At 51.1% G+C, this 52569-nt stretch overlaps 20 protein-coding genes across 20 annotated transcripts; 9 read left to right on the forward strand and 11 right to left on the reverse strand.

Moving 5' to 3' along the window:
• Positions 1 to 1254: 1254 nt before the first annotated feature.
• On the reverse strand, positions 1255 to 2069 carry J4E82_010792 (uncharacterized protein; the record flags this gene model as incomplete). Its single annotated transcript, XM_051737002.1, has 2 exons — positions 1255 to 1605; positions 1671 to 2069. 2 exons carry the CDS (start codon positions 2067 to 2069, stop codon positions 1255 to 1257), a joined length of 750 nt encoding a protein of 249 aa, XP_051583220.1.
• A 1087-nt stretch (positions 2070 to 3156) lies between these two features.
• On the reverse strand, positions 3157 to 6543 carry J4E82_010793 (uncharacterized protein; the record flags this gene model as incomplete). The annotated part of the gene is made up of 3 exons (XM_051737003.1): positions 3157 to 4137; positions 4193 to 5437; positions 5485 to 6543. 3 exons carry the CDS (start codon positions 6541 to 6543, stop codon positions 3157 to 3159), a joined length of 3285 nt encoding a protein of 1094 aa, XP_051583221.1.
• Positions 6544 to 7178: 635 nt separating this feature from the next.
• J4E82_010794 (uncharacterized protein) lies at positions 7179 to 8861 on the reverse strand (the record flags this gene model as incomplete). Its single annotated transcript, XM_051737004.1, has 6 exons — positions 7179 to 7265; positions 7317 to 7543; positions 7609 to 7801; positions 7852 to 8046; positions 8139 to 8732; positions 8853 to 8861. The coding sequence occupies 6 exons, from the start codon at positions 8859 to 8861 to the stop codon at positions 7179 to 7181; spliced, it is 1305 nt and encodes a 434-aa protein (XP_051583222.1).
• A 387-nt stretch (positions 8862 to 9248) lies between these two features.
• On the forward strand, positions 9249 to 9995 carry J4E82_010795 (uncharacterized protein; the record flags this gene model as incomplete). Its single annotated transcript, XM_051737005.1, has 1 exon — positions 9249 to 9995. One exon carries the CDS (start codon positions 9249 to 9251, stop codon positions 9993 to 9995), a length of 747 nt encoding a protein of 248 aa, XP_051583223.1.
• A 245-nt stretch (positions 9996 to 10240) lies between these two features.
• J4E82_010796 (uncharacterized protein) lies at positions 10241 to 12631 on the reverse strand (the record flags this gene model as incomplete). Its single annotated transcript, XM_051737006.1, has 3 exons — positions 10241 to 11422; positions 11473 to 12531; positions 12581 to 12631. The coding sequence occupies 3 exons, from the start codon at positions 12629 to 12631 to the stop codon at positions 10241 to 10243; spliced, it is 2292 nt and encodes a 763-aa protein (XP_051583224.1).
• Positions 12632 to 13688: 1057 nt separating this feature from the next.
• Positions 13689 to 14790, forward strand: J4E82_010797 (uncharacterized protein; the record flags this gene model as incomplete). The annotated part of the gene is made up of 3 exons (XM_051737007.1): positions 13689 to 14026; positions 14074 to 14342; positions 14390 to 14790. The coding sequence occupies 3 exons, from the start codon at positions 13689 to 13691 to the stop codon at positions 14788 to 14790; spliced, it is 1008 nt and encodes a 335-aa protein (XP_051583225.1).
• A 1063-nt stretch (positions 14791 to 15853) lies between these two features.
• J4E82_010798 (uncharacterized protein) lies at positions 15854 to 16389 on the forward strand (the record flags this gene model as incomplete). Its single annotated transcript, XM_051737008.1, has 3 exons — positions 15854 to 15890; positions 15955 to 16181; positions 16231 to 16389. The coding sequence occupies 3 exons, from the start codon at positions 15854 to 15856 to the stop codon at positions 16387 to 16389; spliced, it is 423 nt and encodes a 140-aa protein (XP_051583226.1).
• A 323-nt stretch (positions 16390 to 16712) lies between these two features.
• MDE1 (Methylthioribulose-1-phosphate dehydratase) lies at positions 16713 to 17541 on the forward strand (the record flags this gene model as incomplete). The annotated part of the gene is made up of 3 exons (XM_051737009.1): positions 16713 to 16820; positions 16898 to 17041; positions 17092 to 17541. 3 exons carry the CDS (start codon positions 16713 to 16715, stop codon positions 17539 to 17541), a joined length of 702 nt encoding a protein of 233 aa, XP_051583227.1.
• A 463-nt stretch (positions 17542 to 18004) lies between these two features.
• Positions 18005 to 19348, forward strand: J4E82_010800 (uncharacterized protein; the record flags this gene model as incomplete). The annotated part of the gene is made up of 1 exon (XM_051737010.1): positions 18005 to 19348. The coding sequence occupies one exon, from the start codon at positions 18005 to 18007 to the stop codon at positions 19346 to 19348; it is 1344 nt and encodes a 447-aa protein (XP_051583228.1).
• A 490-nt stretch (positions 19349 to 19838) lies between these two features.
• J4E82_010801 (uncharacterized protein) lies at positions 19839 to 20660 on the reverse strand (the record flags this gene model as incomplete). Its single annotated transcript, XM_051737011.1, has 1 exon — positions 19839 to 20660. One exon carries the CDS (start codon positions 20658 to 20660, stop codon positions 19839 to 19841), a length of 822 nt encoding a protein of 273 aa, XP_051583229.1.
• Positions 20661 to 21541: 881 nt separating this feature from the next.
• Positions 21542 to 22708, forward strand: J4E82_010802 (uncharacterized protein; the record flags this gene model as incomplete). The annotated part of the gene is made up of 2 exons (XM_051737012.1): positions 21542 to 22346; positions 22398 to 22708. The coding sequence occupies 2 exons, from the start codon at positions 21542 to 21544 to the stop codon at positions 22706 to 22708; spliced, it is 1116 nt and encodes a 371-aa protein (XP_051583230.1).
• A 743-nt stretch (positions 22709 to 23451) lies between these two features.
• Positions 23452 to 26093, reverse strand: J4E82_010803 (uncharacterized protein; the record flags this gene model as incomplete). The annotated part of the gene is made up of 6 exons (XM_051737013.1): positions 23452 to 24573; positions 24668 to 25022; positions 25072 to 25275; positions 25324 to 25454; positions 25506 to 25668; positions 25771 to 26093. 6 exons carry the CDS (start codon positions 26091 to 26093, stop codon positions 23452 to 23454), a joined length of 2298 nt encoding a protein of 765 aa, XP_051583231.1.
• Positions 26094 to 26489: 396 nt separating this feature from the next.
• On the forward strand, positions 26490 to 26859 carry J4E82_010804 (uncharacterized protein; the record flags this gene model as incomplete). Its single annotated transcript, XM_051737014.1, has 3 exons — positions 26490 to 26497; positions 26547 to 26677; positions 26726 to 26859. 3 exons carry the CDS (start codon positions 26490 to 26492, stop codon positions 26857 to 26859), a joined length of 273 nt encoding a protein of 90 aa, XP_051583232.1.
• Positions 26860 to 27409: 550 nt separating this feature from the next.
• Positions 27410 to 28099, forward strand: J4E82_010805 (uncharacterized protein; the record flags this gene model as incomplete). The annotated part of the gene is made up of 1 exon (XM_051737015.1): positions 27410 to 28099. One exon carries the CDS (start codon positions 27410 to 27412, stop codon positions 28097 to 28099), a length of 690 nt encoding a protein of 229 aa, XP_051583233.1.
• Positions 28100 to 33362: 5263 nt separating this feature from the next.
• On the reverse strand, positions 33363 to 35109 carry J4E82_010806 (uncharacterized protein; the record flags this gene model as incomplete). The annotated part of the gene is made up of 4 exons (XM_051737016.1): positions 33363 to 33737; positions 33792 to 34080; positions 34137 to 34696; positions 34750 to 35109. 4 exons carry the CDS (start codon positions 35107 to 35109, stop codon positions 33363 to 33365), a joined length of 1584 nt encoding a protein of 527 aa, XP_051583234.1.
• A 3773-nt stretch (positions 35110 to 38882) lies between these two features.
• On the reverse strand, positions 38883 to 39492 carry J4E82_010807 (uncharacterized protein; the record flags this gene model as incomplete). Its single annotated transcript, XM_051737017.1, has 2 exons — positions 38883 to 39089; positions 39166 to 39492. The coding sequence occupies 2 exons, from the start codon at positions 39490 to 39492 to the stop codon at positions 38883 to 38885; spliced, it is 534 nt and encodes a 177-aa protein (XP_051583235.1).
• A 597-nt stretch (positions 39493 to 40089) lies between these two features.
• On the reverse strand, positions 40090 to 43998 carry J4E82_010808 (uncharacterized protein; the record flags this gene model as incomplete). Its single annotated transcript, XM_051737018.1, has 2 exons — positions 40090 to 40811; positions 41025 to 43998. The coding sequence occupies 2 exons, from the start codon at positions 43996 to 43998 to the stop codon at positions 40090 to 40092; spliced, it is 3696 nt and encodes a 1231-aa protein (XP_051583236.1).
• Positions 43999 to 45296: 1298 nt separating this feature from the next.
• Positions 45297 to 47544, reverse strand: J4E82_010809 (uncharacterized protein; the record flags this gene model as incomplete). The annotated part of the gene is made up of 4 exons (XM_051737019.1): positions 45297 to 46152; positions 46218 to 47045; positions 47107 to 47200; positions 47259 to 47544. The coding sequence occupies 4 exons, from the start codon at positions 47542 to 47544 to the stop codon at positions 45297 to 45299; spliced, it is 2064 nt and encodes a 687-aa protein (XP_051583237.1).
• Positions 47545 to 48647: 1103 nt separating this feature from the next.
• On the reverse strand, positions 48648 to 49771 carry J4E82_010810 (uncharacterized protein; the record flags this gene model as incomplete). Its single annotated transcript, XM_051737020.1, has 3 exons — positions 48648 to 49528; positions 49578 to 49649; positions 49696 to 49771. 3 exons carry the CDS (start codon positions 49769 to 49771, stop codon positions 48648 to 48650), a joined length of 1029 nt encoding a protein of 342 aa, XP_051583238.1.
• Positions 49772 to 50280: 509 nt separating this feature from the next.
• Positions 50281 to 51224, forward strand: J4E82_010811 (uncharacterized protein; the record flags this gene model as incomplete). The annotated part of the gene is made up of 2 exons (XM_051737021.1): positions 50281 to 50542; positions 50599 to 51224. 2 exons carry the CDS (start codon positions 50281 to 50283, stop codon positions 51222 to 51224), a joined length of 888 nt encoding a protein of 295 aa, XP_051583239.1.
• Between the last annotated feature and the right edge of the window lie 1345 nt (positions 51225 to 52569).

The raw sequence follows: 52569 nt of genomic DNA on the forward strand, positions 1-52569 counted from the left end.
GTTTAAGAGCTCTAAACTGAACTGACTGATAAGACGAGAGCTCTAAACTGACACTGAACTGACTGCCAAGCAATCAGTCAGTCAGTCAGTCTCATCAGTTTGGATTGATTGTTAGCAACTCTGTGTCAAACGTCCGAGGATCTGTACCAAACAATCCTTTCCATCAGGATGCTTCCCCCATAGTGGCTCGATAACAAGTGTCGTGATCGCTTCGATTTGAGCCCGCCTGCGAGATTGAAAGAAGTGATCAAAACTTCTAATGGATGGGAAATGGAATATATTCTGAGAATACACAAACGTAGCAGTTTCAGAGAATACTTGACGGCAGACGCGCGGTAAGGTAAACTTGAACCCTTGCGGTCAAGAGACGGAAACGCCGCTGGTGGTGTGGACTACAGCGGCCCACGTGCTGTATCCTCTGAAATCACCATGGACTATGTGCATACCGCAGAGAGCGTACTTGTATTTTTCCGTCCGCAATTCACCGGGAAGATGCAGAAGGGAAACTTGCGAGTTGGACTCGACGCTTCGATGTGTATCAGACGTGTGTCGAGTCAAAGGATCGTCTAAACAGTGGACTTACATGGAGACAGACTCATCGGGTATCTTTCGTAACGAGACTGTACCGCCGCGAGTACGGTAGACTCGCTTCTTTTTCCGTAAATGATTCGAGGTAGGAGAGTATCCAGGACGTTTTCGCAGGGAGTAGCGGGCCGTAGACTTGAGCTGGGTATCGCCGTTTGCAGACGTCGAGTTGACCATCGTATCGGAAATCTCGTGTGGTAACCTTGGTTGGGGGGATTGAGGTCGAGTCTAATGTCCAAAGTTTGATTGTGAAAGGGGGGAATATATAGCGACAACAGGTGATGAGCATAGATCCGCTGTTCATCCTCTAGTAAGGCAGCTACATGAATTGAAGAAAGTGTCCATGCACCCGCGTGAATGGCTGTGAGACTCGAAACAGACCGGGCCTAGAGTTCATCACTGTCACACGTGCAAGTCAGCCCAACCCCAATCACAAGGACGAGCAATATATATCTTGCAAGTCATCCTAGACCTATTATAGCCTATGTGAATTTCGGCCGTTGTAAGCAGCTCGTCTGTAAGGGGTCATTGCCATAATATAGTTGACCGGATAGCAATCAAGGTATGGATTGCTTCACAACCGTTACCGTCCAGCAAGAAACGTCTCGTTTCCCAAAGACTCTTCACTTTCGATTGATCTTGTCAAACTTCAAGATGTATGAACGAAAGCTACTGATCCACCACTTCTCCTGCTGCTCTCAAAAGAAACTTGACAACCGTGTCAGGCTGTGAAAGATACGGGCTGTGAGAAGCAGCGACCCGCTCAATCACCACATCTGCTCCTGCTGCTTTCACGCCCTGTATCATTGCGTCTTGCGCACCAGCTGGCAACGCTCTATCCTCCTCGCAGACCATATAAGCAACGGGAATCTCTCTCCAAGCTGCGGGCGATTTCATCTTTCCTTGTAAAGCCCCCAGTGCATGTGGCTGAAGTGCGGCAATCATCTCCTCTGCCTCTTGTCGTGGGACATCATGGTACAATCTGTCGACCAAATCTGCCTGGAAGCTGACATTTCCGTCCTGTGTGGGATAGTCAGTCATGCTATCAAGATTGTAATGAAAATCGTTTTCCTTACGGCGTCAACAACCCACTCGTTCGGCAGACCGCCTATGATATCAAGGAGACTTGTACCCTCGGAGGTGATGAACGAGGTTATATAGGTCAACTTGACAACTCCTCCAAGCAAGCCAGCACGCTGCCTCGCAATGGTTCCCAAACCATGGAGAGCGCTGGATACGGGGATACCAGCATAGCTATGAGCATTTGTAACGACGTTCCTTCCAGCGTCTAGCTCTTTCAAGACTGCGCTTCTTATCACCGCGATATCCTCATCGAGATCTGTTATCGGCGGCACTCTCCCTACGCTTGGTAACTGAATTGCAACACATTGATAGCCCAGATGCTCAAGTCTGCCAACGACCTTGTCGAAAAAGTTGGTTGAATGCCAGGCTCCGGGGAAGAACAAAAAGACCGGCTTCGTCATGCTGTATCACGTCGAATGAGCAGGGTGGCTTACAACTTCGTTTTTTTTTTGTCACCCTGAAAATAGGATATTGTAAGAATCAAAAGTCGAGCAAAGACCGTCTACCTACGTATTATCTCGGACACAAGCGGCGTTCTGTTTGTCGAGATTCCATACCGAGGAAAGATCACCATGTTGCGTAATCACACGACTTCGGACCGAGAAGCTAGTCAGGTCAAGATTCAGTAATCAGACTCTGACGTATCCAAAAGCAAACTTACAGCACCCACTTATAAACTCTGTATGATTAGATGATGTTTGTGTACGTTACATGTCCAAGAACAACATGGAACACGTCTTCTAGTAGTAGGCTCGGTACATAAGAGAAAGACTGCTGAGTTGGCGAATCGAAAACGTTCGGCATACGTGTTATGCAGGAGCCTACTGCGTATTTGTACTAGGAGGTGTGCTTATAACTACAGACTTGAGACGCGGGGTTCAAGTTTGGTCAGAAATGTCTAGCTTAGCAAGGTTAAGCCTTCGACTTGGCGAATAAGCCTTCCCTTTACGGAAACCATTCTTTCTCTACACGAATTGTAGAAGGAAAAGCCGCCGTCGCGGGGCAAATTAGAACATACCCGAAAGCACCCCGACAAGTCACAAGGAGACCTAAGGTGTAATGTCGTGTTATTGTGTCATGCAGAAACAATAATGAACCGTCGTAACCGCTCGTTGTATCTAGTCTACCCTCTATCCTCCTCTGTGCTAATAACAGAACAGGGACATCATACTTCTCGTCTTCAAGACCCTTCCATCACTAAACATTGTAAGCCCGTTCCAAAACATCGGCAACCAATCACACAAACAATCCCACCTCATTCACCGCACACAAATCCGCAGACTTCCGGAGACGCTGAATACACATGTACAAATGAGCGCATTGAGAAAATTCTTTCTTGTTGCTAATACATGCCGTTCATATCGAAGTTTGGTCCATTCCCAATTTCTACGTGGTTTCTGCTCATCATCATCCACTACCCCTACCTCTCTTACTCATCAATCTCTCTCTGTCCCTCTCTACATCTCTCACTTCACAACCCTCTACTGCTTACTCAATCTTCATCTTCTCAAACTGTCCAATACTAGCCTCCCAATTCCTCGCCTCCAGCTCGGCCGTCCTCAACTTCTCCCTCTCCTGCTCTTTAACAGCATCACTAACTTTCGCTTCCCACTCATCATCCATAATCTTCTTCTGACGCGCAATCGTCTCATTAGCCTTGTTCAGTCGGTCTGCCGCCTTGGAAATCTCTTTATCGAGCTCAATGCGACCTTTAACGTCGAGGTACGCCGTCGCAGACGTGCCAATGGTGTAGACGGCGCAGCCAGACGGTGCCGTATCCGTGGGCGACAGGATCGTAATGTCGGCCACAGTCTTTCCGGCGAGCGAGCGGATGGAAGGGAGGGAGGTCGGGGTTGTGAGGGTGGCGTGGGTGGCTTGGGTGAGGGACTGGATATAGGTGGCTGCGCCTTCTTTGATGGCGTATTCAGCCGTCAGAGAACGCAGACCCTTTGCGCTGTCGACAAGGAGCTCGTACTCTGCGTTTGCAGTCGCGTCTTCAAAGTCTGGTGTGTACTGAGGGAAGGGTGCAATAGTGATGGAGGGCGTCTTGTCGCCTTGTCGGCGAGGGAGACGCTGCCAGAGCTCCTCTGTCAGGAAGGGCATGAAGGGGTGGATCATGTTGAGGCCTCCCTCAATGGCAGTGTAGAGTGTCTGTTTCGCGCTTTCCTTCTGCTCTTCGCTACCTTCGTCGAAGATGGCTTTGCTGTTCTCAATGTACGTGTCGCACAGGTACTCGTAGAAGTACTTGTAGGCGGTCTGGGTGGCAAGACTGAACTCGCGTGCCTCCAGGTGATCGTTGATCTTCTTGGCGGCAACATTGAGCTGATGCAAAATGTATCGCTCAGGTAGTGACTCTGAGCCTCCCTTTGTGACCTTCTCCCGTGGGGTGAAGTCTTCTCCCAGACGTCCAATGACGTACTTCGTGGCCTGGTAGATCTTGTTGCAGAACCTTCGGTATCCGTGGATAACCTAGACCAACGAGTCAGTATACATTCTTGAGGGCAGAATATCAGAAATCACTTACGTTGACATCAAAAGAGATATCTCCTCCTCCGGTGGTGTATCCAACAAGGGCCATGCGCAACGCATCAGCGCCGCACTCAGGAATACCCTGGGGGAAGGCAGTCTTTTGATACTTCTCCGCCTTGGTCAACTCCTTGGGGTCAAGGTTACCCGCACGAAGCTGGTCGTGCAGCTTTTGCAGTGTGATACCATCCATGATGTCGACAGGGTCTACAACGTTACCCAGCGACTTGGACATCTTCCTGCCCTCAGAGTCACGGATGAGCGAATGGCAGTATACCTCCTTGAACGGAACTTTGCCGGTGAGGTAGAGCGACAGGAAGATCATCCTGGCAACCCAGAAGAAGAGAATATCCCACCCAGTCTCTAGGACAGATGTGGGGAAGAGCTTGTCCAAGTCGGCAGTCTGGTTGGGCCAGCCCAGGGTGGAGAACGGCCACAGACCAGAGGAGAACCATGTATCGAGGACATCCTCGTCCCGCGATAGCGTAAACTTCTTGCCAGGGAACTTCTTCTCTGCCTTGGCTCGTGCCTCCTCTTCTGTCCGACCAGTGATCCAGCGTTCGTCTTCCGTTCGGTCACCTGCCTCGCCTTCGATTTCAACAAAATAGGCGGGGATTTGGTGACCCCACCAGAGCTGTCGTGACAAGCACCAGTCTTGGATGTTGTTCATCCAATGCATATAGACCTTTTCCGAGGTTGCGGGCTTGATCTTGATATCGCCCTTCTCGACAGCCTCGATAGCGGGCTTGGCGAGACTGTCCATCTTCATCCACCATTGCGGCTTCATGATGGGCTCGATGACATCTCCAGACCTTGAGCAGATCGGGACCTTCATGGGGTTGGGTTCCGTCTTGACAAAGAGTCCCTCCTTCTTCAGCGCATCGACGACAGTGTAGCGGACATCAAAACGCTTGCTTCCTTCGAACTGACCAGCGTTCTTGTTCATGGTTCCGTTGTCGTTCAGGATGTTGATGAACTCGAGACCATGCTTCTTTCCGAGGTTGAAATCGTTGGGGTCGTGCGCTGGTGTGAGTTTCACAGCACCAGTACCAAACTCGGGGTCAACATATTCGTCGGCGACAATGGGCATGAGGCGGTCGATAAAGGGATGGCGAGCCTTCTTGCCGACGAGGTCCTTGTAACGGTCATCCTTGGGGTGGACAGCGATACCAGAGTCACCCAACATGGTTTCGGGACGGGTGGTAGCAATCTCGATGAACTGGTCGGTGCCTTCGATGGCGTACTAGAGAATATCAGCAGATGCATCTTGGTTTGTACAGTCTGTCATACCTTGAAGTGTGTGAGGACACCAAACTCTACCATTCTCTCATACCCAGGCACGGACAACTTGGTAGGACCCGCTAGATCTTTGTTGTCGACCTCAAGTGTACTAAGCGCCGTGTTGAGAGCCGTGCACCAGTTGACCAACCTGTTACTACGGTAAATCAGACCATCCTCATGCAGACGGACGAAGGTCTCGGTAACAGCCTTGGAGCAGTTCTCGTCCATGGTAAAAGCCTCGCGCGACCAATCGAACGAACCACCCATTCTCCGCAGCGTGTTTGTGAGGTGCTGATGGTATTCTTCTTTCCATTCCATGGTCCGCTCAAGGAACTTTTGACGACCAAGGTCGTATCGCGTCTTGTTTTCCCGTCGCTTGAGCATCTTCTCTACAACGGACTGTGTAGCGATACCTGCGTGGTCGCAACCAGGCAGGTACAGAGTAGTGTAGCCTCTCATCCTATGCCACCTGATGAGAACATCCTGTAAACTCGTAGCGAGAGCATGTCCACAGTGTAGCTTTCCAGTAACGTTGGGCGGCGGGATGGGAATGACAAAGTGGCCCGGACCCTTGTTCTCACCATTCTCGGTGAACTGAGGCTTGAAGAAGCCCTGAGAGTCCCACCATGCGTCCCACGCTGACTCGACGACCTTGGGAATGTATGCCTTTGTGTATGGGTCGTCCAGGGGCTTCAGCCTCTTCTTCTCGCCCTTTGGGGTTTCCTCGACGTACGCGGGTAGTTGTTCCTCCTCCTTGCCCTTCTTCTTCTTTTCCTTGGCTGGAGCGGCGCCGCCGTCTTTAGCGGCACCGGCGGCTGCTGCCTTCTTTGCCTTGAATTTTGCATCCTTCTCAGCCTTCTTGCGCTCCTTCTCCAGCTCCTTGGCCGACTTCTCCTTCTTCTCTACGCCCTTTTCATTCTCACGGCCGGGGGCATGTTGGCCGGTAGCGTCGTGTTCAGCAGCACCCAGGATGTCCTTCTTGACGTCTGCGCCGAGCTCGGGTGGTGGCGCAGTGTTGGGCGCCGTCTTCTCGCCGGTCGAGTTGTGCGAGGACGCGTTGAGCGCCATGGTTGCGGTCGAGTAGGGGCGCTCGGCGTGAAGCGGGGTGTAGGTTCGCGATAGAGTGCGGATTGGGGACCTCAATTGCAACTGGCGCCTTGTGAGATGTCGGTACTCGAGGTTTCGTCTGCAGGCGGCGCGCAGTGTAGTGGGCGCGGTGCGGGGCAACATTAACAAAAAAGTGCCTGGGTGTGAGTCGTCCAAGTCCGGGCCTGCGTCACCCCACATCGAGAAGCTCGGACGGACCCCGCCTACGACGAACCATGGAGCGATGCTAGGCAATTCACTCAAAGGCACTCTCCGAAATCATGTCGGTAGTGTCCGATGTCAAAAACAGAACGTTCATTTACTACGCTCGACTTGAGTCACTTGGAGTAGATTGAGCATCCGAAAACACCTCAATATGCATCCAGACTCCTATAGACCGTTACTTGCGTTTCCCCCCTTCGCTTATACAAGAATGATACCTAGCACCCTGCCCTGTACACCTTATCGCTCCGTGATTCATGCCCAGTATTTGTTTGTACGCCGGTACCTCAGCTGCGTCTCAATGGAATATATGGGGAAGCAAGACCGCGTGTTTCGTTCGCTGCAACTTTTATGCCATTACATAAAGTCTAATTAACGTAAGTTGGGTATCTCAATCATGCCGCGGCGCTATTTTGCTGCGCAGCCTGTCGGACAGGAGCAAAGTAAGGATGTTGCATGGCTTCTTGGGCAGTCAGTCGGTCCTACCATATGTCAGTCATCTATATTACATGCCCGTGTAGGCTATGACAAACCTGATGGTCGTATCGTAGCAGCTTGTCGAGGAAGTCAATCGCGTCATTACTGACAAAGCGCTGGTTCTCGGCATTGATGAACGAGTGCCACGGCTTCTTGGGATACCGGCTGAGTATGTCGTCATACTGGGCATCTAGTTCAATGTCGTACTTGTCGAGATAGTCGAACAAGTCCTCGGTTCCAAGAACCTTGGCAATCTTGACAAGCTGGTCTGAGTTGCTGTTGCCTAAAGTTGGGTTGTAACAAGTCAGCCTGTGCCTCACATGCAGCCTAGGTATCGTGGTTGTTTACCGTGGAAGAAAGGTTCGCGCCTAAAGATCATCGAGGCGAACATGGCACCTAGTGACCACATGTCGAGCGAGTAGTCGTACTCTTGAAAGTCGACTAGTAGCTCAGGACCCTTGAAGTAACGTGACGCGACGCGGACGTTGTATTCGGTTCCTGCGTGGTAGAATTCCGCTAGACCCCAGTCGATTAGGCGCAACTAGTACGTGTTAGCCATGTTCCTCCACTTTGAAACCGGTACACGCCCACCTTCCGCTTCTCATGGTCGATCATAACGTTGTGAGGCTTGACATCACGGTGCATGATGCCTTTGCTGTGGCAGTAGTCGAGGGCCTTGAGCAATTCAAAAATGTAGTATCGCACGTCATAGTCCTGGAACTTGGGGTACAGACTCCGAAAGTCAGTATTGTTGACATATTCAAAAATCAGCGAAGGGGTTTTGCTCTGTTTGGCGGTCGTTAGCATTTCTTCATAAGCAAACGGCAGCGGTTGGGCCTCAGTACCCAGTCGCCAATCCAGTCGGAGCCGTCACTAACCTGGTTGTCGCGCACCACGTCCAGCAGCGAGACGATGTTGGGGCCACCCGACAGATTTTGCAGGATCTTGATCTCACGCTTTATCTTCTTCTTCTTGACGGGTTTGAGGACTTTGATGACGCATTTCTGATAGTTGACGACGTTGATGCCCTCAAAGACTTCCGAGTACTTTCCGCGGCCAATCTTGCGGACGACCTCGTAGTTCTCGAGCACGCCCCAGGAGATGTTGACAGAGTCGTAGTCCCAGTATGACCGGGGCATGTTCGCATTGACATCTGCATAGACGCGAGCAAGGCTTGTAGCCCCGCTCGAGTTGTTCAGCGCCATCCTGGCAACAAGCGTATTGTCTGGGAGTGAAGTGTTGCCGGTATGGTCGACACGCGCAAGGGATGGTGTCGAGGGATCGTATAGTGGGGTGAAGAGGCGGAGGACGTCGGGTCTTTGTGAGAGCAAGCCAAGGCCAGCGAGCGCAGCGAATAAAGCGAGCGCAACTGTTGCGTACCGAGGGAGGTGCGCTAAAAGGCCGTCACGACAGTCGCGATGGGCCTCCTGTGTGGGCGGGGGTGCCTTGGGGTCGGCGGTGGTGAGCTCTGGCTGCTCGTGTTGATGGTGGTGGTGGTGGATGGCTTGTGGGCGTTAGACTAGTAGTAGACAAGGGCCAAGCTTTTCCCAGCACGCGGGCCCAGCTGCTGAATGACGATCCATCTCACTTACAATTATCATTTGGCTTTCGCTGTCGCACTTGTCCTCCGCCCTCTGCACCAGCCATTGCAGCCATGTTCCACGATCTAAATATCCCCTGGACCGATGCGACGCGCGAGCTGCAGCGCACAGTAGCTTTTCTCGACGAATGTGAGCTTTTAGTACAGGTTGAATGCGCCAGTGGTAGGCTGACGCGGTGCAGTAGGATACGATGTCGTTGCGCTCACACACACTTATTCGGGAAAACTACCCTCTGATATTGTAGGTAAAAGGAAGCGGCGACCTTCTCTCTGTCCACCCCTCTCACCGAATACTATATCGCTTTCACATAAGTCTGTTCGCCCGCTAACGCTTCTCAACCAGAGTTCACCCGTACCCACCACCCTTCCTTTCCCCGTGCCCCCCCGCATGCGTATCCTCCGCCGCTGCAACATCTTCCTCACAGACTCTGCCTCCAACTTCCGCATACCCCAGCTGCAACAACACTACGACGTCGTCGCCGCACGTCCAACCGACGACCGCACCCTCCAGCAAGCATGTATGAGCCTCGACGTAGACATCATCTCCCTAGACCTGACCCGCCGCTTCGAATCATACTTCAAGTTCCCCACGCTGGGCATGGCTATATCCCGGGGCATTAAGATTGAAATCTGCTACAGCCAAGGCATCATGTCCAACGATCCCGGCGCAAAGCGAAATCTGATTAGCAATGCCACACAGCTCATACGTGTGACCCGTGGTCGGGGCTTGATATTTAGTTCGGAAGCGAAGAGCGTGCTAGGCATACGTGCACCGAGCGATGTTATCAACCTGGCTTCTGTGTGGGGACTTGGTACCGAGAGGGGCAAAGACGGTCTTACCAAGGAAGCGAGAAGCGTGGTTGAGTTTGCGCGACTGAAGCGCCAGAGCTTCAAGGGCATAGTAGACATTGTCTATGGTGGAGAGAAGCCGGCGGAAACACTCGCGCATGGTGCCAAGGACAAGCAAGGTCAGAAGGAGAAAGTGAACAAAAACCAAAATGGCAAGCGGCCGGGTGGGAGTCTCGAAGGTACTCCACTCCACGAGACCAAGGTAGACAAGCCCGTCTCGAAGCGCCAGCAGGCCAAGAACAAGAAGGCGAAGATACAAGTGGGCGGAGAAGAAAAACAGCCGTAACGAAGGCGTGACATGTACGCTCACCGCAGACACCAGATGATACCCCATAGACAAAAGCAGCAGTAATGCGCGACAAGGATCGCATGCACACTTTTTTGTATTCTCTCCCCCAATATTACTACCTCGCAGGAGCACTCAATGCTCAACTGCCACTACCGAACAGATATATACCACAGAAACAGACCCAACACGCGCGCAAAATCCACACAAGAAAAAGATTTCCGTTGTGCCAATTGTACAAACATCTACCACCACCCCCTCTTGACTTCCGTCGGCTTGGCCAACCTCCTCCCCAAGTTCACCGTGACCCGACTCTGCAACGCAACCGTACTAATATCAAAGGGCAAGGGTTGTGCCGAACTGTCCCCCACAGCAGTAGGTGCAGGCGCGTTGGCCGCAACTTGGCTTTGAGCAACTGCACTCGTCGTGGCCTGTGGTGTGGACGAGGAAGACGTAGCAGAAGATGCAGGTGCAAGTGATACTTCGACAGAAGGCGAGATGGAACTAGACGCGGATGTCACAGCAGCAGTGGACCCAGAAGCGGCCGAGGTAGAAACAGAAGCATCGCCACTAGCTACCATAGTAACCCCTGCTCCAGCCGCACTCGTCGTAGTCCCAGCCATGAGACCAGGGCGCGTCAGTGTAGCCGAGTCGATAGATGCGGTACTGCTCGAACTCGTGGAAGCAGCTTGTTGAGCACCGGGCGGCGCTTCGCCTCCAGCTACCACTGTCACCGCACTACCGACTACAGTTTGCATTGTGCTCGCACTTCCCGATGGCGCGCTGCTCATGGAGCCTAGTTGGAAGGGCTGGGCTTGTGGTGCAGACATGGGGAAGGAACCGGCAGGACACATGCAAGCGCAATTGCATTGAGAAGCTGCCGTAGCTGCCGCGGCGCCACCGGTTCCTGCGACGACGGTGACGGCTGCAGCCGCGCCTGTGGTAGTCGATGCGGCTGCGATGCCGGTAGGCTTGAGAGAAGCTGTGTTCATTGAGGCTGTGACTGAAGAGGAAGATGCTGCTGCGTTGGCGGTTCCGTTGGTTCCATCTCCTGCAACAACGGTGACGGCGGCCGCTGCGGACCCAGCAGATGATGAAGAAGATGCGGCCGCATTGGCAGTACCGTTGGTCCCGTCGCCAGCAACAACTGTGACAGCCGCCGCAGCACCAGCACCACTAGACGAAGCGCTCGTCGAGGCATTGTTGGCGCCAGCGGTACCGTTACTACCACTCCCACCCGCCTGAACAGTAACTGCCATGCCCACCATGGTCGTGGTCGTTGCAGCCAGACCTCCAGGCGTGAGCGTAGCCGAGTCAATTGCTGCTGCACTGGCAGTGGTCGAGTTTGAGGCACCTTGTGCACCGGCTGTGAGCTCTCCTCCTGCAGAAACAGTGACAGCAGCAGCAGGGGGTGCGGCAGCCAGAGCCTTGGAAAGGGTTAATGATGGTTCAGATCGAGTCCAGATTATCAACTTACTGTAGAGTTTTTGCCTTTGGCTAGAGTAGCAGTCGCCATAGACTCAGCAGCGGGCATAGCAGCCTGCGTAGCATTCTTGCTGCTTGAAGATCCAGCGGCCATAGGGGAATTTGTCCAGGGAATTGGGGTTACAGCTGGTAGAGCTGATTTTCCTGCGGGAAAGACTGTCTTTGCTGGTTTGGAGGCAGAGGAAGATCCCGCTGCTGACTCTCCAGCAGGTGATGACGGTGCAGCTGGGGCTTCCCCAGTCGCTGCCGATGATGCGGATGTTGCTTCTGCTGCTGCGGATGCTTCACCTGCAGCGGCTGGTGAGGGAGCAGCTGCTTGCTGAGGTGCGGCCTCTACTAGCGCTGTTGCGAGCTTCTGGCCATTGGCTTCTGTGATGACGGTTGAGATTACCTGGATAGGTTGAGCGTTACTGCCGTTCTGTTGTGCTTCAGCTTGTGTTGGTGGTGGTAGCTGGCCCTGTCCATTGGGTGCGAGTTGGTTTGCTAGGTCCCCAGCAATGTCGTTGACGCTGTTCTCTCCTGCTGCGGGCTTCGGAGCTAGTTGATTTGCAAGATCACCTGCGACATTGCTCGAGTTGATGTCGCTTCCTATGTTTTGGGTACCGCCTTGTGACGGCACCTGTTCAGGGTTCTGACGCTGACTTTGGCCCTGCCCTTGTGGTACACTGGTCTGGTTCGTCGATGCGCCCGGCTTTTGCCCATCGAGCCCGCTAAGAATGCTGTCGATGCTCGTTGAACCTCCGCCAGCAATCTGATTTGCAAGGTCACCTCCCACGTCGCTCGTGCTGATGTCTCCGCTGCCGCTCCTTTGGTCTTGTCCTTGCGCGATTCCGGTTAGCAAGGCGTTTGCGTCTAGTCCGTTCTGTGCGATCCTGGCGGCGATGTTCCCGTTGTGCAGTGCATTTGCTTGTTCGGTGACAGGTACGTTGAGTGCTTCTACTGGATTTCCTTGCGACCGCTCGGCCCCTGATATCAAGTCCTCAATCCTTCTCCCGACGGTTTCGGGCCGTACATTGGTGTTGTGGAGATCAATCGTTGCTTGGGCGATGGTCTATCAACGATCAGTACATGCGATTTCTTCAAGCATGCAACATACGTACCGCGCTTATCAGGAGCAGGGCTCGCACCCAGGATGCCTGAGCTCTTGTCATGGTGAGTTTTCGGAAATGTAGATATTCGAGTACGATGAAAAAGGAAATTAGTAATTAATACATCAACAGTCCAGCTGGAAAAGAATCGAAGACGATGTCACAGACATGCAGAACCGCTCAGCACCTGCACAGCAGAAAGACCGAGGAGAGTTGAAGATAGGATGGAAACGTGTCGACACACAATGGAAACAGATGGTTCGGATCCAAACGAGCGAAGCTTCCGGATAGTGCAAGAGCGAGCCAAAACCATTCAAAGGTTCATGACTGAGGCGCAAACTATCCTACTTAACGGGTGCGACATGTCAGCCCCGCTCGCCATGTTTCTAACAATGTGGTGCTGGTTTCGAGCTTCCGCGGCTGCTCGAACGATGGTCAAGTGTGTCTCAAAGGTCGAACGAAGGGCCCAGCGTGCAGTAGCGCTGCCGGTAATGTCATTGTCGGGTCAACCTAGTCATCAAGGTTTCTCGCAGGATGGTGGCGTACGATCCATGATCGACGGGCCCGCGATAGGCAGTTTTGGTGGTGGTTAAGCTTCACGATCGTCTGGCCAGCTGCCACGGTGGTAAGGTCTGACACGCGATGTGCTCGAGGCGATGGAGTTTAAAACCAGGGACGTTTCAGGCAATGGCATGCCGTTTCTGTCTCTCCGCTCGTGCATGCATGGTATCTATCTTTGACCATTGATTTATTTCCGCTTAGGTACTGTACAGCATTCCATTCCCGCTCATCGCGAAGCGTGGATGTTGGTGTTTTGTTGTGAGAGCTGTGCACAAGGCTGGTGATCGCGGTCGAGAGTCGTGCCTAGTCATCGTGGCTTGGCGAGCGATGACGTGCGTCATCACCCTTGTGCCTGACGCTTCACAGCCCCTAGGGCCAACTTCTATCGCGAAATATACGATTTTGGCTCGTCGGGGTCGGCCAAATTTTGCCAGCGCACAGTGGAAAGCCCGGCTTCCGTACGTAGCGACCAGCTGTAAGACTCGAGGGTTTTGTATATGTAGCCGTATTCCTGCTCGAACGTGCCCGTACACAACGTCAGCATCGTCCAGCAGCCAACATGGCAGCCATACACGTCCTTGACGACTACTATCTCGCCATCACGTTCCTCATCACTGTTGCTTACCAGCTTTTCTTCTTTGCCATCGCCTTCTGGTTCAAGTTCGACAAGGTCACCGACTTTGCCGGCGGTACCAACTTCATTCTTCTTGCTATCCTCACACTTTCGTTCAGCGACAACCGCGGCGATGCGCGCAACATTGTAGCATCGCTCTTCATCATGCTATGGGCAGCAAGACTAAGCGGTTTCCTTTTGTTCAGGATTTTGAAGAGTGGAAAAGATGATCGCTTTGACGACAAGAGGGACAAATTCTGGTCTTTTCTGGGATTCTGGGTGTTGTGAGTTGCTCTTAACGTCATCTAAATGTGATTGCTGATGTTTGTAGTCAAATGTTCTGGGTTTGGACAGTATCATTACCAGTTACCATCCTAAACTCGCCCAAGGTTACTCGATTCAATCAGCCGGAGTTTGGAACGGGTCGAGACATCGCGGGCATCATCCTCTGGTCTATCGGTTTCATTATGGAGAGCGTCTCAGATGTTCAAAAGTACAGATTCCGTACTGCTCATGGTAGCGACGGTGCGGTCTGCAATGTTGGATTCTTTGCTTGGACTCGGCATCCCAACTACTTTGGAGAAATCATCATTCAATTTGGTAAGTATTGTTCATTCATATTTTGATGTCAAGGCTAATTGTCACAGGCATCTTCATGATTGCTGTATCTCCCGCAGCATACAACTACGTTTCGGGCGGCGCGTATGATGCGCTGTACGCGTCTATCCTTGGACCCTTCTTTTTGACTTTACTGCTCATGTTTGTGTCTGGCCTGACATTGCAAGAACGTCCCGGTGCAAAGAAGAGGTATGAGAAAGGCACTCAATGGCCCGAGTACGAGCGATACCTCCACCGTACGAGCATTCTCATCCCTTTTCCGCCTCAAATCTACGCCAGGTTGCCGGTCATTCTCAAGAGAACCATCTTCCTGGAGTTCCCAATCTACGTCTTCGACCCAGCGAAGCATGCGGACCAGGACAAGGTACAAGCTAGATCCGCGGAGGAGGGACAGAGCAGGCCAAGTGACGAAGAGGGCTTGAGATCTTGAAGTATCACCACCTGCCCATCGACTGTTTAATGCGATGATACCCATTTCCCGGCAATTAATACCTCGTGTATTCACGACTTAGTTAGAGTGCTTGTTCAGCGCATAATCGTAATTCAGCTTTGTAAACATACCCTCAAACGACATGTGTGCCAAGACGAGACATGCCTTTGCTTGTATGTGACTCACGCATGACTTTCAATATTCTACAGCTGTTACAAATGAGCGGGTGCGAGCCGCCGGCCTTCTCATGATCCGTGTTATCGTGAGCGTTTATCAGTACCAATTTAATCAAGGTTCAGTATTCTAGCTTCGTTGAGTGCCAAAAAGTCATCGTGCTCAGGTTGATGGGGTTGATGGTTGCTGTTCTAATCTTCATATCAAGACAATGTACAGCCCTAAGTTCACGCGTTGGGGTGGTTTGATGAGCCCTGCGTGTTCCTGCTCACTGCCCCTGCGTTAGGGGTGGCAACAACTCAAGGGCGACACAACCCAGCAATGTTCGTGCGTCCCATCCCTCGCCAAAGCTTCCACGGTCCTCGCATTTGAGCCGTGTCCTTGTCGGCGATGACATGTAAGAGCGCAATCATCAAGTCGAGTAGTGGGATGCTTTCGCTTAGTCAGTGGCTGGGCGAATCAATTCACCCGGGCTTATCGCGCGAACACCGGAGATCACCTCACGCCATCGCATAAACCACACCCACGGGACGGTGAGGGCAGTCAAAACCATCAAAATTTATACCTCATGCTCGCATCTTTCCTTGGCTCGTCGTATTAGTTGGACGACTAGCAGCCATGAGCATGCTGGCGCGTGTTATCGACTCGGAGGCTGCTTCCACCCCGCGTCGCCAATGGATTGAGCACCTCGAGATGGGATTGCGTCATTGCGTCGCTCCAAGATGACCTGTTTGCAGGACTGAAAGAGCAAATATAAGAGGCTGAAACCGCGCTTCGCCCTGCTGTTCGACTATCCTAGCGATTACTACATCCTTGACAACAACTCTTTTGATATTTCAAGAAGATAACATTTGTTTTCCAGACAACTGCGACATCACACCACAGTAAAATGACTACAACACCAATTCACTCGACAGGCCGCGGAGGTGCGCTTTCTCTGGAAAGAGAATTTCCGATACACGCAAGACAAGAAGCTGATCGCTGCTGTAGGTGCCGGCAACATTGGCCCTGACACCAACGTCTACACTGACGGAGGCCTCGTTCGCGAAGGCGTCCAAGGCGAGTCTCTCGATGGCGATTTCTCCACTGGCCGTGGGGGGGCTGGCAACATTGGAAAGTCGCCTCGCGTAGGGCCGCAGTCTGACGAAGGCCGTCGCTCGGTAGACATGGTCCCCGAGATCAACCAGCGCAACGCGCAGGACGAGTTCCACACTGGCGTACGTCATAGCATCTCAAGAATGCAAGATACAACTAACATGATTGCAGCGAGGTGGCGCCGGAAACGTCTACAAGGAGAAGCACGGCGGCCACAGCTCCTCACCCGACCGCAAGGGTTTGGGCGAGAAGGTCAAAGAAGTGCTCCATTTGGACAAGAAGAAGGAACATGAGCCTTCTCCTCTAGCCCAGAACACGACTACGAACTAGATATGATACCCGAGTCGAGCGACTCTGATGGAGGAATGGTAGTGGCACGAGCGTTGGATATTGATGATACCTCAGGCTGTGGTCTCTCACCAGGAGACAGCCTTGCTCTTCATTCCGTTATTAATAAACACATGCACTCTTTCAGATACATGCGCGACTTGGTTGAATCTGGTGAGACGGGTGTTTGTACCGTGCCTAACTACGACGGTGGGGTGACGCCTAGCGCGGACCACGTGGGGTAGTCGCGAAACCAGGTCGCGTCATCTGGCTTGTGAAAATCGGCCAAACTTGACAAAGCGGTCACAACACTGCGCAGCATCACAATGGCTTCCAACGGACCCGACGCCGAAGCTCTCATACACTCTGATGATCCAAGCCACCCTGCGAACCACATTTGCACGCTCTGCGCAAAGTTCTACAACTTGGGCTGGGTACGATGACCTCGAAGCGTTGGGCGACGCCAACCAAGACACGATTGAGTCACGGCTAACACGCGGGTTCCCGCCAGGTGACAGGCACTGGCGGAGGAACGAGCATACGCCATGAAGACAAGATTTACATTGCGCCCAGCGGCGTGCAGAAAGAGCTCATGAAGCCCACCGACATGTTCGTCATGGACTTCAACAGCAAAGAATATTTGAGAAGACCACAGGTACACGTGACGGAGCCAGGTCGGCCGCAAGGTGACTGATGTCGTTTTAGGTCCTCAAACCATCAGCGTGTACTCCCCTCTTCATGGCCGCCTTTGAACGCGGCGCCGGCTGCTGCATCCACACCCACTCGCAATGGGCCGTCCTCGTCACCCTCCTCGTCGAGCGCGACTTTGGAAAAGACGTATGCTTCGAGATTGAGGAGATTGAACAGATCAAGGGCATACCAAAAGGCCGGGGAAAGCAAGGCAACCTGGGCTACTACGATCGTCTGCGCATACCCATCATTGAGAACACGGCGCACGAAGAGGATCTGAGGGAGAGTCTAGAGGAGGCCATGGAGAAGTATCCGGATTCTTATGCGATTCTTGTGAGGAGACATGGGATTTATGTGTGGGGGGACAATGTGCACAAGGCCAAGACGCAGTGCGAGAGTATTGATTATATCCTGCAACTGGCGGTGGAGATGAAGAAGCTGGGTCTGCCTTGGACCAAGGGTTAAGTGAAGAGCGGTTGTATGGACATAGGCCTTGTACGAGGCTAGCGATAGAATAAGGAATACGAGCACGTCGATTACTATACGATTACATGGATAGTCAGCACCAGTAAGATGGAATGTGGTACACTTTCGATTACAGATGGCACTAGGCTGGGTTGTCGCTTACTATCCTGGTTCCAGCAGGCCAGAAGTAGCAGCTGGGCATGAACTACCCCACATTGCCTTACCTACTGATCCCTCCATGTCACTCCGTACTCCAAAACAGGTTGAATTATCATGTCGAGAAGTGGCTCTCATTGGACAAATTTGTGGACATCTTTGGGATTAAATTGCTACAACATCAGGCGATCCATGATCGACATTCTATAATAAATTATTCAGGCGAGCCTTCTCTCTCTGCGTATAAATGGCTTTGCAGTGCCCTCCTCGAACCTTGTTCACTTAGTCCGCAGACCGACCAGCAGTTATGTCGTCCCATACCATCAGCCAGAAGGCTATATTGTATTTGGAAACATATATTGATGTTGCTATTGACCCCGGCCCAGGTGCGCCCGACCTTCCGTTTGCTCTCGTCCATGTTGTAAATGCGCAGAATAAGGTACTCTTCTCCTACGGCAATGCTCCAGACAAACGGCCTACATCGAGCTCCATGGTCATCGTTCAATCTCTAACAAAGATTGTCGGGGCGATGGCTTACATGCAGCTCGTCGAGAAAGGTCTCGCGACGCTCGACGATCCCGCGACTATCAATAATTGGCTTCCTGAACTGGCCACCAAACAGGTCTTGACAGGCTATACCATTGATTCCGAAATCGGAAAGAAAGTATGGCAGCTAGAAGATAGAAGAGGCGACATCACAGCAAGGATGCTGATGAATCACACATACGGCGGTGGCCATACCTACTTCAACAAGCTGTTGTTAGAGTATATACAGGACCTCGGCGAAGGTGTCTGGGAAACAACAAACGAAGCATCAAACCCTTATGGGATACTCCTCGCGAGCCCTCTACTCTGGCAGCCAGGCACGCATACAAACTACGGTCAGGGCCTAGACTGGATCGCCGTCCTCATCGAACGCATCACCAAGCAATCTCTTGCCTCGTACCTCCAAGACAACATTTTTGATCCACTTGGTCTAAAGGAAATCGGTTTCGAGCCGCAGTACGGCGGCGACGTCGTATCGTCGCCGCACAACACTGGCAAGTTCTGGCCTAGGAAGCTGCGGAGTGGCAAAGGTTTTGTCAGTATCGATCCCCCTGAGCCCGAAACGGTGAGAAGACGTGACGCGTTCCCTGGGAAGGAGGGCGATCACCATGTCGGTTGCTTGGGAACGGGATTAGTTGCTAGCGTGGGGGATTACGCGCACCTTGTTACTGTCCTCCTACCGCAGAACGCTGGCGTGGATCCTGTTAGTGGCCGGCGCATACTCTCCTCCGAAAGCGCCATGGAAATTTGTCGTCCGCAGTTGCCTGAAGCTCTTCGCAATGACACTCGCTGTTTACTAGACTCGGCTGCGGCTCCAATCATCGTCCCTGTGGATCTTTCTGCACCGCTTCTTGATCCGCACGGTAGTTTTGGTTTGGGTTGTGGTGTGCAGGGCGCGGATAGGGTCCTTGCTAATGGAGAGAAGGGGAGAAGCGAGGGGAGTGTGTATTGGTATGGTGCGACGAATGTTGAGTTTTGGATTGACAGAGAGAAGGAAATCGTGGTGGCTATTTGGGGAAACTACTATCCTTTTTGCGAGAAGACTTGGATGGACTTTGTTGGGGGTGTGGAAGGACTTTTGTATAAGGGACTGGAAAGGGAGTAGCTGGGTTTAGGTGAGCTGAATGGACTTATGCACAGGTTTAATATCTTTTGTTAATCAAACACCTGCAGTACGCTTTGCGTAGCCCTTATCACTACTAGGAAAGTGGATCAACGATGATAACATGGAGGCTTCTTGTCAGCGTGTCTGGATGCTCCTTCCCAAGCACCCTCTTGAACGTCTCCAGAGAACTACCCGCTTGGGGGTTCACATTGCAATTCTCATATTCCGGTTGCCCATGATTCAGGTCACCACACACTGATATGTCATCATTCAACGCGTTAAGGTCAATTTGCAGAAGTAAAAAGAGAGCCAACATAGTGGAACGATAAGTTTGTTTCCTTGCGATAGGTGTGTATATCTAACTCAAAATGCGTATGGTGAAAGCGCACGCTTACTGATCAAGGAGACACCAACATACCATCTTCCGAAACAGGGAAATCTATCATCGATTATCCAAACGGACAACCTAGCTATAGCGACTGCTTCTACCTCAGAGCTTCGGACGTGAAACTAGAGCAGTGGAAGTGATCCGGACAACGACAAACGCTCGTTTACCGCTTGTACTCTCAATCTCTGCACTAACTTCCACATGTGCTTCATTTACAGTCTCCCGACGTTTGGGAGTAACATGAGAACTTACACTCTCATTATCCCGGCACTCCTTCTCGCAGTTAGAGCCCCACATGGTAAGTGCCATTGTATTCGTCGGAGTCCACGCTGGACATGATGCTGAAACGATGAAGTGGAAATCTTTCCCGCCTGGAGGACAGGCTGTGGTTTGCAGTTTGATTGCAGATGCAGCTCCGGATGCATTACCGCTGCCGGTTGCCCAGACACCCCAGGAGACCAGGTCGCTGTCTGTGATTTGCCTCGGTGGCAGTTTGCTAAATGTCGCCGCTGGCCCATACTGCAACATGTCCCAACCGTCCGTCCTCGAGATTTCGTAATCCGTTTCATTGATGACAACAATGATGCACATCTGCTTTGTCTGCTTGGAGTTGTACATTTCGCAGGTTCCCATGACCGTACGCGCAATAGTTGGAACCACCACGTTGGTCCCGATATGCGTCAGGATTTCTTTCAATGCCTTAGGCGTAAGAGTGCGCGCCCTGGCGGCAACCCAAGCTGCCCAGGTTTCCGGTGGAATATCTGGGGCCTGAACCATGGGCAGAACCTGTGGTCCTGCATATCTTGCAGCAATTATTGCCAGCACTGCAGAAGCCGCCGATGCAAAGCCGGGTTGTAAGAGCGTAGCCGTCAAGATCGCCCTAGAAACAACGTTGTCCAGGTCTTCAACGTATGCAATCTTCATTTCGTCCGTGCAAATCGCAATTGAATCAGCATTTCTCGTAAGCCGCTCTCGTAAAGTATCATGTTTTAACCCGAGAAGGTCCTTCGAATACGACCAATACATCTTGGAGTTGAAGGCAGAAGTCCGACGTTAGTGATATGTATAGCGATGTTCAAACGAGGCGACGTGATAGATGACGAATAATATTGGAGAAAAGGCTGTTATCTGGTATTGACAAAAACCGTTCATGGCTACTTAAGAATTTCCATATGCAGCACCGATGATAGATTCTTGTCCGTAAGAAGACGAAGCACAACCACTCACGGAATAGCCGAGGCGGTTTTGATGAGTTAGGTATAGATGGGCGCGAAGGCCTGTTCTCGCTTCGAACACGGACTGGACACGTGCGCACGACAAGGGTCATGCAACACTTAGGGTTCGATCTAGACCTCGAGTGCGTGCCTTTTGTAGGCAGATTGTTACGCAGTGCGGCGACATGTACATCTCAGCCAGCCACTGATAGCCTAAAGTGCAATTCTGATTTTGGATTTTCATACTAGGCTCTATCAACATCTGCTCTTCGGAATGGCCGTACATTCACCTTCCTTTTTATCTATTCTAGCCATGAAATGTGGCTTTGAGGTTTATCGAAAGTATCATGTGGCTTATCCACTGAGTCTGGACCGGACTTACACGCGACCGAGCAAGAGCTCAGGCTTCATTCGTACCTAGGTGGACTCGGTCATGATTGGAGGCTACGACGAGTTTCGGACGTACCAATATCATACATAATGATACTGTGCGCATGCGTTTTCAGCGGCATTCTGGAGTGACTTCATCTATTCGAAGAATCTAACTAGAATTTGCAGATATCTCCAACCACACAGAGCGCGCGCTTCGTCATGACTACCGGGCCGTTGTTAGGAGGCGAAGATGCTGATGGCTCAAAAAACACCGACCCGCTACCCGAGGCACCAATGCCAATATTCGCTAACATGGCAATTCAAGGTGGTAGAGGTTGGACCAAGAAAAATCAACCGGTCCATGAATCTATGACCATTGCTGCCTTGATAGCATCCAAGTTCCCAATATCCGAAGGAACGACATACAAAAACGCTCCCAAAGAGATCAAGGAGTTTCTCCGCGGTTGTGTTTGGAATGACGACCCAGGATGCCTATTATTCGAGCAGGACGCACATGACAATTACAAGCTTAGTGATGGAATCCAATGGGGAGCAGAGTACAAATCTGCAGAGGGGGGTCTAGTTGGCGGGTTCATTGGATTCATAACTCGCACTCCACAGCAAACCATTACAGGACGATCCCACTTTGGTGACTTGCAGTTCCTCCACGCCATGGCTGCGCAGGAAAAAGAAGAGCCCCAGGAAACCAAGTCAAAAATCATGATGTGGCTGGAAATCATGTACAAGCTATCAGTGGGCGACCAGGATATTCATGAGAACATGAGACTCGACCAAATCGATGTTTCCAGCTCCTCACAGTACCAACTTCGAATGTTTTTCAAGGAAGACACTTCTCCCAATGGCGCAGAGACCCTACGTGGGTTACTCACTCACAATACGCAGTATGAAGACACCATGATTTCACGCCGAGCATTGGGCAGCTGTTTCCATATCATCCAAGACTCTTATGCCAGAGGGCACGTTAGACGTTGGCCATTGAATGCCGGAGAACTCGAAAGTCACAGTATGTTATTCGCATGCTATCTTACAACGCATTCAATCTAACCCTATACAGTGCCCCTAAAGATGAAACCTGGCGTAGCAGATCGCTGGGGCAAGATAGAAAACTTCCACACCTACAGAGGCCAATCCTCAGACCATGGCCATTACGACCACAGCGACGTTCAAGTCGAAGAGTGGGGCAACCTTGGAGATTTGGACAAGTTCAATGGGATGATTGGAGTACGTGACGGTATTGATGCATGCATTACTCTGGCGAACTACTGGCATGATCGGGTTGCTTGGGAAAACGGAGTGCAGACATGGTTGAGGGATACTGTTTTCGCTCTTGCTGAAGATGTAACTCGGGCGAATCATGAAGTGTAATGGAGTGGTACGCTTGGTATTATGGATCTTATCACTACTTATTTTCAACGTTAGAGTTAAAGTCTTGAGTACGTACTACGTTTTATACACAACGTGCTTTGGTTGCAATTAATGTATCTTTCAAATAAGTATATATACAGCTGCATATAGTGAAGCCAAGTGCTTGGGAACACACTTCTACTACGATACAACACAGTATAAATCAACAGCGTTGTGCCTGCGTCTTATCACCAACACGTCAATCAAATCAATACACAACGTGCGTGAGAAGGAAAGAAAAGGAAAGAAAAGAAGAAGGGACTGAGTCCAACATAGGTTCAAGCTAGTGAGCCGTGTCGCCCTGAAACATGAACAAGTAGAACGACTTCCCATCTCTTCTGAATAAATTGAAATGTTGTACATTGGCAGCTCAAATACTCGTAGAGCTACACACTGTTCCGGCGCCCTTCCCTTTCCCATCGCTTCTAATCCTGCTTCGGGCATCATACATCTCCCACAAAATGGAACTCGCGCATGAATAGCCACAAAAGTTATACAGCTGTCATGAACAGAAACACGCAAATTCCAAAACACAAAAAAGCCTTTCTTCGTCTCCTGCGCTCGAAATCCATGCCGGAGGACATATACCATCCCATTCGTTCAACACTTCTTCCCCCCGAGATAAAACTTCCCATTTTTCTAGCTCTGCCCCACTCAACCGCCCCGAGCTCTTCTTCCTCCAAAACAGATCCTACACCAAATCTCTAAGAGACAGGCTTCACTTCCAACGCCCCATTAGCACTCTCCTTGCTCATCATTCCCTCCCCCGCGGCACCGCTTTCCCCTTTTACCAATGTAGGCAAACTGACCCCCCTCTGCTGTCCCTCCTCTTGTTGCAGTACTTCTGGACGCCACCTAACCAGCAGTTTCCTCGCACTAGGTTTTGCCCTCTCATTCTCAGTCCACATCTCCGCCAGCACATCAACCACCAACTTCCTTACCGGCGGCCGAAACATGTATAGGTAATGAAGACAGCTGCACGCTAGGTCAATGCGCTCGGGGTCTTCTGCCATTTTCTTAAGGCGGCTGAGGATATCTTTGTCGATTTGGGGAATCTCCGAGAGGAAGCGGATGATGATTTTATCCGTGTGTTCGATGTAGGGAAGTATGCCATCGAGGAAGCGGAGGGCGCAGCGGTGGTAATTACCTGGTGAGGATTTGGTGGATGTGTGTTTGTGGCCATTTGATGTGGTGGCGGAGTCTTTGTCTTCTTCACCGGTCTGGGCAAGAATCATGTCATTGTACCATTCTTCGTTGAGCCAGGAGATGGCCACGTCGATGCGGGATTTCCAGTTGTAAAGTATGTATTGGTACAGACTGTCTCTTACCATGTCGCTGATGCGCAGGCTGCCCTTGGAGTTCTTGACCGCATACTCGTCTTTGATGCCATCTTGTGGGTCGTCCAGTCCAGCACTAGCTCGTGTAGCTAGTCGGGAGAGTATAGTGACCCAGGCATCTCTGTTGTAGTCGGTAGCGGCGAGGCGGTTGAAGCCGCCCTTTGCGACCTTGCTCTTTTGGGTCTCATCTACACTGCTCAGCATGCCGAAGGCTCGATGTACGGTCATGTCACCGTACTTCTGAACGTCCTGTTCTGATAACGGAGGTGCCTCGGGCAATTTGTAGGGGGCCAAAGTGGTCGATGGTCCACCTTGTGAGGGGAAGGGGTTTGAAGGAAGACCATCGAGCTTGTTGATGAGTTGTTCAGCGTCTTCGGGTTCGAAGTCAGGCTCGTATTCCTCTTCGTCCTCTGTGGCGGCGGTTGTCGGGGGTTGTGCGGGTCGGCTTGCAGCGGTCTGCTTCAGTGTTTGATACCGGGCGCGGACGGCCTGTGTAACATTAGCAAGTGAATGGCTGGTGGGTCTCGTTGCTGTTCAGCAGCCACGGGTTTGGCAGTCTACAAGACGAGTAGACATCACATACGCTGATAGCTTGTTCGAGCTTTTGCGGGTTCACCGACTGCAGAACAGGCACCACTATCCTCAATAATTGCTCTGGATCTCTGAAGTTTTGTACGTCAAAGTTGGCAGTGCTGCCTTCAGCATTCAATGTGTATAGTTGTCGCCAGCTCACTTCGCCAGGCGGTAGCGGCTGGACAGATGGCGTACGACTCGGAGGTTCCGCGACTAATCGTTGCCTCTTCGCTTGGTCTAGACCATCTGTCGGCTCACTAGGTGCTGGTCGCTTGCGATTCGCTTCATCGAAGACTTCCACCCGTTTGCGATGCATGTGTTCCAAGAACTGCTGTATCCGTCCGTTGACGGGGTTCTCGGGATTCCTGTGGTCATGAGAATCAGCAGTATCATGAGGTAGTAAGGCAGACACACCTCTTCATGATGTTTACAAGTAGTGCTCTTGTTGTGCGCTCAATCGACTTCATGATGACCTTGTTCTTGGGCGTCATGGGTGAATTGGCGAGCTTCAGAGGGTTGAAGTTGAAGACACTGGTCAAGATCTTATTTGCAGCATTTGGTCGACGGTGAATAAGCATGCCCAAGCTGTTGAGGGTCGCAGTCACGAGCAAGCCGTCACTATTCTCTGTTAGAGGCATTCCGGCAGTCTGCGACTGTCTATCTAACCTGTGATCTCCGTTTATGATATCCAACAACCTGTCCAACAGTCCGTGTCCTTCAGCCTCGAGGCTCGCGTATGGTATCAGGGGGTGGTCGCGGGAGACGAGGGAAAGGGAGATGTCGTTTTGGTCGGCGCGCTGCAAGGCATCAGATGGATGTATATGGGTTGGAAGAGGTGTGGTGATTACCCTTGGGTCTGCCACGCCTGGTGTCTGGACCAGGACGACTTGTTGAAGAAACTTGACGCAACATATGCGCACACCTGGCGCGGCTGTGTCCATGCGACGCAAAATGTTGGTTTTGATGCCGGCCATGAGCTGCCACTTTTGCGCATCGCTGGGGTCGGAGACACTGGCACATGCAAGTATAAGAACGGGTTCGCATGAATGCAGGCATGGCATGGCATGGCATATTTGGCATGGGGACTTCTATCTGATGCGTGGGACCACTTACATGTGTTTGTAGACAAGCGGGTACACGCTCGCAGCCGCCTGGATGGCGCTCTTGATAACGCTCTTGTCCTCAACATTCTCGAGGTAAGCCTTCAGGGTAGCCAAGACAGAGGGCGCGCTCTGCTGCTTGACCTCCTGGGGCCATGTGGGCGATGCAAAGGCCTCGGCTAGGAAGTCGGCGCCCCAACGTTGTATCTCGATGCTCTGGTCTTCACTGTAGCCGATGATGGGAAGCACGCCCGGTATGATGGTAGGATAGTATCTACCGTCGCCTAACGCGAGCGACCGGGCCGACTCCATCTGCTGTATCGTCTGCGAACTCATGGCGGTGGTTGGTGGCGAGTGCACAAGAGACGAGCTGTGTATGCTTGAAGGGGTGAAGTAGTAGTGACGCTGATTCACGCGCGCAATGCAGTCAAACTAAGAGCGCGACAAAGCCCAGTATCCGCCGTCAAGGGCGCTCCCATTCCCAGCAATGCTACAACCAAAGAGAAGAGAAGGCGTGTTTGCGCGACTGGTGGTGCGACTGGTGTTTGAGACTGATGTTGCGACTGATGTTGTGGCTACAGCTGCGGGTGAGGTGAGTGACGCGGAGGGTTCGCGGCAGTGCCATGATGATCTGCGCCTGGCCGCCAAGGCCGCCTAGCGTGGTGGAACTTCACCACCACCGCGGCGACACCTTCCTCCCCCGCAGCATAGTCCGAGCCTCAGCACGCCAACATGGGATAGTAAGTCGAGCCGTGTGGAAGCGCAGAGGGTGTATGCTAATGCCGACAGCAAACCCTTCCAATCGACCTACTATGACGACCGCATGCGGGCATCGCCGGCCCTGCTGCGAGCCCGCGCGCCGTACCTGATCAAAAACACAATCACTGGCGCTGCTATCTGCACGCTGGTTATTGGAATCTGTATGGCGCCCGCCCCCTCTGCCTAGAGCACGGACTCACGTTCCGCAGATACCTACACCATCAACGCCATCTCACAGGACGAGTTCGAGGATGTCGTCGTTCCAGACAAGCCCATGGAAAGGACCGCGCAGCCACTGGGCACCACCCAAGCCCTCGAGCAGGCCGTCCAAGCACGCAAGTAGCGAACCGGGCGACCTTGTATATTGGTGTATAAGAGTGTATGAGCATTGGGCAGGCGCTATAGGAATCATTCTGGGAATACCACTTTTTTGCCATCACGAGAGATCCCGCATCTGCTTGGTACTCGGAACCAGTCGTTGACATGATTGGTCCACCAATCTCGCCTTGGATACGTGTTCGTCCCTATTCGCTGCTCATGGCTCATAGATTGATCGTCACGTATCGTGACTCGATTGCGGTATACTTCATTATTACCCATTGCCTGATCTTAGCCATCGCGACTTGGTTCAGCCAGTAGCACACACAGTCTGGCCAGCTCAAATTATCAAACTCACCGTCATAGCCGTTTTTTTTATACTGCAGCGTGACCGTCGCGACTGTGGCGACGTAAGATATGAAATATACATATCACAGCAAAGCGCCTTCAACTTGACTTTTACAAATCGCTCATTGAAAAGCATATACAACATCTCTTTCTACGTCGCATCTCTCTAATATCCATTCAACACCACACATAAAATCTACCTTTACACATTCGTCGCGTCACCAACCATGTCGCCTCCTGTTCCCCCGGACACCCGTTTTGCTCGCCCTAGCGCGAGCAGCGACAGCACCGGCAGCGTCACCCTCCACGATGCCCATGTTCAGACTGGGGATAGGTCTTCTATTCGACGTTGGTTCAACAGCATGCGCATAGCTGTCTTCCCCAAGGGCGTACAAAAGCAACTGGACACCTCAGGCGGAAAGGACTCTCAGACTCTTCAGACCTTCCCTTGCCCTGTGTCCTCTAATGAGTGTGTCGCCGACATCGAACCTGGTATCACGGTCGAACCCGCTACCGTCTCGAGGCATGTTGCCCGTGATCAACAAACTTCTTCTGTTCCTGCTTCCACTCCCGCCTTCGCTTTCGCCTCCGTTTCCGTCCCCACCAAGTTTGGTTGGTGCATGTCAGCCTATGAACAAGCAATGGCCGCGCCGACACCCTCGTCAGAGAGTACTGACCCCAAAGACCACGAAATGACGTTAGCTGAGCCAGCAAAAGGCAAACGCAATCGCCGACCTCGCCAACCGACCATGATCACTCCCGCCGTGTTGGACAAGATCGCCAAGGACAACAAGAAGCACCAGGGAGCCACGGCCGCCCGGGAGATAGAGGTCAGGAATAGCAGTATGGGAGTTTCTTCGTCGAGTTCACGTGCGAGAGGAGTTCAGGCAAGCCCGATGAGGTGGTCACAAGACTAGCATGATGGACGGGACTAGATTGATGATTGTTGGAGTGGCATGTATGTGGTCCTGAATGAATTGTGTGTGTGTGTGGCACCGACTGACTTGGCACATGGTTGATGAGGTCTTTGTCGTCACTAGACTTTGCTATGGGAGGTTTTGTGGTTTTGCATAAAGATGGTGACTTGCACTATATTGCACAAACCCATTGCGCTCTATCAGGTGGCAATCGATGAATGTAACATGTTCTAGAACTGAGGTACTGATATAGAAGGACCGAAATGTACTCTTACCATCGTTCTGCTCTACCACGTGCGCGAACCTCGTCAGATACACCACATCCTTCTACATGGTCGGCTGGAATCTCATACCCCTCCTGAATGACTACCGAGCATTCACGAGCCATTGGAGTCTAGGAATTGTACGCCTGAATCAATGCTCATCTCGTATCACTCTATCTACAATTGCGCCATTTCTTCAATGCGTCATCTACAACCTCGACCCTCCAATGTTGACCTTGCCATGCTCACACATATAAGCCACCTTCCCATTCTTCGAACCTAATCTCATCACTCCCGTCATCTGACCCATCTGTTTTCCCAAATGGACGACTTGAGTCTCCACGAAAACCTTCGAGCCTACGACAGCAGGTCTCAGAAATGTGCAGTTAACTTACGTATAATCGTCAGTCCAGTACTCTTGCGGTCTACTTTAAAAACACAGTGACTTTTTAGTTATAAGTCATACTTACTACTCGACATTAGCGAAAAACAGCTTGTGGAATAACAAAGAAGTACATACCGAGTACGAGAAACATTACCGCCATTCCAGAACCCTTCGCGACTCATAGCCGCAATGGTGATGGATGTTGTGATGTCGAAGATCAATGCGACAGCACCGCCATGGAGGTTACCACCAGAATCTGACAAGATCAGCTCATCAGTTCGCCGCAGTGGTATCATGGTACACTTGGTACGAAGGAGCTACTCACTGCCCGAAATGTGAGTAAACCTTTACCCACATGTTACACACATGGCGGTACGTTACCTGCATAGTGTCTTAGGGACGACAAAAGTAAACACTGCTGAAGCCTCTCCAGTAGGCGCAATCGTGACCTCCTCGAGATTCATTATCTTAGAGGCTAGCGAATCGTGATACTGATAACATATTAACACCATATCTCATCTGTCGAGTAGTAGAGTGACCATACATCGTAACCCTCACTTCTCGACAACTCTCCCCATTTCAGTATCTTCTGTTCCGCCGTCTTGTTATCTTGTGATTCTCCCATGATGAAAAAGAGTAAAATGTCAAGACCAGTTTGATAAAGAAAAATAAGACGTAGGAACACCAGGGGGACAACGATGACAATGTAAGGTACATAAGCCGGCGTCTCCGACAAGACCCTAACACTAACCCCATTCCAGCTACTGCGTGTTGAAAGGTTCAGCGTTCGTGATGCATGATTTCGGACCGCGCAGGGTATTGCATACTAATCGTCAATACCCAAAGGGCCGATCTCTGACTCGTCGAAGCCGCACGCAACACACGGCAGGTACAAACAGCAGATACACATAACACACCACAGAGTCACAATGGACGCCACCAGGCTCCTCTGCAGAATGTCCTCACATCGCTCTATATTGGCAAGAAGAGACCAGCTCCCTACCAAGGCAACTAATACCACATCCGACTCTGGGCGTATACGACACCGCATCACGCTCCTGCGACAATTATATTCTTCAAATCTCATCGATGTATGAGAAGAAGTTGGAATCTCCCGTTGAGGCATCCTGGACAGAATGACGCGTTGGAAAACACGAACTCGAAGTCGAACCCGACAAAACCTCTTTCGCCGAGATGGCCAGGCTAAGAGGAGAAGTAGGAAAAGGAACACTCTCCTCTTTGCACTAACACGGAAACAAGAACTCGAAGTGAACCAAAGTCGTGTTGCCAGGCAAACCAGATTAAGAACGAACGCTGCTTTTGAGGCAAATGACGAAATTGCTCTTATCGCCAAGGTGAAATCTGCCGAGGAGCAAGCAGAGAGCCTATGAGGAGAATTAGGAATGCGAGGCAGTTGTTGTAGGCAAGAAACAGGAGAAGTAATATGAGGGGATATTGTTAGGATATCTAAACCCAATTCCAGCGCTCGTATCGAAATCAGAGGGTGTGTCGCAGACAACGGAGGCCAGCAGTCACTGCTAAATGGAAACGCCACGATGCAGTTGCCAGTGCACCAGGCTCTTGATATGCTTTCGTAATCCTACCCCTGGTCAAGGCATGTATGGTTGTCCTCTTGCTTTCAAAAGGGCTGCTGGCCATCAAAACCAGAGTCCGGAAACCCCATATCCGAATCCAAAAAGCCTAGCTGGCTAGATTGAAGAACAAAGTCGCATGCGGGTTCGGCGACGAACTGTGCAAGCATATCATCGAATGCGCTTGTAAGCGTAGTATCATTGAATGACATGTCATTGGGCACAGATGCCGCATGTGGCGCTTTATCACAAGGTGAGTCAGCAACCTGATCCGCCGCGACAGGTAAAACATTCAAACATACCAACCGTCTCGAGCACATGCAGAAATCTCTCCAAACACTTCCGGCCTTTCCGGCTCATTAGGCTGCCTCTGTCAATACTTTCCAGTGTCTGCAAGCTTGATGCCACGGCTTTTCGAATGTCCAACAAGTCAGGCAATCTGTTTGGCACGGTGGAGTTGTGTTGGTAGCTCGCAAGAAGTATCGCAAACAAATGCAAAGCGGCCGTGAAGACTATCTGATGTCAATCGCGTATTGCAGAGTCTATATTTCAGAGGGAAAAACTCACCATAGTAGTTGCAGGTCCACCAGACCGCATTGTTGTCCAAATACTCTGGGCATGTTTTGGCTATGCAGGATACGATGTTGTCGAGTTCTTTCGCTGCTGCAAAGTCATTTTCCACGGCTATCGAGATTTCACCGGTGCATGGATGGAACGCGTCTTGTCCGAGCTCGTGTTCGGTGATCGAATCTAGCACTGGCCGATTGATGAGTAGAATGGTGACATGATAATGGATAGTCAGCAGGGTGCGGAAGCGGTTGTTACTGTACGATGGTGGCGACCACGTCACCATTTCTGCGTAAGTAGCCAATGCACCCGCTGATGGAAGATTTCTTTTCCACTGTTCGAGTCTATATATATGCTGTAGCCTTTGAGAAAGAATCTCTTGGATGGTACAGGGCTGTGAGGAACCGAAGTGGCGCTCTTCAGTCGCTTCGATAATTGAAGCTCTCACCTTGGTTAATTCCCTGCGTGCAAGTCAGCTTCATCTATCACAGCCCTAGGTCACTCACGCAAATTGATAAAAGTAAACTACATCGTCAGTGAGACTCGGTGGCCTCTTTTGTTCGTGTAATGCGCGTATGTGGGGTGGAAGGATCAAACGAGGTCGCCCCAACGCCATACTCAAGGTGTTATCCTGTATGATGACACCAAGCCAGACTCTTCTCAAAATCTCACAATAATGAGCATCTTTCCCTTCATAAAGGTCAGACGTATGCATTCCCATTTGAAAAGCTGCCTTGACTGCAATTGCGTGGTAGGTCCAACTTGCGATGGAGCGTTGTGTATTCTATTGGAAATTGCAGAGCAGTAGAACCGCTTGTACTTTGGACAGTAAGTCATCTCACGGCATAAGTGGAAGGATTTTCGGTCAGATATTCCCACATACCAAGTTCCAAACTGGAGCCACGAAGAGACAATCCATCGAGAAGTGCAAGCGTACGGCGGTAGAATGCCTCGGCGTCTGGAAATGACTTGGCAAGTGCCGCATGAGCAAACATGATATTCAGCAATGCCTTCTTAGCGTTTGAGCTGTTGTGGAACGATTCCAGGAGGGAACGGGCGCCATTGAAGCTGAGTGCGTATTTGTCGACATATGGCAAAACTGAACCTTGGGCTTCAAAGAAGCGATCTATCAAACCATGTAAGCCCTGATCTGTTGACGCGACAATATGACTTATATGCTGTGGATTGGTCGGCCTGTGCTGTGGGAGTGGTTCGAAGGGTCGCTTTGCAGAGTCTGAGTGTTGTTGGTCGAGGAAGCTGGCAGATGAGAGAGCAGTATTCTGTCCAGCGGACCGGCATAACATAGGTAATCTTTGCGTCAAAGCTGCAGTTAGGAGCCTGAAAAAGGCATGGTTTGAGGTGGGACCTTTTATGCTCTCATGTCAGCTGGTGGTAGTCCCAAGCGTAGTACAGCTTACCGAAATAGCCGATGTCTTGTTGCGGTGACTCGTCAAAAGCGTTAGTCGCCAACAGATCTACGGCAGACTCATCATGACTATCCAATGGCTCAGGCGCTCGCTGAAGAGGTTTGTCCGAGAATGTTGATGCCCATAGCAATTGGTCCTCCAGGTCTTTGACTCTCTTTGCGAGTTGCGCATATGTCCTGATTTGGTGTGATTAGTATGTGCAATCCCGTTGCGATTGGCGCATACGGGTTCCTTAGCTGTGGCGATGGCAGACGCTGATATTGGCACTGTAGAGATGACTCGAGGCAAGTGGAGCACGAAGGTCGTAGCCCGTCACACTGGCACTTTGTTAGATGATGTATGCGGTGGACTCAAGGGATGTGATTACGCGAGATTTCCTAGTACGACACTGCGAGCAAGCGAGAGCCACGCGTTTCCGTTTCGACACCCGATCTTGAGGCGAGGTGACGATAGAGTGCGGCGCCATCATTGAGTGACTAGCGAACTAATGGCTAGATAGAAGGATCGCGGTCCACTCGCTCCGCGGCAACCCACGGGGTCCCGCAACACGTGATCGGGTACCGAGGCTGGCCGGCGTGCGAGCCCAGCCCTTCGAGCTTCCCACCAATATCAATCATCAACGTTTGACATTAAGGACTCCATCACCATGCGTCAGGGAAGAGATGCGGTCGCGCTGTTTAGAACGCTTACACTAGAAGGGCAAATCAGCTACCGCAAAATTGCTGCCGAGTACGGTCGCGGTGGCGCAATGCTCGCTCGAAGACACGTGGTAGACCACGCTCGCCCATGCAACATTGCCAGTGCCTCTATAGAACACCCACTAAGCCGAAGCTAATTCCAAATCTTAATTTATCCATCCGGACCTTGATTACCTAGGTAAAGGCGAAGACTTGGTGGTTGGGAGCCTCTACATCCTCAAATTAACAATGTCAAGGCACCGTTTTGATCCACTGGAGAACTCAAAAAAGAAACCTTTGTTCTCTTACTCACACACTGAGCCATGAGCAGGTCTCTTGCATAGGGCAGTCGTCATGGCGACTGACTCCTTCTGCGGACTTCGACCATAAGAGGCTGTTCTAGATCGCTGATACCTACAGATACCATATCTGGCAATCCTCCCAGGCTCTGGCTTCTTTCTTCGCTTTGGTCCACCGCCCTTTTGCCCCCTAACCGTACATACTCGAAAGCGAACTCCCGTAGTAGAGTACTCGTCAGCTTATATATGTTTGTCTGCGCAAGTGTCTTCCCGATACATTGCCTACCACCAAGACCAAAGTGCATCAAATAGCGTCCACGCGCTGCCGTTTCAGGCTGATCCCATCGATCCGGATCGAAAATGGCATGGTCATCACCCCAGACAGCCGGGTTGTGGTGAAACGCATGGTTGCAAACTGCAATCGAGGTCTATATGATAGTTAGTAAGTTGATACCCGGTTTTGTAGCCACTGAGAAACCTACCCCGAACGGAATGTACTCGCCTCCTATGGTTACACCCTCAGGAGTAAGGACTCTGCGAGCCAATGGCATTGTGAAGACTGGGGTGTCGCGGAAATTCTCTTTGACGCATTTCCGGAGAAAAGGGAGTGAAGCCTCGACCTCCGCAAGCGTATATGCTGGTTTGTCTTCACACAACGCCGGCAGCTGAGAGTCAATCTCAGTAACGCATTTTGCCATGATTTGGGGAGCTTCCAGCAGATGGTAAAAGAGTAGTGAAGTGCTAGCACTCGTAGTGTGGGTTCCCGCAATGCTGTACCATGATTAGTTTTCACCTCTGCCGACTGTTCATCGACGAATACAACTTACATGAAACCAAACGCTTCAGCCTCGAGATCGATCTGAGACAATCTCTCTCCGGTGTCAGGATCTTTGGCCAGGATGAGGCTAGTCAAGAGATCTTTCCGTTCTGGTGCGGCTGCATCATCGTCGAGGTCTTTAGCATTCCGTAAGGCTGTCAGTCGTTCTTGAACGCACGTTGCTGCCAGTTTCGCAACGGCTGCACGGCCTTCGAACAATCGTCTCAAGGTTCGAGAAGGCACCTTTGGAAGCCATCGCTTCAGCCTGAATGTCATTGCAGGCCATGCCCCAGTCACTGCCGCGAGCAAGCTATGCTCGACTACCGGTGGTACGCGGGAATCATCGTCAGTTTCCTGAACTGCAAAGGACCGACCGAAAGCTAATTCGCCAAGGACATCAATGGTATATAACTTGAAGAGCCTTTTGAGGTCAACAGCCTCGCCACTTTCAGCATATCTGCATAATTTCTGCTTCAAAATCTTGACGTTCTCGTCCAAGAGGTCCTCCATCTTTTTTACAGACGAGGCGGAGAAGCTGTAAGACATGTGTCGTCGTCTGACAGAATGTTTCTGAGGAATCGTATCAAAGACAAGTTCAGCAATATTTCTGCCAAGAAACTTACCGATTCGTCACGCATCCCAAAGATGTTCGGAATGTGCGATCCATAGGCATCGTAAAATTCGGTTTTGGGAAACATTCTACCACCCTTCTGATAAATGATCGGTATAGCATCTTCAGCTGTAGTGCTAATCTTATCCGGGCCATACCGGACAAACTGCCCGTATTTCTCGTGGAGAGCAGTCAGATTGTACGGCTGCTTCAAGGAGAGAAACTCAGAGACCTGCCAGAGATCTGTAAGAGATGCGAAGAAAGGGCCTGGGAACTTGGCTAGTGGATGTAAGAATCGCTGATATACAACGTAGGTTGTCAAGTATACAATGAGCCCCACAAGCACGGCTAGGAGCCAGACGGGAAGTGACATGCTGGGTGTTCGAGCCGAGGTTGAGTTGAGGAAAGCAAGAATTCGAACGTAAGCATCAATTATGCTCTAGTGATATGGCATAGTGGTTGCAGCCTTTATAGAAGTGGAAGTGCCCTCAGCTTACATAAATCGTTTCTCAGAACCACCATTCATTTGACTCCTCGCACTGAGTAGGCCCAGATCTCTTGCCCTCTAAGTTCTGCGGTCGTGCAAATCGGATTGCTGATGCAAGCTTCCAAGTATCGTAGAAGGACTGACGTCAACGAATCGGGTTGCGCTTACCCGACGAGATTTCGATCTTGACCCTGGAGGTGACCAATCGGATGCCGCTTATCCGTAGAAACCACAGTTTCGGTAATGGCCGCGTATGCGCTAACTTGGAGATAGTCCAGCCAAGACTCTCGTAGGTTGTTCGAGGTTGCAGCAAATCAGGATGTGTTCTTCTTGTGTGGAGGTAGATCTAGTGCTGACTAGTTTTATCCCAGTCTTGACGAGCTTGTCACGAGCAGTAGGCCTCGGAGATGACGCTATCGAATGCTCTCATATGGGTAGAGTCTTACCTCCCACAATATCACGTTCTTTTTTTCCGGGGTCGGGCCGCTATCTCTCCGCTCCGACTACGCCGCTTGTCATGTAAGAACTACTCACATGGGAGATAGCGAGCGTGGAGAGTGTACACTGATATACTGTTGCTGCTTTGTGTTTCGAATCAGCTTCCAAATGAGAGCGTGGATCTTCTTTTACATGATTTTGATGATATCGTTGAAGGAAATGATAGTTCATGCTATGAGAAGCTAGGTGTAAGACGTCAAAAACAATGCAAGAGAAGTTCTTGTAGTCGTTCCTTGCGTTCAAAGAATTCACATGCAGATATCTCAATTATCAAGAACTGTAAGACTCATGGAAGTACTGCTACAGCAGCAATAGCCAACGAGAAGATCATCCAGATGACCGTAAGGACCCCAAGTTTAGGAGGACAAAATCTTTGTGCAATTAGCTGGGTTGACCTCAAGGCATTTGTGCGAGTACTTACTCTTCCATGCTAAGGCCAATAAACCCGGCCCAAAACAACCATTGTGCGATCCACAGGAAGATCATACTTGCAATTGCGATCAGAAACAGTCTAACCATGCCTTGTTCGATGATCCGATATTCTGGAACTTTGGAAGGCAAAGTACCATAGACTGTGTAAATCTGTTCCTCACTACTCGTCGACAGCGGTTGCTCCTGGACCCAGCTCTTATCAAGCCAAGAACGAAGTAAGCTCTCTTCAAATCGTGTCCAAAAGATGTTGAATGGCGCGACTAGCTCCCCCAAAACACTCGGAATTGTTCTTCTGTCAGTTCGTGGCTCTAACCCATCAAATCTCGCGCCTCTAGTTGACGTTTTTGCCCCACATATAGCTTGCAGCAGGAGAGCCAAAGCCGCAATAGTGACAAGAAGCCACATAAGTGCTCCCGCGTATAGGCATCGAGCAGATAGTACCCTATCTAGTCTTGCCATGCCTTGACTATAGAAGCCATGCTCTCGGCCATAACTGACAGCCGTGATCATATGATATGCCGAGAACATCTGGAGGATCGATTCTGCAAACAGGAACGACTTGACCGTGGAAAACGTCGTCGCTTGAAGGGGTTGGAAGACAACCAGCAATACTGTTAACCAAGTAAATCGAGGCATCGAGCACCAGAGAAGTATCATTTGGGTGATTGGGACATCCGCGTACCCAAGGGTCGACTGAATGAGAACCGCATTGAGCCAATTTGCACAGAGATGAAGAGCAGCGATCGAAAACCCTCCCAGAGTCCAATGTTGTGAGTGCAGGTAGCGTAGATACATACGTGTTATGGGACTGGCAACATTTCTCGGGCGAAATAAACCAGCAAGAAAAGTGGCTAGGTTGATTAAAACAAGGCTCCCAAGCTTCCATTCGGTAGAGGCACATGCGTGCATTGGTTTCAGAGATTTCGAATGATTGATAGGGGTCGGTTTCGAGTCTTTGAATGGTTTGATGCTCCATCTCCAAGGAATCATGTCGAGAGGAGTAGGGGCGGCTAACTGGCGCCAATGCTTCGGTAAGCCGTGCCACCCCGACTCGTCGCCACAAAGGTCGTGGAGCCATGTTACGTAGTTTATCCGGGTTTCGAAGATATGACATGTTCCCTTGCAAATGCCATAGCTTATATCGCGGCAGAAGCAAGCCCTGTCTATTGAACGCTTTATTTTGCAAAAGCCATTCGAATCAGACTCGCAAGCGTCAGTCGCACACCGATCAGTAAGCCCAATCACTTTTTTTGGCATAGAAGCGACACAATCAGGCCAACGCCATTTCTCGGTAGGAATATAAGCGTATGTTGTCGTTTGAAGTCCGTCTGTCCAATTGATGGGTAGGGAAGTCGAGCCGCAAGTGGCATTCAACCACAGCCGCTCCCTTGTTGAAGCTAGCCCCGGAGCTGAACAAGGCTCCGACTCCAGGTCTATACTGAATGCGTCACAAAAGCATTGCTTATCGAAATAATCGCCATATCGTATACTATGCTGAGTGACATCGTAACCGACCGTCTCAGAATCCAATGCGATAACGGACCGCAGTGATTCACTGTATTCCCATGGCCGAGCGGCATTCCCGGTGTGCTGAGTGTTGGATGCGAAAGCACATGAGGCCATTATGCGTTGGAATGGTTCTATCGATGATGCAGAAGCCGAGTCTTTCAGGCACGTTGGTGCCTTATTAGTCACATCCATAGTGGCATACCCTCTAGTGAGCGAGGCTGGCGAGAGGCTTTGTAACCCATTGGCGTCGCCGACATCAACAAGCCATGTCCGGTCTGTGACTGTACGTATCCATCGATATAATTGCGCCTTAGCAAGCACAGATCGGCTGCAATATGGGAGATAGGCCCGAACGATCTCAGAGGAAATTTCAGTGCTGAGACAGCTAAGCTGAGTGAGCCACTGGTGGTGGGTACAAATTACTCCGAAATGTGAAGTGCATCTTTTACCCGTACATTTCGTTATCGCACCTAGCCAAGAGGAATAGTTTTGTTGAGCGATGCACTGTGGCATGGGGATCAGATCTTCAGGGTTTACCCAGCCACCGCGATTGACTAGAGTGTCCAGAGTCTGATCATCTTCGTGAACTCCGATTTTACCAGGATGAAGCACTTCTGTGTTCTCTCTTAGTATTGGAAACACTGGAGTCATAAGAACGCAATTACCTTGGGCAGCTACACTGCAAACGACGACTGTCAACAGCACGAAGGATGTACTGAAAGCTTTCATTTCATCAAGTGATTCAGCTTGACGTAGTATCTCAGGAGCGATGGTATTGTCTGTCTGGTTCAGATGAGGCCTGATGGCGTTCAGGTGCGGGGTTACGGCCTGTCAGCGGATTATCTAGTATCCGTATCACGTGTCGATTACTAGGAAGCTTCGATTGGTTCAAAGATTCTCAACTTTCGACTGCTGCAAAACGTTGGATATGTAAAACTCAATCAGTCTAGCGCGTGGTAAAGAAAGAGATTGGCACTTTTGCTACTAGACAACGACATACAGATCATCATCAGCGCCTTCGGGTAGAAAAGCAGCTACGTCCACGCAGCCGATACATTGTCGTTTGCTACTGAAGCACAATGGCGTCACTATAACCTCTAGACTCCACGAGCGCCTCAAATGCTTCCAGAAACCATGCTTATGAAAGGCTGTGCTGAATTGAGCACAACACCAACGATTCTATGTCAAGAAACATTTATTGGACCTCTGTTCGTGACGACTCAGTAATCCATTCCATCAGCACAATGTCCGCACCATCCACAATCTGTATCACAGAGCGCCCAGTTCTGGTCCTCGTCCCAGACCGCTCCGGGGCGATCTTCCGCCAGAATGTCTTCGTCATCGGAGTACTCTTCCCAGCTGTCGGAACTGCTACGCGTGCCTTCCTTGATCGGAGTGGAGGGCGTCGCTCGTTCAAGGGATTCCATCTGGTAAGATGAAGGCTCGGACATATCTTAGCGTTTGGATCATGTATACCTTCGCGTTACGAGATTGTGAACCTACATTTCGCGGGTTCGACGACGCACCTACCACATTTCCAACTGCAAGATTTGCCTGAGCCAGCCTTCTCGCGTGTAGTGAAGACTTCTTATTGTGCTGTTCCACAGCCTGCCTACTTCCGAAAGGCCTCTTACACACGTCGCAGGTGAACATGGTATCGTGAGATGGAGCGTCGCGATGTTGCTCCATCGCCCTCTGGCTGCAGAACGTCTGCTCGCATTTGGTGCACAGGTGGGCACGGCGGAGGGCTGCGTCGTTAGTGCCGGTGTGCTGTCTCAGCATGTTTCTGGAAGTGAATTTCTTGGGGCAAAGTGGACACTGGTACTTCATTGTGAGGAATATCTTGTGTGATAAGAGATGAATTAAGGGAAGGTGAGGTACTTGAAGATGGAGCCTACCCCGCTTTGTGTAACCAAAATTATCACCCCATATGTCTGAGATGGGACTGCTATGAAATGGATACACGGCAAATCAATGAATTTAGAAGACTGTCAAGAGTTCAAGAGTAGGTTTTCTTTTATAAAAATTAGCTAGCCTCATCACTACTTCTTGTTCCAACCATACTCCCGTATCAGCGATTGCCATTTAAACAGTAAAGAAACTGACAAATCAAAACGCTCATCACAAAGCGACTACTAGTGGCAAGTTCAGTAGTCTTGACGGTTTTTGATGTTTGACAGCGATCTATCGATATTGTAGACGTAAAGAGGGGTTTGTAGCAGTTGCAACCTGCTCAATTGTACACTGAGCGGAGTTCATCGAGACGGAAAGGGTCCTCCTTACGGAATACTTCCTCGTGTTTATTCAATGCTCCATTGAATCCTATAGAAGCAAAAGAGTCTCTCTTAGGACGAGTAGTTTGTACCTAGGACAGTCTGATTATAGGAATATCACACCATACAAACTACCCCATCTTCACCAAACCTCTCACACAATGTTTTCGTCCCCAGCCCTTTCCTTCCTCTTACCCACACCATCCACCAACTCCTCTAATCCCCGATTCACCCTAAACCCCAGCCCAGGCACCTTACTCCTCAACGCCAGGCTACTACAAACCACACTCACACTACTCAACGCCATGGCCAAACTAGCCCAGACAGGATCAAGCCTAACGTGCTTCCTACCAGACTCCTCCATTGCCATCCCCCCTTCCATCCCAATCCCATTATGATGCATATCCATCTTCTTGCTACTACCACCAGTCGTAATGGGAAATAGGACGCCAGCAGCAATGGGCATAGCGACCAAGTTGTAAACGAGGGCCCATCCGAAATTAAAATACACACAGCGGAAAACCACGCGCGAGAGGTCGAGGAGAGTGAGAATGGTCGTGAGGCGCGAGTTGATGAGGATGAACGAGGATGAGGAAAGGGCGATGTCGGATCCGGAACCTATTGCTATGCTGAGGTCGGCAGTGGAGAGAGCGGGGGCGTCGTTTATGCCGTCGCCTACCATGGCTACGGTTGCACGTTTTTGCTTGCTCATCTTTTGCTCTTTCAAGTTCTTGTTTCGAGATAGAGACGGGATATGAAACAAGGACTTGTGCGGCTTGGTCAGCGTTTGCTGGAGGTACTTGATCTTCTCTGCTTTCTGGTCTGGCAGCACGCCAGCGATGATATTGGAGGCGGGGATGCCGACTTGTGCACCTACTGCGTTGGCGGTGATTTGGTTGTCGCCAGATAACATTCATACGTCTACACCGCGTTCTTGCAAAGCTGAGATAACGCTTGGTGCTTCAGGACGCAGTGGATCAGCGATGGAGAAGATGCATGCGAGTCTCCATGTTGATGAGCTTGGGGTTCCGGTAATGGCGGTTGATAGGGACTCCGATTCAGTGGGAGGCTTGGAAGGCTGAAGAGCACCTTGATCGCCGTCCTGTGGTAGGAACAATGCGACTAAAGCGACCGACTCACCTTGAGACTTCCACTTCTGTAGCGATGAGGCATCTTGAGCGAGAACGGGTACGTGGTGATCAGCCATGAAGCCTTCGTTACCAATGATAGCGGTAATCTCTCGACCATCGATCCTAAACGTACCCTTTAAACCCTTTCCAGGAACCTCATCAACATTGACCGCAACGGGTGTATTGTGAACTTCCTGGTCACAGAACGATACAAGTGCTCGAGCAATAGGATGATTACTGTTCTCCTCGAGCGCCTTGACAATGCCCAGCACGAACGCAGCGTTCTGGTTCTCAGAGAACTTGTGATTTGTCACCGCTGGGTCACCACCTTGTGTCAAGGTACCAGTCTTATCAAAAACGATGCAGTCCAATGAGCTAGCTTCCTGGAAAGCTTCACCACCTCCTCGTACGAGGATACCGTGTTTGGCAGCCAGACCGCCTCCGACAAAGAGCGCAGTTGGCGCAGCAAGACCGATGCCACAAGGACAGGCGATGACAAAGACAGCTATGGCAAAGCGGAGAGACCAGAGCTCCCAACCACCAGCACTCTCGTTCTTCCAGTCGCTGGGTATGGCCCCAGTAGTACCGAGAATCAGCCAAACAAGCCATGTAGTTATGGCGGCGGCAATGACAAAAGGTACAAAGTGCGAGGTAATCGTGTCAGCGACACGCTCAACAGGTGCGCGGCGCGACTGTCCTTCTCTCACAGCATTGATAATCTGATCCAGCATCGAAGTACCAGATACGGTTGTGACTTTGATCTTGATTGGAGCGCCTTTGTTGACAGTGCCGGAGAAGACCGTATCGCCCTCTGCCTTCTTGACCGGACGCGATTCACCAGTCAAGCTCGACTCATCAAAGTTCGAGTTCCCTTCAATGATGTCTCCGTCGAAAGGCGGCGAAGTGCCATTATGGACTCGGACGACATCACCAATCTCAAGAAGATCAGTAGCGATCCTGGTGTCGCCTTTCTCCGCATCAACAAGGATGGCCTCATTTGGGCGGAGCTTACCAAGCGAGGTGACAGCATCGCCAGTTTTCGCCTTGCTGTAAGCTTCCAAGAATCGACCGATGAGTAGGAACATGGTTAAGAAGACAACCGCGTCAAAGTAGGAATCATTCATCGAGCCAGAAGACTTCTTCGTGGCGGCCAAGATGAGCTCAACAATAGACGCCAGATATGCGATCGTTGTTCCGAGCGAGATGAGCATGTTCATGCTGCCGAAACGTGTGAAGCGATGTAGATACGGTGTTCGGCTCCCTGGTCGCCACATCGATCTCAGCTCTTTCAGCGCGCGGCGGTGGAACGTATCGGCGGCGAAGAAGTAGACGGGTGTAGAGAGGATGAAGAGCGCCCAGCTGAGTCGAGTAACATTGCCTGCCCACATGTTGCCCATAAGGTATCTACGTATAGGATTCTTAGAGCTAATCAAGCTCATGAAGACGATGCCAAGGACAAACGTAGGGATAGCGACTATGATGCACAGTACAAGACGGAACAGGATACGTGTCCGCTCTTGCGCATGCATCTCGCGCGCTCTCTCTTCAAGAGTCGGAGGGTGGAAGACCGAGGGCTGGAATGCAGGGTTAAAGCTTTCAATTGTTGCGAAGATTTTTCGGATCGTGAACCGAGGAGAATTCGGTACATATCTGATGTGAAGGATAGGTTGCTGTAGAGATATCGGTGGATCCTCTATCACGAGACTCTCTTCTTCTGCGAACGATTCTTGCAATCCTCGCGTGATGTTGTGTGGGCAGTGGTGACAGAACATACCATCTATGCGGATTGCGACAGAACGTTCCATACTCTCAGTCAACGCAGTTCCTTCTTGTATAACTTGATCTAGTGTTGCAGTGTATCCAATATCTTCAATGGTTTCCTTGATTTCAGGAAGATGCTCTTTGCCCCGGAAAACGATGGTCGCACTGTTCGAGATCAGGTTAATGTCGGCTCTCTCGATCCATGTAAGAGGTTGCAGCGCTTGGTTCACGTTTCCGACGCATGCGGAGCATGTGAGGCCTCCGAGGGAATATGTTGCGCGCCATTTCTCGGTCTGCTGCTTAGATGCCGCCACCGTTCTTGATGACGTGTGCTGGACCTCTTCCAGCTTCTCGACTGCAACGTCGAAACCGCAGTCTTCGATCGTCTCGACAACCTCTCCGCATTTGTCCTTGCCACTGAATACAATCACCCCGCTGTTTGTCAGAAGATTGATATTGACCGATTGGACCCATGGATGTTGTTGAACCGCGTGGGTGATAGCGGAGACGCATGAGCTGCACGTCATCCCGGTGAGAGCCAGCGTCACCTTGTAGACTTGTGGAGAGACTGATGAGTTGACAGCGACAAAAGCCTCGGATGTAGGCGACTTTGGTTCAGGCGATGTAGAGCCATCAAAACTACCCCTCGGCGAAGACGTAACGATAGGCGCAGGCTTGAACGGCGATACCTCTTGGCTGTGCAAAGTGACTCCACCACCTTCTTTCTTACACTGCTCACATTGAGCGAGATGTGTCTCTTTCTTCTTCATGTCGTCGTGCGAACCGTCGAGGTCTGCGACAGGACGTAACCAATTGTTCACAGCGCGTTCAAAGCTTGTATGCCACTCCCTGCTCGTTCCCTCAGGGTTCTTGACCTCAATCGGATTCCTAACCGCCTTGTTGTCCTGAAACACACTATGTATCTCGAATCCAGCAGCCTCGAGCGAGACCGTGATGTCGTCGACGTCAAGGCTTGTGGCGTGGCGCACAACCACTGAATGCGAAACGATGGAAACAAGAACGTCCTGTGGCAGGGGATCGAGCGCGCTGAGAGAGGCCTGGATACCGTCGACACATGACGGGCAATGCAGATTAGAAATAAAGCATGTCGTGGTGATAGTGCTCGCTACTGCTTGGTAGCGCAATCTGGGTGACGGTGCCGCGGGTGACATAGTGACAGGTTCGGGTTTTGGGTGACGTTGGCTACGCAATATCGAGAGTATCGGTAGTCCTCAGTCGATCGGGTAGATGAGCTTCTGGTTTGGGGGATAATTATTGGTCGTAGTGGGCACCAGTCCTGGGAAATAGCCAACGGCTGGCCTCACGCAATCAAAGCAATCAAAGAAGCGACTGGGCGTAGATGAAGAAAGAGAAGTCCAAGGAGAACACAACACAATACTGAGAAACTCTGCATATAAGTGAAACTACGTTTTCCCGAGTGATTTCTGCGTGATATGTCATTACCACCTACGATTGTGATTCATTGTCGAAAAGCGTGACAGTGGCGGCCGCACAAGTCGCGCAGTCACCACAAATGAGGTTTAGCGGGTCACCGCACAAACTGCGCAACCCACCCGTCTGACTCGCCACATCGTATCGTTGGTGAACGAACCCGGGGCAAACATGTGCGTGCAGAGCAATTGTGTAAAGGAAATCTTACTTCACTCTTCTATGATGGCTTACTTCTTGGCTTATGCCATGTCAATATCAGCACATCTGCAGCCACGTGAAAACAAGCTTTTCGCTTGCCCCAGCTTCGCACATCTTTGGCTCCCGACATGCATGATCATCATCTATACATATCGAAATCAATCTGGGAATACCGACAGCCCTATGCGATGTATCACGCGGGAGGACGGCATCGTGATTGCGGGGCAACAGTCCCGGTGGCCCTTGTCCAGAACGGGAGTTACGCGTTTTTGCGAAATTAGTCTGTAAGCAGTCTGCTTTCTGATAGGAAGATCGGCACATTAACGGCTTTGCATCGGCTATGTCTCGACGCAAACCAATGTTCAATCTGAGCCTGTCAATATCGGCGACCATCTGGTATGTACGGCTACTACAATGCTACAAGGCCAATTCGCCGAGCGCAGAGGAGCTTGGACCTGAGCTTGCTTGCAAGTATGACTCTGGCTATGTGCACTGTCGAGAACAGGTTTGGCATCTCAGGCTGGAGGGAGGTCGCATAAGGGTGGGAGAAATAGCGGAAGGCGCGGATGAGTTAGCTCAGCATTTTCATGCTTTGGGACGTTCACTATCCTCCTGGACTATCAGTATGTATCATGGCTGCGTCTGGCAATATCGCGATCTCTGCACCAAAACAAAATCACCGTCCCAGGAGAACAGAACCAAGATGCGACGCTGTCACGTCACCGCCAAAAGCGCTGCTGCAAGCCCAAAACAATCAAACTCCGGCCAGAAGAGCAAAAAAACAAGGTGAGGACTTGGGCCACGGTAATCCAGTCGTGGATTACTTCAATCCAGTCGTCTTGACATGCTTGTCATCTTCCACCTCTTGCCCCGAAGACGAGTCTCTCATAACGCCCGAATGGCCCGGCTCGTGCGAGTATGGTGGCGGCGAAGGAAGCCCTTGCTCAGCGTTCAACATCTCAGCAACCGGTCTACCCGCCAGTTCGCCCTTGGTTTGCATCGCCACCGTCGGTTCTGTCCCTTCGAGTCGTCGGTGGGCAGGAATGAAGACAACGTAGTATCTCGGCATGACCAAGCCGAACAAAACAACAATGATTGTAAGTATCGACAAGATGAATCCAGCAATCATCATAGGATCGTATCTCAGAGTGTGGAATTCCGGGAACGCGAAGCTAAAGATGATGGCGAGGACAGGTCCACTGAGGTACCTCAGAAGGAACGGCATAAAAGCTGGTATCTTCCAGTTCTTGCCCTGGCCAACGATAACATTAAGGTCTCTTCGTAATTGGTTACCAGAATAGAACGCCAAGAACCAGAATTTCCTAATGAAGGGATTCGCGTTCCAGAAACTCGGCGCGCGCGCATCGGGAGGCCGTGCGACGATGACAGCTACAATGGCCATGAGGACGTAGAACCCGATTCCTGCCCCGGCGCCAGCTCCGGGTTGGCTGATACCGTGCGCAAGGCTGATGCCGAAAATCTGGCCACCGAAGAAACCAATGTTGTAGACAATAAAGGCGGGGAGACCGGTTTGATCGACAATGTCGCGCCAGCGGTAGACGGTTGTGGCGCTTGATACTTCGCTCCAGACGACGAAGATGAGAGCTACGTTGTTCACCCAGCGATCAATGCCATCGAGGAGGTAGTAACCAAACTCTGTGCAGTATGGCAGACACCTATAGCCAACCTAGTTAGTAGCGGATTCATGGCACCACAGACAAATGAGAAGGCGATTGCTTACATCAAAAAGGAAAGCACTGTCAGCGCAGTGACAACAACCGGTCTCGAAGCCTTCGTCATGCCAGAATCACAAACCAACGTAACCACAACGTCGAGCATGACAAAAGCGGAGCTGAAGCCAAGAACAATGAGCGTGAAGAAGAGAAGTACGGCCCAGAAGTTTGCTCCAGGCATCTGCAACACAGCTTCAGGCAGCGTGAGGAACCCTACGACAAAAGCACCGAGACGAACGCCATCCTGCGGCCACCTTCGCAGGTACCCGACGACGCCAAACACGGCGAACGCGGCGAAGTTTTCGAACAATACGTTGCTACCGCAGATGAGGCAGGCGTCCATAACGGCGTTGGCATGCTTTGTGTTGTAGCTCGCGTACGAGGTGAAATATCCGAAGCCAATACCAGTGGAGAAGAAGACCTGACCAACAGCCGTCTGCCAGACAACGCCCGAGGCAAGCTGATCGCTCCTCCACGTTCTCCACACGAGGTCCACTCCTTCTCTCGCATTAGGAAGGGATAGCGCGCGCCCGACGAAGATTATGGTGGTGACGATGGGTAAGCCCATTGTGAAGTAGACGACGCGTCCGGTCATGCCGACTCCACGGAAGATTGAGATCCAAATAAGAAACCAGACAAAGATGCTCCAGCCGACGGTTTCACCGATAAGAGCTCCATTGGGGTATCCAGTAAAGGAGAGGACGGAATTGCCATCCGCGCTCAGGCTTCCTTCGTTGATTTCTCCACGCTGGAGAACGTCGTTGTAGTAGAAGTCGTCGATGCGGTTGGTCCACGGCAAGGGACTGGTGAAGCTTTCTTGGAAGTATCTCATGATCCTGTGTAAACTGGTATCAGTACAGATCCAGTCTGGAACTCGTGAAGAGAGTGTTTGCTTACCAAGCCAGGTTGACAGTAAAGTATTGTACAACGAGGAAACTGACGATTACAGGGCCCATACCCACGCCTTTTAGACGCGCGTTTATATTGTTGACTAGCAGAGGCATGTTAGTCTGGCATTTGGCGTGTATCCACCAAATGGGTTGTCTTACAAGCAATTACAGTGCCACCACGATACGCCTGGCCAATAGATACTTCCAAGATAAGGGCCGGGATAGCAATGAGAAAAACAGCCAGCAGATACGGGATGAACCATTGGAGGCCATAGTTGTTGTAAAGAACACTAGGGTATCTAAGCAAGTTGCCCTGGCCGGCGCAACCACCCATGGCAGCGAGAAGAAAAGCTGCTCTAGAAGGCCACTGATCACGACCATCTTCGCTTTGCGAAGCAGGAGGCGCTAAGTAGTTGCCGACTTTTCGCAAGAATGGCATTGCCATCTTGACAAAGGCGCCTTCTGGCGAGAATCAGAGGGGAAAATGGTAAGATGCTCGCCCCCGAAAAGACTGCAAGTATAGACAATTGACCTTCACAATCTTGGATCAAAGCCACTTAGAATAGAGAAATGGAATACGGAGGGAAGCGTCAATGTCAACATCGAGAAGTGAACTGCCTTTGTATCCTGTTCAGGGCACCCGCCCCACTACGTCCGCCAAGATTGTACCAAATCTCTTCAGCCCACGTTCGGTTCATGGTGGTAGTGGCTTGAGAGTGACCCTGCAGCCTCTAGGTAAATTCACATGGTTGAGCCGCCCCATCAGACCATCGGTGGTGTGGGTCACGGTAACTCCGATGCTGGCCATCACACAGAACAAGCTTTTGTCACTGAATGGGTCCTTCTTGTTGGTAAATCACTGCATGCTATGGGGCATAAACACGGATCTCGGTGAGGTTGTGGAGGTGCACCGTTGGGAGCCAAGCTTCCGCTGGGGAGGGTGTGGAGAAAGGTCCATCGGCAAAGGCCTGGCGTACGTAAGATGGTTGGGGTCTAAGAAACCCCGACGAATCATATTTGCTATCAATGCCGACATCCGCGTGCCAACGCTGGGCAGGGCTCGGTTCCGCCGCAGCTGTCACGTCACCAACGCTCCTTCGCACTACGTTGAGTGCTTGTTTGCCGTCTGAGCAACTCGGACCGATCTCAGGTTGCCTTGGAAATTCTTAATGTCTCATGGGGTGCCCGGAGGTCACCGTAGAGTGAATGTCAACTTCTGCGAAAAGAAATGTTAAGCAAATCTATGCGCGACAGGTATGTAAACCCGTCACGGTGCTAGCATCAGGGTGCCGTGCGATCGGCATCGTGTGGGTTGCCTTTTCGTGCTATGCAGCCGTGTGCCACATTTCAGGACGCGCTGAGTGTAGTGGGGTGGCCCGACGATCTGGTAATATGCCCGCTAGAGTGAGGTCAGGATGGTCGTCTTTGGTGTTACGGTGATGGTGCTGTGAGCCACAGGATCTGTGTCAGCCACAGCACCATCCCATTAGGGCTAATGAAAAAGCGGCGCTTTCAAGTTGAACAAGTATGCTGTGTACAATGAAGCGGTCAAGTGTCCTGCTCGTCCTGCGCTTCCCATCGAAGATATTTGACAGTAGCCTTCTCAGCCTCCAGCTCAGCTGCGAGTGTGTTGTTGCGATGCGTCAGCTCCGTGATTCTGGCGTCTTTCGCTTTGATCGTGCTGCGCATGAGGTCGCGGCCTCTCCTGTATCCTTCTGCACTTTTGCTGTGCCGTACTAGCACAGTCCTAAGCTCCTTCTCGCAATGCTCTGAGAGGGGCACGTTGCGATTCTTTAGCATGTCAAAGACATCTTTAACGATGTCTTCGTCCATCGCGTTCCTGAACCGACTTGGAGTGGGCGTTTCGAACAAAGAAGACGGTGTCGCGACCTGCTTGTTGCCATCCGCGTTAGGTCCGGATGTTGGCGTGAACGGCGCACTCCCTGAGGCCGTGTGTTTCGAGGCGAACGGATCATCTACCTGACTCTTATGATGGGTTCGAGGTGTTTGTAAGTCGTTGATTCTGGAACTGCTGCCCAACTCCATTTGCCATGGTAGTTTTTGTCTCTTCGGTGCCGGAGTTGTGAAGTCGGTCGTTCTACCAGCTTTGCTTGGCGTCTCAGCCGCAACCATGACTTGATTTAGATCATCGTCATCAACCTGCCCAAGACTGTATTCGTCATCGGAATTATCTTCCATGGGCCGCGATCGCTTGCGACTTGCTGCGGACGAGTTTGCTTGGACTGTGTAAGATGGTGGGGCACGGGGTGGACGCCTGGAAGGCGTGGCTGGGGTGGTGGGAGCTGGATTGACAGGATCAGACTCGGTGCGAGAGTTTCTTGCTAGAGCACTCTTCTCCCTGGGCTGTGCGTCGTGATCCCAGAGAAAGAAATTGCATTGCTCTTCCTTTGGCTTTTGACAAGTACGAACTGGCGTGGGTTAGGGAGTTGCTAGAGAGGCAGGGAAGCAAGTTCATACACCATTTGCCTTTGTTTGCGCCTTCCTTCTTGGTCTCGAAGTGTACTGCAGGCAGGCGCGGATTGCAGTCACCTAACCACCGTCAGTCGTGTTCATGTCTACAAGCGACACAACTTACAGTGCCAGACACCATTCAGAAACTGTCCCTTGAGCGTCCCGCCACCACCAGCACGTCTACCTCTAAAAGCAGACATGATGGTAGTAGGAAATAGAAGGGAGCGATGATGTCAGTGTTGATGTGTCGCGGTGGTTGGCGACAAAGCGTCGGGCTGGGGGAATCGGTCCGAGCAGGTCGCTGAACCCTGGCTCAAACGACTGCAGCGGGGTGGACCTCAGACAAGCGTTCCTGGGGCACTCAACGCAAACGCTCCACTTGGCTTCCGTCGCATCTCGTATCTGGCCACTCGGATACGCACGCTGGCCTGGTACGGAATGTAGCTGCAATCATCCACCTCAATACTCAAATTCTTATCCTCCCGTTGGCTGCATCCCGGCCTGGACACGCGGCCGCATCCGGGCATGTTCTCGACCATGAGCCTATTCTTTCGCCCTTTTGGCATCCGATCCCGCATCCCGCACATGCTTGGCTGCCCTTCCCGAGTACCACCAGCCGCGATAATCATGCCGTGTACGACTGTATAGATGCTACCAGTATACTCTCCCACCCTCCTTCCACCGACGCACGCTCATTGCGCGCGCCATCATGCTGCTCCGTTCAGCGCGAAAGATTCCGCCGTCCTTCGTCCTGCTCCTCGTCTTCCTCGTCTTCTTGGGATGGCAACTCAGTCAGGGTCCGAGCCATGAGGAACTTCCTCCACCCCCACCCCCAGATGTGCCTGCGCCCCCGCCAGTCGAGGCAGAACAGAAGCCCCACGAGGAAGAGAAGAAGCCCTTGCGAATTGCCGTCGTGACATTCGTGACAGACCAAAGATCCTATCTCCACCTCTCGCTCAAGAACAAAGACCGTAAGTCCAGCCTTGCGGAATCGTCTCAGATAAGTGCTGACACAGGGGCTGGATAGACTACTCGCGGCGCCACGGCTATGACTTCATCACTGACTTCGAAGCCCACTCTGAACGGGGGCCTGTCTACTGGAAGTTCGACATGGTGGAGAGACTGGTCAAAACTGGCAAATACGACTGGATATGGTGGCTGGACTTTGACACCCTCATCACAGACACCGGTGTCAGAGTCGCCGACATCATCACCGATGAGCTAGACAAGGCTGAGAATCCGGACCAAGTCGACTACATACTCACACACGACTGCAACGGCTTGAACTTAGGATCCTTTGCCGTTCGCGGACATGAACGATCTCTCGAATTCCTTCGCCGCGCACTCGAACTACGTGATGAAGCTAAGAACGGCGATGAGCACAAAAATTACAGCGAGCAGGACGCCATGGTCGAGCTGCTCAAGGAGGATCCATACTCGGGCAGACATGTTGTGGCGCCCCAGTCGAAGCTGAACGCCTTTCCAAACGATATACCGTGTTTTGAAAACGAAGATGGCGAATGGAAGCCAGGCAAGTTCCTCCTGCATTTTGCGGGTGCATGGGCGCATGTCAAGGGCGAGGATCCCACGGGTCAGCTCATGAAGAAGTATGAAGGCAACATCATTTGGGGCGACTGGAAAGAGTTTTATTGAGGGAGCTGTTTCCAAAAGAGTTCGGGTATGTTGGCGTTTGGGCATGTACACGATATCCATGGTTACTATTCTCATGATGAATCTTCTAATATCGCTCTCAAACCTCTGATGAGCCATACCACGATGTTGTTCAGGTTTTCAGATTATGCGACATAAGCCACTTGGTTCATGCTTCGGTTCGTGCATCCGCTGGAACGCTTAAAAGAACTACAGCCATGTGAGCTCCGATAGCAATATTCGCTGGTACAGCCAAAAAGTGCCTATGTAAGATCGCAAAATAGCTTTTTGAAAAGTTTAGAGGGCCAGGCAGGGCAGCGGAGAACATAGTCTCTGTGCAAATCGTTTTCTTTGGGGAGAGAAAAAGCCATGGTCGCTTTTCGTGTGCTTTTGAGTATAGGAAGAAGAGTGTATAGAAGCAAAAACCGGTGCAGAAAATCCACATTTATATGAGCAGCTTTTGGCCTGGCACAGTCTCGATAACTTCATCTGTGCGTCTTTTCAAGCTGAGAGGCACTATCTGAACATCTCGCTATTCTCGATTGTTTTTTAGCGTCTCCCATGTCGTCTCGGCCATGAATGTGTAAAGCGCGTGTTTTGGTGGTTCGTCTGAGCCATGTAAATATTTTGTGCTGTTTTCGATCTTCAACAGGAAGAACAGCAAACATGTTGTAGGCCGCACGATTTTTCGGTGCGAACTCCGCTCGTCTGAGGTGAAGGACAGGAACTGGGTGGTCGATCCGAAGATTTTATATATGCGAGGAGCTAGTGATTCCCCGCAAGGCAACGTTCGATACAACAGAGTGAGCTTTCTGACTCTGTCGAAATCATCCTGGGACGCACTTATGGCTTTGAAAGTGCTTTCCATAGTCTTGATCATGGAATCAGCATATGCACTCTTTGGTGCTTTCCAAGATCGCCGCGGTCATTTGTTCATCTGGCGTGTATCTCTAGCCGCGAACGGAGGAAAGAGCTCATAACATGCTTTTGAGTAGTTTTTTTTTTTAGAGATAAGAGATGTTGTAGTTTGTGGTGTAGAAAAGAAGAAGTGAAAAACCGTGACGAGAGATTGATATGTTGAACGTCGCAGCTGTCCTCTCGACATTGGTACGGTACATGATGTTCCCCTTGTCTGTGACACAGCCAAACTGTAGGGACACTCCCCTCCGCAGAACTACACAACATTTTGACTGGTAGTGCCGAAGCGAAGAAGAGCAGCAGCCAGAGTTGCTATCAGTCAATCAGTCAGTTGTCAGTTCATCTTTGCGGTTCAAACTGTCAGTCTGGAGGTAGTGAACTGACCTGATTGACTGCCAAGACATTTTTTAGAATCGCGAACTGAGACTGA

This window comes from Alternaria postmessia (genome assembly GCF_024291825.1).
Source record: "Alternaria postmessia strain BMP 2775 chromosome Unknown scaffold_144, whole genome shotgun sequence".
In the NCBI taxonomy this organism is placed as follows: Eukaryota; Fungi; Ascomycota; class Dothideomycetes; order Pleosporales; family Pleosporaceae; genus Alternaria; species Alternaria postmessia.